At 47.3% G+C, this 70735-nt stretch overlaps 3 protein-coding genes across 9 annotated transcripts in view; 2 read left to right on the forward strand and 1 right to left on the reverse strand.

Moving 5' to 3' along the window:
- Positions 1-2948: 2948 nt before the first annotated feature.
- On the forward strand, positions 2949-5208 carry SPACA9 (sperm acrosome associated 9). The gene is made up of 3 exons (XM_024762226.1): positions 2949-3106; positions 4072-4219; positions 5089-5208. Exons 1-3 carry the CDS (start codon positions 2949-2951, stop codon positions 5206-5208), a joined length of 426 nt encoding a protein of 141 aa, XP_024617994.1.
- A 904-nt stretch (positions 5209-6112) lies between these two features.
- On the reverse strand, positions 6113-54679 carry TSC1 (TSC complex subunit 1). 6 transcript variants are annotated; one of them, XR_003005601.1, is made up of 25 exons: positions 54624-54679; positions 45500-45562; positions 38192-38377; positions 36648-36751; positions 35437-35589; positions 33352-33496; positions 31659-31813; positions 31197-31270; positions 25325-25500; positions 24593-24708; positions 24146-24257; positions 23726-23836; positions 22847-22852; positions 21809-21880; positions 21293-21397; positions 20447-21005; positions 19328-19371; positions 18540-18706; positions 17559-17741; positions 16557-16667; positions 15318-15440; positions 12246-12433; positions 12002-12163; positions 10804-11593; positions 6113-10595 (listed from the first exon to the last, which is right to left on the reverse strand). XR_003005601.1 is itself a non-coding variant. In XM_024762383.1 (24 exons), exons 3-24 carry the CDS (start codon positions 38295-38297, stop codon positions 11056-11058), a joined length of 3507 nt encoding a protein of 1168 aa, XP_024618151.1. In that variant the 5' UTR covers positions 38298-38377; positions 45500-45562; positions 54624-54679; the 3' UTR covers positions 6113-11055. The 6 variants fall into 6 exon arrangements, 5 of the variants coding, with proteins under 5 accessions (XP_024618151.1, XP_024618148.1, XP_024618149.1 ...); XM_024762383.1 differs by having other exon boundaries at positions 6113-11593; positions 21293-21394; XM_024762380.1 differs by having other exon boundaries at positions 6113-11593.
- A 15136-nt stretch (positions 54680-69815) lies between these two features.
- The window catches only part of GFI1B (growth factor independent 1B transcriptional repressor), an 11667-nt gene continuing 10747 nt past the window's right edge, over positions 69816-70735 (forward strand). The window contains exon 1 of one of the 2 annotated variants that reach the window (XM_024762673.1): positions 69816-69983. The gene's annotated coding sequence lies outside the window, so the exon portion shown is untranslated. The remainder of the gene's footprint in view (positions 69984-70735) is intronic. The other variant, XM_024762674.1, reaches the window with a different exon arrangement.

Consider the following 70735-nt stretch of genomic DNA (forward strand, 5'->3'; position numbering starts at 1 on the left):
GGCTCTGTCACCTGTCGTCTGTCATGTGGGGGTGACCGTGGTACCCCGCTGAAAGGGCTGTAGCAAGGATCTGAGGTGATGCCTGTCCAGGGTTTACCTAGAGCCTCATCGAACCAGCTGTTATTAGGAGGATTGCGCCGAGCCATCTGGGATCTCAGCTCCAGTTCACCCTGCCCTGCACCCACCCACCTCCTGCAAATGCCCCTCTTGCAGACTGTGTAGCCCTTCTGGCCATTCCCATCTGGCTTCCCTGCTTGCTTTTCTCCTTCTCTAAACTACCGTTCACTTCACTTATCCTCATTGTCTGCCTCCCATTCTTAAAGTCCCTCCAGGGTAGGGAGTCTTGTCTATTTTGTTCAACGCTGTGTATCCAGCCCAGCACCCTGCAGGTGTCTGGCACCTGGTAGGCACTGCGGCATAAATGAATGAACGAATGAATGAACGCCTGGAGTGCTCTGCACTTCCTTGGCTAGAAGCTTCTGTGTTCACTCTCACAGCTCTGCCCGTCAGTGGGCCCTCAGCCTCGCCCTGCCCACCGCCCCCACACCTGCTCACGACATTCCCTCTTCCCACCCTCTGCCCAGGGTCCCACCCCTCCACCCACCTGCCCTCCTCCTCTCCAAAGCCGGCCTTCTTTTCTTTTCTATAAATTTATTTATGTATTTATTTATTTTTGGCCGCGTTGGGTCTTCGTTGCTGCACGTGGGCTTTCCCTAGTTGCGGCGAGCGGGGGCTACTGTTCGTTGCGGTGCGTGGACTTCTCATCGCAGTGGCTTCTCTTGTTGCAGAGCACGGGCTCTAGGCGCGCAGGCTCAGTAGTTGTGGCGCGTGGGCTCAGTCGTTGTGGTTCGCGGGCTCTAGAGCGTAGGCTCCGTAGTTGTGGCGCACTGGCTCAGTCGTTGTGGCTCGCGGGCTCTAGAGCGCAGGCTCAGTAGTTGTGGCGCACGGGCTCAGTTGCTCCGCAGCATATGGGATCTTCCGGGACCAGGGCTCGAACCCGCGTCCCCTGCGTTCTTAACCACTGCGCCAGCAGGGAAGCCCCCGGCCTTCTTTTCAAACCTCCCCGCCCCCAGGAGGTCGAGCCCTCAGCAGCCTTGGCTTCTTTCAGGGTGCACATCACGCCTGCTTTTACCTGTCCTGATTGCTGTGTTTCTGGCACCCGCTTACCTTTTGCAGCAAGGTGTGGGCCTCGCTCTCCTTGCCCTAGGCCAGGTCCTGGTAAGCCTGCCTCCATGCGAGGTAACAGAAAACCGCTGCACCCCAGGTCGACTCATTTCTGCCTCCAGGATGGGGCTGGGGGGCCTTGGCTGGCTGTGGCACGTGTTCAACAGACAGCAGGTCCCACAGCGTCCCCACAGCCCGGCTTCCCTCTCAGCTTGTGCTGAATGGGGCGGAGGTTGAGTGGAAGGAGGCCACTGCCCAGCGTGGCCCTGAACCAGGCCTGTCCCCAGTGGAGCTGCGCTGCTCTGTTGGCAAACACAGGCTACGGCTCCCAGGGGTGGCCTCAGGACGCTGCCGCTAAAGCTGCTCCATTCAGTTTGCAGCAGACCCACCTGGGCTGGTGGGGCACGATTGTCAGGCCCCCTCCTGGCATGGTTCCTTTTTTTTTTTCGGCCGTGCCTCACAGCTTGCGGGACCTTAGCTCCCCGACCAGGGATTGAACCCGCGCCCTCAGTGGTGAAAGCTCAGACCGCCAGAATTCCCTGGCGCAGCTCCTTTATGGCAGTGGGGCTGCGTTTAGCTCCCAGCCCAGGACTGCGGCTCCCAGCTCCAGCTCCCCAGCCCTCCCTCCTGTCGTGTCGTGGAGGCCACCTGGTGGTCTGTTCGCCTTTCATCCCCCTGATGCCGTCTCCTCTTACCACAGAGACTCCCTCATTCCGGTCCTGCTGTGTGAGGACGCTGAGGGAGACCCATTAGAAACAAGCCTCCTCTCCAGCTGGGAGCTGGCAGGAAGCCTGGCTGTGTTCTCCGCACCCCCCACCCCAGTGTTCCGGCCCCTTCCACTTGCAGCATCCCACTGGGGCCCCACCTCAGCACAGCCTCCTCTGACTGACGCGGGGCACGTGCAAGCCTGGGCTCCATGTGTGCCAGGGCCTCGTGGTGCAGGGACAGCCGGCCGTGGCCTCCTCTGACTGACGCGGGGCACGTGCAAGCCTGGGCTCCATGTGTGCCAGGGCCTCGTGGTGCAGGGACAGCCGGCCGTGGCACCTTCAAGGATGCTGGTCAGACATCAGGAAACCCAGGACCTAGTGCGTCTCTGGCACAAGCTTGCTGTGACCCCCTGGGCCTCAGTTTCCCCCGGAAGTTAAGGGGAGTTGATCTACTGAGCTTCCTTCCAGCCTAAACATTCCATGAATCCTGACCTGGAGCATTTTGCATGTGCTCAGCAAAACTGTGATGTCATGGAGGGCAGAACCCACTGCCTTTCTCTGCTCAGAGGAGATTCTGGACACGTCGTGGACCCCCTGGATGACACTGGGACAGTCTGTGAGGCACCAAAAGACAGTACTCCCCGCAGCGTCAATGTTTCCAACCAGGGTTATCCCTGCAAACTCCACAGGAGGCAGGGAGGGGGCACCCGAGGCCAACTGAGGCCCGGAGAAACCCACGTCTACAGCTGAGGGAAGGAAGTCTTGTTTCACGGCAAAGAACGTGGCCCTGGAGGGTAAAAGGGCTTTGGGTTGGGCTTGGCTCCGTCGCGGACAGCCTGCCGGGTTCTTGAGCAAGTGCACAGCCTCCTAGGGCCTTGTTTCCTTCTCTGCAAAATGGGGATGAAAACAGTCCCTGCTCCCCAGCGTTGTGGGGAGCTGCTGAGCCCTGTGCGCCGCTGAGAGGGACCATGGGCATCTCACAGCCCCCGAGCTGGATCCGCGGGTCTGGCCCTGGGAGCTCGACTCTCCTCTTCCTTGCACAGACCCCTCCTCGCCTGTGAATGAGCAGACAGGATGATGAATGAGGTGAAGGAATCCCTTCGAAGTGTGGAGCAGAAGTACCAGCTCTTCCAGCAGCAGCAGTTCACCTTCATTGCTGCCCTGGAGCACTGCAGGGAGAATGCCAGCGACAAGATCCGGCCCATCTCCAGCATCGGGCAGGTGGAGGCTCGCGGGCTCACGGGCGGGGCCGGGCCTCATCCCCTCACTTGAACGCCGAAAAAAAACCCAAGGCCCAGAGAGGGCCAGTGCATGTGTGCCAGAATCAGGCTCGGATCCTAACTGGTGGAACGAGCCGTTCACTCATTCCCTCACCAAATATGTGAGTGAATGGCAAAGTGGTTGGAAAGCGTGGGCTCAAGACTCAGCCGGCCAGGGTTTAGGTCCCGGCTCTACCACACGCCACCTCTGTGACTTCGGGCCAGTGATTCATCTCTTTATACATTTCGTCTGGGAAATGGATAAAGGGCAGCACACACCTCCCAGGGCTCTTACGCAGGTTTAATGAGATCATCAGCGGAACCCACTCTGTCGGCACCTGGGGTTGTCGGCCTGGGCTCAGGACAGGGATGTATGGGGAACAGATGCACACGGTCCCAGACACTGGGTTCCACTGTGGTTTAGAAACTGCGACCTGCCACGCACATTGCTAGTCACACGTGCAGACGTTGCAGACAGGCCAGGAGAAGGGGGTCACAGACCAGCTGTTCCCGGAAGCCCGGGAAGAAGTGGGATGTCTGGAGCCCGGTGCCATGGGTGTCAGCACCACCAGCGAGGCTCCCCAATTCTGAGCCCTGGGGAATCCGCAGCGCAGAGTACCAAATTCTGGAGGAAGCTGTTTAGATGCTAGGGTAAGAAGAGTCAGAGGGGCTAAACGGTGTACTTGGGAGTGATCAGAGCAGGCTTCCACAGCTCGTGACCCACGCCTTTCACATCAGGATCTCCTGGGGGCTCCCGGGCCCTAAACCCGCTCAACCACCATGTCTGGCACCGAGAGCCTGGCCTGGTGGGCGCACAGCTCTAAAACCTCCCAGGGGGGTTCTGCAGCGGGGGCAGCTTTAGAAACCCCTGCCCGAGGTCTGGGCCGCGGCACGGGAGTCCCCGGGGCAGGGCTCAGCCGGCCCCTCTTGCCGCCCTGCAGGTGCCCTCCCGACATGGCGAACTGCCTCAGCTGCCACGAGGTCAGGAACCACTGTGGAGGCGTGGTCAGCCTCATCCCCATCGTCCTAGACATGATGAAAGAATGGGTCGCCCACTCGGAGAAGCTGCCCTGCAAAGCGCTGCAGCACGTGAGTGAGCCCCAGGCCACAGGCACCCAGCCTCGGCTAAGAAAAGACAAGTGCGGGCAACCGACACAAGACAGACTCAAACCTATAGGGGCAAAACAGTGTTCAAAACCGCCCTGGAGACCAGCTGATGGGAAACTGTAACTCAGCTGGTGGCCTGCTCGAGCCCAATCCCATCCTGTCCCATCCCGTCCCGTGGGGCACTTTGCTACTAAGCTTGGTTTCCACTAGTTGATCCGTTTTCACTGGTGCCCACAGTCTTTGCCACTTATTAACCCCCAAGGGGACCGCCCCACGTATGACTGAGAACCTCTTTTCCTCTCGTGCTGTTACTTCTAACTTTTCCTCGCCTCTGAGCGTCAGGTTCCGTACTGATGAAGAGGACCCTCACTTAGTGTTGCCTGTAGAGGGTGTCCCGGGGAGGCCGGGAAAGGGCTAGGGCACTGACTATCCCGCGCGGGCCCAGCTTTCCCAGCTGAGCCGTGCAGCTGGAGGAGGCCCCTCAGCTCCCTTCCCGCCACAGCGGCAGCCATAGGCGAGACGCCACTCTCTGCAAGACAGGGCTGCTCCCGCCTCTCGGGATGCTGAGGGCAGCATGTTGAACTGCTCGGTGTGATCAGATCTCTGGACCAAAGCCCAAAGGGGAACGCACCCACCTTGCCTCTCCTTTACTTGGGAGAGACTGAGAGAAGCCGGAAGAATTGATTTTGTGGTTCCCGTCCGAGGACAGTTACCTGGTTTTCACAACATAATTGAGGCCCAGACATTGTAAAATGCGTCACTGGCTTCCGAGCTTGCCAGAAGTACTGTCTGACTGTTGGTTTTTGCCTCTTCACAGGGGGCGACTTAGCTTCTGTATTCTTGCTTCCTAGGGGGCGACAGTCAAGAATAGAAAGCGTTCTGCCACCTCTTTGCCTGGCCTGGTTTCCTGGGACTTATCCCTTAAAGAAAACGACATTCACCCTAAGACCCCAGAAGATGCTGGGCAGTAGCCTCACAAGCAAAACCACTAGCAAAGCGCTACCACTGTGGAGGGGAACACACCCCGCTCCAAACAGGGTCTGCTGTGAAGAGGTTTCTGCCAAAGGCCCACAGAAGGCCAGCCCAGTAACTCCTTGTACAGTTAGAGACCTACTCAGACAAGAACATCTGAATTTTCCAGACAAAACTTACAACTGCCACCTCGATGTCCTGTCCCGAAGGAGCTGATCCCGCTGTTAAATGGCAGAGCTGACCAATTTCCAGGGCAGCTGGGCAGAAGCGAGCAGTGGAAAACCATACTGCAGACGTAGCTTCTTCACTACTGGTCCTTTCCCAGTAAGGCCAGGGTGGATCTTGCAGTCGTTTAAAGGTAGTTTCCCTCCTTCCTCCAAACACCTGATGGCGTAGGGAAGGTGGTGGACGCGAGCTGCACTCCCTCCTCAGCACACTCGTAAGACACAGTCGGCAAGGCTCAGGGTCTGTAAGCGTTTGACAACTTCGGTGCCACCTGCGCTCCTCCAAAAGGGCTGTATTAAACCCAATGTGCCGGCCAACCCCTAGGAAGGCAAGCACACACCAAAAGCAAGGCTGGATGGCTGTGCAGACCCGGCCCGCCACCTGGTTTTGAGAGCTTTCTGGTAGAGACGGCTCCAGTCGCCTCCCCCTACACCACCATGACACTTTGTGGGAAGAGCGTGAATTTGAGGCAGATACAGGTAGGATTTGTGGCTCTTTGCCAGAACAAAAGGATCTTACAGGGACTAAAGCCAGATTCCACTTGTCAGCACCCCCTCCAGCCACCCAAGGTCACCAACCAATCCAGACCCTGAGGCTTTCCATCTTTGGACAAGTTCCTACTTTGCCTATAAGCCCCTCAGAGGCCAACATGAGTCACTTCATGTCAATACAGCAAAGTAGTGCAAAACAATTTTTTATTTGTTCACAGTTAAACACAAGCAACTGCCTTGACATTTTAGAACATTCTAAGAAGGACAGCAAACCCTTTTGATTCCAGCGCCCATTCACTAAGGTTGTACCATTTCCTCTTGCAGTTCGCATTTATGGCATCTGATGTGGATTGTTTGACATGCTTTTAAGATCAAGACGGGAAGGTGTAAACCTTTTGACAAGAGATGACTTCCTTAAATTTAGCTAAAAGCAGTCAGCCAAAAAAAAATCTGTTTTTCAGTGATGGGACCCCTTTAAACTGCAAGTCAGCCACATATGGTTGATCCATGATTGAGTTACAAAACTAGATTATGTCTTAGCAAAATCTGTTCCTCCATAATATATGTATGGTCCATAGACGTCTTCTGAAAAGTGATCACTGATTCTTCCTAGTGCAAAATGCCTGGCTGCCTCTTCAATAAGCCGAAGTATCTGCCGCCAAGGGCAGCGCCGTACCCTCCTGTCCAAACACTGTATCACGGTGGGGAGAGGGAGGAGGGGTTGGCCTGGGGGGGAAGGGTCTCCTCTAAAAGGTCTACTCCAATGGTTCCACTAGTCTACTTATCCCCGAGGATGGACAATTTTGTGGCACCAGGACGGGAAGGGGGAGAGAAAGCTCCTCTGCCTTCGTTAAGTCGTTTCAAGGCCAGAAGCCGTCGTGGGCCCAGGTGCTCGACTATCGCAGGCAGGCTCCCCTTGTAGCTACAGCCATCTTCTCTCAGGGCGGCACATACAGACTGCAGGACGGAGTGGAGAAGACGGAAACACCGCTCCCCCGGGCACATCAGAGTCACGGACGGGGAAATGAGCCACGTGGGGACAAGGGTCACAGCAGCAGCCCGGGGGCCAGGCCCCAACCTCAATGTGTTCTTTCATCTATAAAGAAAAGCTTAATCAAGTGCAATCAACTCCTCTGTTGTGGTCTGGGGGAGGGCAAGGGCACATGTCAGAGAACTCTGGATGTAAACAGATACGCAAACATCTTCGCATACTCGTGGCCGGTCAATTTTAACGCACGTACCTCGAACAGTGAAAATGCCCAGAGTGAGACGTGCCGATTTGGGTCATTCCACGAAAGACAGCTTTCTTCCCCGCGCGAGACACACACTTCCGGGTGGGCTCGGGCTGCTCCCGGAGCCACTCTGAGGAGACGGCGGCCTCTCAGAGCATCCGCACAAGGTGGGTGGCACTCCACCTCGAGAGCAGCTCCGGACTGAATCTTCACTCTGCCCAAACCCTCCTTAGACCTCTCCACACTTTCTAACACCTCTTACTGCTTTTGGTTAGAAAAACCGCATCTCCACGTAGTACTGTCTCTCACTTGTTCTTCAGTTATTTCTTTCTGGCTTCAAGTGGTATGTTCTGGTATTTGGTGAAAATTCACATTGACTGGTCATAGCACTTTTGTTATATTCTCTACACAGAAACACCCAATTTTTTACTCTTAACCGTGAGTCTGAACATCTGTGGTCTCCACGAACCCTCTCTCATCATCACGGTCATCTTATTTATCCTCTTTACAAAACTACTAGAGTTTTATCTTTCTCAACAAAAACACTGGAAACTACATGTGCTGTTGCAAACGGGGACGGCCCAGGTCTGGAGTTTTGTTTCCCACTGTCCCGGTTTTGCCCAGTGGGAAGCCGGCCTCTGTGGCCATGGTGGCACGGTGGGCTAATCTTTCCAACTGCCAGTGGCTTCCAGGACACTTCCCTGGATTGTAACAGTTTACCTTTTAAGAAGAGTCTGGACTATTTCCACCTAAACACATCACATATATTCTGGCTCACAAAGCAGCTTATCTGTCACTTCTCTCTCCACTCACAGAGCCTAATAGGAACCTTCAGCAGCTTATTCCCAAAGGTTGGGCAGTTTTCCCTCCTGAAAAACCCTGCTGACAAACCTAGGGAGGTCACATCTACCCATCCACCTTATATGGTTGGTCCCAGCACTCATCTCCAAGGAAACCTCTGACCCAAGAAATGGTCTTCATCCCCTACCTTTGGATTTCAGTTAGTTTTCTTATTCATGACCAGGTATTTCTTCCAATTCCACAGTGACAGATTTCATAGACTTGTGACAGAACCTTGTCAAAAGCTTTTAAAATCCGTGAAAGCTCTGTCTGATAGAGATTCGTGTACTTACCTACCTGCAGTAGATTCAGGAGCCCATTCTCTCTATGGAGACCATGCTATCATCTCCCCTCCCGCCCTCCGCAACGACGCTGCAGTGCTCCCTTTTAAAACAAGGGTTCACGCTCCCAAGACTCCCAAGAAGCAGACTCCAATCTTCTCTCGGGGTCTACGCTGACCCTGGCTAGTGTCAGGTGCTGAGTGGAACAGGTCATGGACACTTTTGGCCAAACAGCTCTGAAGCAGAGGCAAGCCTGCTCCAAGTGACTCCGGTGGAGGTTAACCCTAACGTCTGTGAATACAGGCTCTGCCTCGAATGTGACGGTTCTACTGCCTTTGCCCCGCCTGTTCCCAGGCCTGAATTCTCTCTCGGGAGCTCCTCTACCACCGTCACCTTTCCATCCTTAAAAATACTCACTGCCGCACAATCGAGTGACCCGCTGACTCTTGGCAAGTCTACCATTTTCAAAACCAAACCAAACTTTACTATCGACTCAAGTCCTCTGCAATATAAAAGCCTAAATTTTCAGGCCGGGTAACTTCAGCATGACTCCAGGCCTCCATCCCCGAGCCTTGGCTGAGTAAAATCCATGGCCTCCTAGAGCCCAAAGGAAGCCGAGTGCAGCTGCTGGGGTCAGCCATGGTTATAAAGCTGAGCAAACGGATGCCCCGGCTGGAGGAGTATGCCAAGGGCCTCCGGCCCGGGGCCCCGGTCCACTTTACCACGCTGCCTCCTTCTTCCCTGTATTTTTACAACCTGTCCATTAAAAATTTTTTTTCCTTTCTTTACATTGGCCTCCTTGCTTTTGCAGTTAGGGTAAAGGCTTTGATTTAAGCGCCTGGTATCTTTGTTCTGTGGCACAGATCTCCTGGGCTTGGGGAGGGGATAAGCATTTAGAAACAGTTTTAATAGTTACCTTGTAACTTTTCTTTTCCTGGATTTGTTCACGTTTTCCTTTTCTAAATAAAACTTAATAGGAAACCAGAACGTACTGGATTTTAAGCTTTCCTTTGGAAAAAGCTGAATTAAACATCCACGGTGTCATTCATACTCCACATCAGGCATCCAGGGGCAACTGCTGGCCCCACGCTGGGCTGGAGCAGTCGGGCACACACCCTTCCTCAAGCTGGGATCCATCAGTCACACCCAGAAATCCCGTCCCAAGGAGGTGGCCTGCCAGTACAGCCATGGTGACGTCGAGTCTCATTCTCTAGCTCCCTTTGGTTATTTAGGAGGCTAGAATATTTATTGCCACACTTTGAAAAACAGACTTTAACCCTCATGTGCTGGAAGCTTCCATACGCACTAAAGTTTCGTACCATTTCAGTTTGCCGTTTCCCTCTTCATGGATGAACCCTTCTACACTTTTAACTGAAAGATGAGAAAGAAAAAAGCCAAGTTCACTGGCTCTTTCCTACCAGTCTCCCCCTGCCTCAGCCTCGGCTGGATCACCAGGCAACAATTCTTAGGCTTCTAGCATTCATTTCAGGAGCACCTGCTGAGTTCAGATTCTCTGCCACGACCCACGTTCTGACTTGCGTCACCTCTCCCGAGCACGTGCAGGCAGCCCACTGGGTCCAGGCAGTCAGCTCTGTCAACCCTCTCCAGGACTCTGCTTTAATGCTCTGCCATGACCAACACGTGCAAGGGGAGCAGCATCAAGCCCCCTGCAGGGTCGGCCCCTGAAGGTCAGCATTGGGGTGAAAAAGCTGTTACCTTTTTCGTGGCCTAGAATCTACTATAGCGAGGCAACGCTCACAGCCTGAGACACGATGGTCGTAAAACTTTGAAGAAACTCTTTGGACCTCCAGAGCCTTTCTGCTGCAGCATCCCAGAGAAGCTGACGTAAACAGGAGGCACACGGGACAGGGAAGAGAGGCAAACAGCTAGCACCGCCCCGCCTGCAGGGGCAGGTCCTCATCCCCAGCACTGTCCTTTTCAGGAGGCTGCTCCAGCCACCATCCTCCCTCCTGCAGAGAGCACGCCTGACCACCCACACCCCAGCCTGTAATCAGAGCAGTACCAGCTTTCAAGCAAACGCCACATAGGCAAGAGGTAGTGGGGCGGGGGGACAGAGCGTTCCCGAAGGGGAGCATGGTCTCCACAGTGCCAGCTCCAGACTTTTCCAACAACAGACCTTTGTTCACATGGAACTTTCTAGGAAGCTTGTCAGAACGGCCAAAAGAACTCAAGAGAATAAACCATCGTTTTTCTGGATCTGCGGCTTTAGATGATGGATGTCAGAACCAAAAGCAGTGACAACATCTCACGTAAAAGCTCTCACGGGAAGATGATCGACTTTGCATGTCACATCCTCCTGGAAAGGGACAAAACCAGACTTACCTGTGATGCCAGCAATGACCTGGGCTCACGGAGAGCCCGCCCAGCTAACTGGGCTTCAGGAAAGGAGCGGGTGGTGTGGTGGGTTAGACTCCAGGATGAAATTTGGCCTCGTATTGCACAGGTTCAAAGGACACAACGATTTGGGGGGAAAAGGAAGAAAATAAAGCTAGTGAGGAACGCACCCTGGCCCTCGGGTTAGTACACGCTGCCAGGTAAATGAAAGAGAGGGTGGCCAAAGGGAAACCGAAGAGGCATTTCAATGCCAGATGCAAAAACCGTTCTGCGTTCAGTCAACCGTCAAAGGACCCCCATCCCATTTCCTCTGCGGGAGCTACAGCCCCTCAACGCCTGGAAACAGGAAAGCTCTGAGACGGGCACTCGCGCCTCCCGTTCCAGGCCGGCGACACACAAGTTAACACTGATCGACACCGTCCCTAGCTGTGCTCGTGCTGTGCCTCGTTGTAGTCCATGATGCGGAGCTGTCCCACGCTGTCTGGCTTTGGGGGAGGTGGCTGCGGGCCGTCTAGGTTCAGGGGTGGCTTGGCTTCCACACCCGAGTCTTTGCCCAGCTCTGTCTTTAGGGTCTCAGAAAGGCTACTGCTGGTCAGGCTGTCCTCATCGCACTGGCTCTCACTCTTATTACGAAATAGCTCTCGAGCCTTCATGCCCAGGAAGCTTTTTGAACTAGGAAGTGAGCCGACAGTCATAGGGATGCCCGTAGTGGGCTCTCCCACGGCAGTCTCCCACCGACTGCTGCATGGGCCCACCCTCGGGTTTGGGGGTTTCTCTGGGGTAGAAAGCTCACTGCCGCCGCTGCTGCTGCTGCTGCTGCCGCCTCCGCCTCCTCTACTTCCGCTACCGCCCCGGGCGCCGCCGGGCCTGGGGGGCTTGGTCTCCCCGTTAGGGCCAGATGCCTCTTCATTGTTGTGCCCTGTCACAGAATCCGAGCAGCCGTCACGACAACAGTCGAGCCTGTAAGAAATCCGAGGAGGAGAAAGGGAGCCGATGGTTGCAGTGCCCGTGTTTGGGAAGCATGGAATTACCCGGACGCGCGCTCGCACCGACGCTGAACTCTGCCGGCCCGCTCTATGTTCTAGAAGAGAGGACTCCCGTGTTGAGAGCTCATGAAGAGAAACCTAAGCCACAACCAGGGATATCAGATGGCGATCTTAAATAGGAACGCTTCCCAGGACCATTATCAAGTGCCTCGGGCCCCAGGACAAGGAACTCAGAAGGATGGCTGGGTGCTCTGAGGGATGCAGCTGAGAGCTGCAGGCTCGCCTGTCAGGCTGGGACCGCTGCTAACACCACGCGATGCCTCCCTGCTCTGTCAGCGGCAGCCTCACGATGAGGCCATGGCTGCCGACTCTTTGCTCCTACCTTTCTTCCGCTGCTTCGGCTGCTTCTGTTTTTTCTTCTTCAAGTTTTTTCAGGAGGCCATCCTTCTCCAACCTGCCGTATAAATCTAAGATCTCCAATTCAAACACTTGGGTGATCCTCTTCTGAGCTTCATACCTGCTCTCTGCGGCCTGCAGCTGTCCTCTGAAAGATACAGACCACCCCAGAATGTGGGAAGTTCTACTTAAATACATCAGAGCAAAAACCTTTCCCCCTGAAAAGTTACCTTGCCTGGAGTTTGACATCCTCTAAATATTTTTTCTGTTCCAAGAGAAGGTGATCTTTCTTGGCTAGATGAGATTCCAGTTCCAAAATCCGTTTTTGAGCAGTATCCAGCCTCTGATTCTGCTGGAGAACATGGCTTCTGTTTTTTTCTAGTTCTTTCCGATATGCAGTTTTCATCATTTCTACTTCCTGAAAACAAAACAAAACAAACAAACAAAAAAGGAATTGGAGTACTTCTAAAAAATGAACATGCCGTATCCACTTTGAAAAATCAATGTAACAAACACTGAGAAGGTACTTTACTAGTATATTGCTAGTGGAAATAGAAGCTAGTACAACTATCTGGAAAGTAGGCTGGCGGTAAGTACCTACTAGTCCTTCCCTGAAATCTATCCCTTAGGAAATCATTTGAAACATGAATAGACATCTGGGCACAAAAATACTCAGCACAGCGCATTCAGAAGAGCAAAAAACTAGAAACTATGAAGTCTAGCGTCAAGAAAGTAAGTAAATTAAAGTACATCTTCTATTTAATAAGATTTTTAAAATTATGTGTATCAGTAAAGGATAAAAAAGCAGATTATAAAGCCACGTGAATAGTGTGATCAACTACGTTAACACACACATTCCGAAAACATGCCAATATTCAGCTATGATTTCAACACGGTGGAGGCGTGGGCCGGCACAGTGGCGTGCAGTTCGGAGTGGTGGCGGTGGAGGCCGGCGCAGTGGCAGTACGGGTCGTTTGTTTTCTTTTCTACTCTTCTCCCTCCCCTAATACCAACTAAGAAAAAGCTAGAGACGCAACAGGAATGAACATCTGCAGACCAGGTACCCTGACAAGGTTTGTCAATCACGCCAGGAAGACAACCTGCCTGCTGACCGATGGAAACAGCAAGTGTGCGCTATGCTCAGAAGAGAGGTGGAAAGGATGCTTTTCTAACAAGTATATGCTACGTTTGTGTTGTGTGGCTTTTTTATTGTGGTAAAATATGCATAAACTTAAAATTACCATACATGTGTCTTTTTAAAAGAGATAATAAACCACACAGAGCAAGGAGATGAGCTTCCCTGAACGCACCCCACCTCGAAGATGACCAGCAAGCCCAACGCTTCCTCGGTCAGAACGGGATCGAGTTAAGCTCAGGACTGGGGCCAGATAATGCGGCCGCTCCAGCTATGCCTGAGGGCTCCAGGCTTCGGCATAGGTTAGGTAAACAAACTGAACTCTTGTCGGAAACGACAGTAAGTACTTATGGAGAATCAAACAAAGCATTGAACTAGGAACATCTATGCACTATCACTAACTCTCACAGCCATGTAAGAGGCGCTACACCCAGTACCTACCAGCCATTCCCCACCTGACGCTCAGATACCCATTTCTCATCCCCTACTTGACTGAACAAGAGGAAGCCCAGCTCCAGGTCCAAACACAGGTTCAAAGCCATGGCTAGCTAGGGATGGACACATGACATAATCATGGCCAATAACAAGGGTGGGAGGTCTGGTGGAGAGTTCCTGGGAAAGGTTTCCTTAATGAGAGAGACCTGCAGGAGGCGATGCTCTCCTCCTCCAGGGGACATCATGACATCTACCTGTGACAGTGTTAACTGTGGCACACACTTTGCAACCAGGAGCACAGACCGCCCAAAGACAAGGTTGAGAGGATAGGTCGAGTGGTGCAGAAGAGGGGAAAGAACGAGCCTCCTTGCTGCTGTCCCTCAGCTGCTGACTTGACCAACCTGGAACTCACCTGTCTCGGGACTTCTTGTCAAGAGATACAATGAAACTCTTTATGGCTAAGCCGGTGAAGTCTTTTTCTGTTGCTGCCTACAGCTGAAGGCCGCAAGTCAGTATCACCATGCGCATTTTATGAACGGTGAAGCCAGGCCCAAAGAGGTCAGGTGGCTTGCTTGAGGTCCCGAGGGGGTAAGTGTTCTAACCAAAACACGGCACCGTGGCACGCATCCACATTTCTCTCGGGAGAGTTAGGAGTGTGTTTAAGTAAGCTTTTTCAGAGGTTCTCTAGTCCCTCAGGTCTCTTTTCCCTTCTTTCTTTTTCTGAGGCCATTATACTTCCAAAATGAACAAGAGCTGGTTTCTAGAGAAAGTTCCACATTTAACATCCTTCTAAAGGGAGTCTGAATCTGAGAGTTGAGAGAAGCTGAGAAATAAGAATAACTATTATGAAAATTCCATCTCTCTGATTCTAAGACTACTCCCTACATTTGGCCAAGGGAAAAGAAAACAAAGCTTTACAAAGCAAAAGCCCAAGAAATCCTAAAAAGAAAGCCTGTGTTTGATGAAGAAGTTAGTGACAGGAAGCATCTAACATTTCTTCTTAAAATTCCATTCCCAACTCATTCACCAACATTATCCGAGGCTACTTATAAAGTGACATAAAACTTCTGCCTCGACACCACTGGTAAGGCACTAATTCATGTAAGATCATCCCGACACTGGCCTTGTTGCCAGGACTGAGCCACCAACTGCTGAAATCAAATTCAACATTACGAAGAAGAAAAATATTTCTAGTAGTATAAACCCACAGCCCAGAGAGTTATATGCTAAACAGAATTGGCTCCCCATCCTTTTTCTTTATCTGTTAGCCTGTCTCTCTCTCTTTAAAGACGGGGGCATGGGTAAGAGAAGGAAAACACTTTTGGGACTTCCCTGGTGGTCCAGTGGTTAAGACTCCACGCTTCCACTGCAGGGGGCACAGGTCTGATTCCTGGACAGGGAACTAAGATCCCGCATGGCACGCGGTGTGGCCGACAAAAAAAAAAAAAGAAGAAGAAAAACACTTTTATCACCTAGTCTGTACCAATTATCATTATGTGCTTTCACATATAACTGATTTAGTTTCAAAGCAACCCAACTAAGGGAGACAAGTTTGTGTGACAGCTGAAAAGTGCCTGTGTTGCCAGACCAGGGAGAAGTGGAAATGACACTAGGTCTGCCACGCTATCTTTCAGGAAACAGTTCATAAGCCATTCTCCGTGCTGTGCCACAGACATATTGCCCGGGTCCTAACAGCACCCCAGGTAGGGTCTGGCTCCTCAAGCCCACATACCTTTGTGGTGTCTGAATGCTTGTTCTGCAGTTGTTCCAAATACAGCTCGTTGACTTCCCCGAGAACCAACAGCTGCCTGTTCAAGAACTCCATCTGCTGTTGGACCGACTCACTATTTGAGAGCTAACAAAAACACAGAAACAAGCAAAGTGAAAGATCTGACGACACAAAGCTAGCAAATGGACATTAAACAGGGAATCAGCTAGGAGCACACTATCTCGGGCTGAGTCAGTGTAAACAACCCCCATGGTTTCAAAGGCCACACCAAAACGGCTGGTGGGGAGGAAGGGATACAAGGGCAACAAAAATGGACAGAAACGTACTTCAAAATTGTCCCTATGCAAAGGGGAAGAGGCGCAAATGCTCTACGTCAAAACTGGCCACCCACAGGGCACCTCGAGGAGATGGGTATGTACACAACCACCACAGCAGGGACGTTAGGTCCAGTGGGATAAAGCCCTGGGGTAAACCCACAGGTTCTTGAGTAAGTGATTTACATATGAGTGCAATGACTTCCAAAGAGGTAAAGATCATAGCTCAAAAGCCTGAACGAACTCTTCACATTTATGTAAACGAAGTATTAAGAACAAGTTCCCAGGATACACATAGACCAGGGCTCAGGCTAGGTAGTTCCCTGCTGCAGGGCCGTCCATGCACTGTCTGATGTTTAGGAGCACCTCGGCCCCTCCCACTCAATGTCAGTAGCATCAAAAACGTCAACCAGTGGTGGTGCAGTGGTTAAGAATCCGCTGGCCAATGAAGGGGACGTGGGTTTGAGCCCTGGTCCAGGAAGATCCCACATGCCGCAGAGCAACTAAGCCCATGCGCCACAACTACTGAGCCTGCGCTCTAGGGCCTGTGAGCCACAACTACTGAGTCCGCGTGCCACAACTACTGAAGCCCGCATGCCTAGAGCCCATGCTCTGCCACAAGAGAAGCCACCGCAATGAGAAGCCCGCGCACCACAGCGAAGAGTAGCCCCAGCTCACTGCAGCTAAAGGGGGCCCACGCACAGCAATGAAGACCTAATGCAGCCAAAAATAAATAAAAAACAAAACAAAACAAAAAACGTCAGCCAAAAATGTCTCCAGATATTGCCCAATGTCCCCTGGGGGGAAGGGAGCAGAATCACTCCCTGTTGGGAAGCCCTGACACAGACACACGAGTAATACACGTGTCCTGTCTGGAGGAAGGACATCAGCAGTGGTGTGAGCATGGCCCAGCTTGCCCGCCTCTTACCTTCTGAGACACCTGGCTGAGCAGCAGCTCGGTGTGGCACACCTTGCTGTTGGCCTTCTTCAGTTCTATGCGCAGCTCCGCGATCATGTTCCTGCAGTCCTCCAGCTTCGTCTGCCCAAGGAGACGTGCCAGGAAGTTACAGGGTGCCAGCAGGCCAGGCCACGGGTGCACCTGGCCATCGGCCCACAGAGAACCGGGAAAGCCTCGTGCCTCTGTTGCTCTACTATTCTTGGGCCATCAGGCTTAAAACTAACTTCTTAGCTTTAAAAAGTAAGTTATAGTTAATTTCTGAGTTTCTGACTGATTATCAAAAGGAAAAACAAAAAAGCGCTTAAATCTGCAGTTCCCAAACTGTGCACCAAAGAGCCCTAGGGCTACACAGCAGGTTCACAGAGGCGCTGTGGGGCTAGTTTTAAGTTTCGAGGGAAACACAGCGACATCTACTGGTCATGATGTGAACTACTAGCTAGAGGGAGCTCAGCGTTTCAGTTATCAGGGGCTCTACGTTCCCGTGGAACACGTATCATCTTTGCAAAGCTGGGCTTGTAGGTGGTTGCTGTGATAAACATCACCATGAGAAAACCAATGTGAAACAGGAATTGAGGGCGTCAGTGTCTCATCTGATTCCAAGGTCTGAGACTCGGCAGTGCCCAACAGGTACACACACCGCATTTGTAAGTGACCATGGTCACTCAAAAATGAGATTGAAAATTGAAAAAAAGTATGTGTATTATTTTCTAACAGCTACTAAGTCGTTAGGACCTAAATCCTAAGTTGTCTGGATCTACGTACTAGGCAGAACTGTTAGATGTTTCTTTTGGCTGTGGAGTACCAGGAAAAAATTAATGAAATGCCGACAGAACCGTGAACCCAGAAAGCTGGGGACCCTCTGCCCTAAATAAAAGGTACCTGACGTGAAATCTACGTGCCACGATTTCAGAGATGAAGCAGGTGCCTTCCCGCCCTTTCCTGGCGGCCTCTGCCGGGCGCCGCAGCGCGTACCTGTAACTCCTGGCTCTGGTTGTAGAACTCCTCCCGGTCATGCTGAAGCTGTCTGATCTGGCTGTGGAGCTGGGTGACCACCGTGTCTCGCTGCTCCTGAAGCTGACTGTATCTGGCTTGTTCCTTCTGCAGACTAACCTTCCATATCTGGATGTCTTTCTCTTGTAACTTCAACTGGTCTTTCTAGCAGAGAACAAAGAGGCCATCATTTTAGCTGCCTTCCAGCATGGGCAGCGACCCTCAAGTTCAATGCATGCTGCAGACACTTCGTCTGAACAGGCACGAGCTAAGCACAGGCCCAGAATCTGACAGCTCACTGCTGTCTAACTTGGCTTTTGGGCAAGGGTTTCCAAATTCCACATTAGCCAATGGATCAAAAGTTGCTTAAAGGACTTTTCTCAGCGATCACCTTGCTCCTGATACTTTCAGAAGTCCTAAGCACCAGCAATGAAGTGCGTGCTGGTACCGGCCAAGGTCGCTAAAGTGAGCAACACTGACTGAAAGCTTACCTTGCACCAGCAATGCGCAAATGCTTACTGACGCGGTTTTTTTAACCACCACAGTTAGAAAGTAGATGCTGCTATTATTATTCTCATTTTACAGAATGGGTAACAGAGGCCTCCAGAGGCTAAATGACTTTCCTAAGGTAATGAGTGTTAGAGCCAAGGTCACTCTCCAGGTCTGACTGGCTTAACTGCCCTCCAAGTTTCTGCCATAAAACTGCTTCAGGAGAGCTGGTTTTACACTTGGAGAAATAAAATCACCTTTTGCCTCTGTTATCATCATAGCCAATTACAGACCAACAGACACACAAAAAATCACTTGTCCCCACGGGTTAGAAGAGCTGCAAGGGAATTCAGGGATGTGGCCGTTCACGTATTAGCCTCAGAGACTAAGTGACCTGCCCCAAGCCACACCAGCGGGCAGAGCCGGGATGGAGAGCTGCGGCCTCGACCCCCGCCCGGGCCCCGAGGCGCTCACCATGGCAGCGTTGTGCTCCTCCAGAGCGGCTGCCCTGGTCACCTTGCGCAGGAGCCGCCTGTTCCGAAGTGCGTGCTGCTGCCTCTTAAAACGCTCATAGAGTAACTGGTCGTGCAGTAAAAGCAACTGGTTACGGAGGGCGCGGGTCTCATCTGAGGGAGCGGAGCCTGATTGTAAAGCAGAGGGAGGGTGGCAGAGGTGCCTTTTACATAGCGTTCAGTCAAGCCCCAGCCAGTGGTTTGTTAGCTTAAGAAACACGATTCTTGAAGGAACAAAGTCACTCACTTTGCAAATGACCACCTGGTTTCCAGCCACAGTCACTCAATGGGGATGGGGGAGGGGCAGTACCTACTACCCATCTTCCTTTTAAAGGAACGCACAGGGGTACAATGTAGGATGGCTCTTTGAGAGCTCCAAGTGTTTTTCCCCACAAATCTGCTATCTATCTATCTATCTATCTATCTATGACTCCATTTCTTGCTTCTTGGTAGGCTATTGCTCAAGAACTGTCCCAGCACCACTCACTTCACTTGGATCTTTTCTAGGGAAGGCTGGCATGAGGCCTGCCTCTTTGCACTTCTGTTCTCAAGCACGTGGTACTTGCCACTTTTCAAAAATAGGAAATGCTGACTTTGCAACACGTGAGAGACTCTGTACCCAAGCAGATAACCCAGCTGGAGCAGTAGGGAAGGGGAGATGTTTCCTATAGGGCACCTCCTTCAAGGACAGAAAAGGCAACAAAGCAGGATCTCTATGGGCTGGATTTGGAGCTAAAGTAACAACTTTACCTCCGAAGTGGGTCCAGTCGACAGACTTGCTGGGTAAAGACAACCTAGGAAAAAAAAGTTTTTGAGTGACAAAGTTACAGATCTTACCTAGAAAAACTTAACTGGACTTTTAATTGCAGCAACATTAAGTCACTTCCTTGTGGTCACAAGTGCACAGGCATGAGAAAGTTTCAAACACAAAGCCCACCTGGGGTAAGAGGAGGGGCCTTATAGCTGATGGAACGGGCCCCCATTAAGCACCACCAAGTTTCCAGAGTGGAAAGGCCCTAACTCGGAGCTCATACTGTAGCCTCTGAATTTTGGTCAGCTCTCCGAGGCAACTGAGTGATCAAACACACTGAGAGCTGTTTTCAACCCTCTCTGTTGAGAAGCTAGTGTCACCCAAGGTTAAGGAAAAAGCAGGTAATTTACCTGAGTCTATTACACTAAACTTCATTCAAAAAGGGACCATAAACACTACAGCTATCTGTCAAATTCCACCTTAGGTTATCCTACAGAAGAAAAATTAAAACTAGCATTCCCTAAGAGCCTATTTAGAAATGGCATCACCGTGGACTAGTGATTCCCTTATTCTTTCTCTAGATCACCTTTAAAAGTGTAATAAAGAAGGGGTGAAAACAGTGCTCTCCGGCAGGTTCTTAACCCATGTGAGCAGGGGCAGGCCACCATGAACTTGCATTGAAATGCTGACGGTTTTTATCTTCCATCTAATGGACTATGTTACCAAAACAACAAATCTGCAGCTGGAGAAGGAGACTTGGTGACCACTATTTCTATATTATTTGAACACCATAACCTCATCCTCAAATTTTCAGAGGGCAAAGATGAAAGCGTTTGAGCTTCTTCACAGCACAGTGGCACAGAACAGCCCAAATATAAAAGATTCATTTTTAAATGGCCTGTAACCTAAGGAATTACCTGAGTTTAACGCGCCTGTGTGGAGGATACACACATTCATGTACATCAAAGGCAACAGGCTAGAAGGACGCCTGACAAAACAGCGAACCAACTGCCTCTGGTGAGCACAAGAGTAATTCCTGTTTCCAACCACCAGCTTCTTGTAGTTTATAATCAAACGGAACGTTTAAAGGAAAAGAGAACAGCGCTGCCGCGCCTCACCTGTTGAGCTCCTTGCTGTGCGCGTCTGCCCCTTGCTGTATCAGTCTGTCCAGCACTTCCATGGGGGAGGCAGAGGGCATGAAGTCCTCCTCCGTGTTCCCTTTTGCTTTCTTTAGCAGTCCCTCCGTCTTCTTGCTGACAAAATGACGGGCAGTCTTTGGCAGTGCCACCTCAAAAAGATGATCGTATGGGGGAGGCTGCCCACCGCCAAACCCCACTCCCCTCTGAGGTGGGATTTTAAAAGGGCTGGGAGTGAGGATGCTGCTCTCCAGAGAGGCCTGGCGCTCTCTGTCCCCGGCAGGGCTCTCCTCGGCGCCTCCGCAGGGCAGGTCTATGGGGGTAAAGGCTTGCTTTGGGGTGTCAGGCCCCAGCCTGTCCAGGGCGGAGTTCAGAGGCTCAGGGTTCGCACCGGTGCCCTGGGCACTGGAGACGGCTGAGTGGGTCTTCCGCGGGCAGCCCGGGAGACTGTCCCGGTAGAAGGGAGAGTCAAAGCCTCCGCGAGGAGCTAGGGGCTCGGCGTCGGCTGTTGTGATCTCGGAGAGTTCTTTAGATATTGCCGCTGCGAGCAGGGAGGGAGAGAAGAGACAGCACAGTCAACAGGCCAACCTGGGTAAGGCCAGGCAGTGTGGGGTTGCACGCTGCCCTGGGCCCCGCAGAGGGACAGATAAACAGTGGCCCCCCTTTACTGGGCACAGGACTCAGAATACAACTCCCATCTCCTCCCCCAAGAGAAGAGAAACCAAGCAAGCCTGCGTGTGTTGACGCTAAGTCCCAGTACTAGGGCAGAACGAGGGCTTTATCAACTCGCAGCAATCCCACACGAGCCCAGAATCCCGCACGTGTTACCTTCTTCTTTATCCTTTTCAATGCTATCTTCTTCAGAAGCCAGGCCACCTAAAAACCCTGGCAGGTCACTGAGAGCGACAGACCCTTTGCTCCCAGGCAGCTCTTCTGAAGAGAAACAAAGACAACGAAACACACTGGCCACCCCCGTCACTGTGAAAACTGCTTCCACTGTAACAGAATAGGCCTACTATGGTTCCTTCTGCTGAAGACAGAAAGCTACCACAGAAAGCCAAAATATTACAATAATCTAACTAAAGGTACCAAAAAATAATCCCACAGAAAATATAACTCTCCGTTCCTAACATCTCAGAGAACAGATAAAGCCACAGTTCAACCAGCTCAAAACACAGGCACTTAAAAGCTTTGGGGGCTGTTGTTATGAGGCTGGCTTTTCGAATTAATTATATGTTTCATTATCTCTGGGCTTCAGTGATTTGTGGTGTTCCAGAATTTCCCTGTTTCCACATATAACCCATCAAGAATCAAGCAAGGTCTACTGTTACCCAGAGATTTTACCTAATCCTCTGTCATTCGGAAGATGGTGTTGTCTATGTAGACAGGGCCTTGCAGAATCTGTTCTCTCTTCCTGAAAAGACAGGTACCATTTACATCACAAGGCAGAAATCTGTGTACATGTTCTCTAACATTAGAGAAACATCCTAAACACCTACAATTTTAGCATATTGTAGAGGAGTTTAAAGTTCAGCCCCACGGTTCTCAAACTGTTCGGTCTCAGGATGCCTTCCTATTCTTAGTAATTATTGAGAATCTCAAGGACTTTGTTTATGTGGTTATACCTATTGATAGTTATCATGTTACAAACTAAAACAGAATTTTAAAATTATTAATTCACTTAAAAATAACAAACCCAGGAATTCCCTGAAGGTCCAGTGGTTAGGACTCTGGCTTTCACTGCTGAGGGCGCGGGTTCAATCCCTGGTCAGGGAACTAAGATCCCGCAAGACGTGCGGCACGGCCGAAAAAAAAACGACCCAATACATGTAAACATAAATAACATTTTTATGATAAATAAAAATAAGTTTAGTGAGAAGCGTCAAGCTGTTTCACATTTTTGCAATCCCTTTCATATCTGGCTTAGGGGAAGAAAGCTGGGTTCTTATGTCTGCCTCTGCTCTGCTGCTAGGCTATTCTGGCTCAAGTGTATGAAGAAAACTCTAGGGCCCACAGATAAGTAGTTATAATAAGTAAGCAGACTGTTTAGATAACTGTGGATAGCCATCTTTGATACTACACTAAAACTTGACAAGGGGTGTTTCTTCAAGGTTAGCTACAGTGCAGAATCTGAAACCATGGCAATTCACTCTTCACACTGTGTCAAGATCCACTGGTCTGCCTTGTCCCCCAAATGCGTCTTTTACCTACGTGTGATTCTATAACATATACACTGGGCGTGTAGAATACTGGGTCACCAAGTTATGCAGATCTTCTAAGTGTGGCAACATTTCATTATACAATATCAAAAACTCAAATTATTAACGAAGCTTCCCAAGACTTTTCAATCTCATCATAAAAGACTTGGGGAAACTATTAAGCTCTTGGTGCCAGATATCAGTTTTTTAATATTCTAGTTTCACCTTTTTATCACTGGCAACAAATACCGTCAGTTGTTTATCTTGAAGTGACAGACCCAGTTTGTCATCTAAGAAGCTAACTGCCTGCCAGACACTCAGGTATGAATAACCATAGTTTGTCACCAGTTGTTCTTTCAAACAAAACTGCTGCTCCATGAAAAAAAAACAACTAGTTCAGCTCTTAACTCAAATAATGGCACAAGTGCTTGTGGTGGCCATCACACACTGGTACGCACTCAGGTGCTTGATGTCCATTTCCTACTTCATCACAAACAATATTAAACATATGCGTTCTTTCTATGGAATACTCAAGGTTTGTTTTGTTGTTGTTTCTTTTCTTCTGTTAAACTGAAAGAACACATCGAGGAAGAAGAATGCAATGCTTACTAGGAGAGTACGATTTATACTAAGGGGCCAGCCCTTTTACCCACCATTGTTTCTGTGCCTTGAGTATAAGTGCCAATGTGGTAAAAAGGGCGAATAACCACTTAGTATTACTAAGAAAGTAGTTCTGACCTGGCAGATGCCCTTAAAGCGTTTTGAGACCCCTGCAGTGCGCAGATCACACTCTGAGAGCTGCTGGTTAGTCTAATTTTTCTACCTCAACATAATAAAGGCCATATAGGGTTAGTCTATTCTGAATTGATCTGATTCAAACCCATTACATTTTAGGTCAAACTTCTATCTGGCATAACAGGCTTCACAAAGTGAGTTTTAAAAAACAAAGCATTTTGGAGCTTGGTTTTTCTCCTAGGTTCTTCAAGAAAGAAAACTTTTCATCATGCTTCATATGTTTTGTGTTTCCTGTTGCTTTCATATGGTCCCGCTTGAAAGCCTATAAGGGCTGTGGCCATGGCCTGCGGGAGTGAAATGTGCACGTAGTCGTCCGAATGGCAGGGTGGGGCTGGAGGAGGAGAGGTTGCAGGGGTTCCCAGAGGAGTTCCTTTTCTACCTGCTCAGAGACAAGAGCAGAATATACACACTTTGAGGAAGTAAAACAATTAGGAAAATTGCCAAAATTTTTTCCGCTTAACTATTACTGCAAAGAAAGCTGCTAGAGTTAACTTTCTGGGGATCTAGATCAGTCTTTTTTTTTTAGGTTCACTTTATGTGTTCTGAAAGCTCCAGGGGTTTGTATTGTCAAAAATAGGTTTACTACTACAAATGGCTCTCAAACTCACTATTAGATCTAAGAGATAGTTCCTTATCATAAAAGGCCGGCCCCAACCAACCAGTCAAATCTAACCTAAGACATACATACCCGCTGTACCAAAGACTTTACTGTAAGGGTGTGACAAATCAGGTGGGACATTTCCAGGAGAAGTTGGAGGAGTGGTCATCCCACAAACCACAGATGGGCTCCAAAGAGTAGCCTAGAAGTTAATAAGGCAGGTCAGCGATGAGGAACGAATAGCTATGCTTCCCGAGGTTTAAGTCCATGATCAATGATCTTAAACTTAGCCTTTCAACTGGAATAAGGCATCTTATTAAAGCCTTATCAAGAGACACATTACATTTTGTAAGTCTAGACTCCAAGAGAAACCCAAGTGGCAACAGTAACTTTTCTTGCAAATGTCATGCATCCTTAAAAACTAACTCCTGAAATGAGCAGTGAGAGATTTTCCCAACCATAGGCTAAATCCTGACCCAAATGGTCAGCTTCACCAGCAAGCAGAGAAGAAAGCAGGCACACTATTTGACACCATACTTGTGGCGGCTCAGTTAACAGCCGTGTCGACAGGGAACTCAGAGTCTGAGGTAGCTGCCCTGGCGTGTTTAACAACATCAGCCGAGAAGTGGAGTGAGGGGTAGAAGTAGCATTGCCTACAACGGAAGGGAAAGAACACAGGGGGTCAGTGTGTGGCTTCAGATTATTCTGATAAAGAATTACGGTCCTCGAGACCATTTGATCATTTAAAAGCCTCTTTAAATACCCTTTGGAAATAAAGTTTAGTACGGTTTGATGTCTAGTTAAGCTTTAGGATAACTTGAAAAAGCACAACCTGTATGACAACTTCGCTGGGTGCTACCTATAGATAAGCCTAGACTTTTACATGAATCCAGTTCTGAACTGTCCAGGTTCATTCAAAACTGTGTCAATGTGACAGCCCAGAGGGCCTCACTAAAAGTGTCTGAAAAAATCTAAGATTCCTTTATGAGCTGGAGCCTAGAAGCCAAATCCTTTAATCCATTTTCTTTGTTAAGTGTTGACACACCCCAAGTCTGTTGACATACTATCAAGAAGGAGATCAAGGACATGGGACTGTAAATTAAACTTAGGGGAAAATGGAGGCAAATTCAAATTTTAAATATTTGGGAAACAGTTCCTAGGAGCTGACCTAAATCTTATTCTAGGAAAGGGAAAAAAACTCAACAAAAATAAACAATGCTTTCTAGAGACGAAGTTGTAAAGCAGATAAGTACCAAAGTCACTTTTTACCATAGCTATTCTGTGTGTCAACATAAGAGCTGGCGGTGACATCGGCTGAACGATGAGGAAAACGGGCTGAGATTTGGTGAGACACAGAATAGCCATCTTCATATGAGGCTTCTGTAGGGTCCAGAGAGATTTTGGCACATTCTATGACAACATCATGTGTTTCTAATCTCTTCCACCTGTGAAAGTCAAGAAGTGCATGTTATAATCCAGCTATTCAAACCATCAAACACTGAAGAGTGCTAACTCAGTGCCAGCCACTGAACTATGGCTAGCAAAGAACAGGCAGAACCGTGCCAGCCCACGTACTAATCAGCACTATGATATAAAGAACTAGCCATTCGTTTTACAAACCTATACCCTCCCTATTTAAAATGGTTATATCAAGGTATCAGAAACTAGTCCGAAACAAAAATTCCATCAACCAAAGACCAGGCATAGCCTCAGAAGAGAACACAAACTATGCAGAGCAGCCACCAGGGGCAACTCTCCTTTGGCACAAAGGTAATCAAACAAGAGGGGGACCTGGAAACTGCCAGGTAGCTGAGGCTGACTTAAGGTCTCCTATCAAAGCCTCAGGACTCTAATCCATCCCTAGACCAGAAATACAATGCAGCCAGTCTCAAACTGAGAGAAAGCCCATGAGGATATCTGAAGAATTGTCTAAAGAGTCCTGTTATGTGATCCAGAGTTCCACTTCTAAGAATTTAGCCTATGGAAATAGACACACATCAAGATGGACAACACTCTGCGTAGCTTGTAATAGAAAGAAGAAAGGTCCAGCCAAAGAGGAAGATTCTACAGAAGAAAAATTATTACACCACCGTGAAAAAGCATGCTTTCAGCAGATCAATGGTTGCCAGGAGTGAGAGAGGAGACTGAACACCCCTCAAAGGGCATGAAGGAACTTTCTGGGCAGCTTCCAATTTTAGCTGCTTCCAGCTGAATTGTTACCCTACCTCCATATTTCTATGCTTCAAATTTCCTGATGTCTGAATTTTTAGACATCAACTATTTTTTAAAATTAATTAATTAATTTATTTTTTGGCTGTGTTGGGTCTTCCTTGCTGCACGCAGGCTTTCTCTAGTTGCGGCGAGCTGGGGTTACTCTTCGTTGCGGTGCAAGGGCTGCTCGTTGTGGCGGCTTCTCGTTGCGGAGCACGGGCTCTAGGCATGCAGGCTTCAGTAGTTGTGGCACGCGGGCTCAGCAGCTGTGGCTCGCGGGCTCTAGAGCGCAGGCTCAGTAGTTGTGGCACACGGGCTTAGCTGCTCCGCAGCATGTGGGATCTTTCCGGACCAGGGCTCGAACCCGTGTCCCCTAGTGTTGGGAGGTGGATTCTTAACCACTGCACCACTAGGGATGTCCCAAGACATCAACTATTAAGGTCCTTATGGTAGGAGAGGATTTAGGTCACTTCTGTATATCCTTTTCCCTTCTCCCCAGTGCTCTCAAAACAGTGTATCATTGTTTTGTTGTTTCAAAATTGATTTTGAACAATTCATTATAATGACTAGATAAGCACCACTCATGGCTGAGCCAAAGAATATACTGCAGTATTTCCTCTGCTGCTCAATCTAGTCTCTCCTGGAGTTTGAATGCTGTTGCTCCTTTTCCTCAGTCTTCTAATGTGTCTATTACTAATCCTTCCTAATGTGGCTCTAGCAGTTCTGAAATAATGCCTAATATAATTTGTTCATAATGAAATGCAAATAGTCTACCAGGATTATTCACCCTCTCCTAAAGAGCTCCCTGCTGGAGCCCTCCCTCTCCCACTGGTTGTTCTCAGCACTGCTGTGTTATACCAAGACTTCCCTTGACCAAGACCCTAAGTCAGGTCCCCCATTTCGTGAACTCTGTGTCTTCCTCGATTCTACTCTCGTTTTGGTGGAAGACATGCTCCAGTGGTTCACTGAGGAAGGGTACATGTGAGGTAAATTTGAGTCCTTGCATGTCTAAAAATGTCTCATACTTGATAGGCAGTTTGGTTGGGTATAGAATTCTAAGCTGATAACCTTTTTTCTCTCAATTTTGAAGGTGTTTCAGAAGCTAACCTCATTCTGACTTCTGATCTTTATAGTTTTGGTTTTTTCTCTCTGAAAGATTTATCCCTGGTGTACTGAAATTTCACAGTATTGAGGCTTAGTAGGATTCTTTTTCATTGACTGTGCTGGGAGCTAGATAAGCACCTTCAATCTGGAAACTCACGTCCTTCAATTCTTGTATTTTCTTGTATCATTTGTACTTGTATTGGAAATTTTCTTCTGTTATTTCTTTCACAATTTCTTCCCCCACCAAAGTTTTCTCCTCCCCTTTAAAGACTTCTTTACTAGACTTCCTGGACTGATTATTTTAAATTTCTTCTTTCATTTTACTCATCTCTAGCCTTTGATTCTGCTTTCTGAGATATTCTCAACTGTACCTTTCAATTCTTTTACTGCAATGTTTATTTTGGCTATCATTTTTCATTTTCAACAGTGCTTTCTTTAGTCTCTGACTGTGCCCTTCTGTGGCATCGTGACCTTTATCTGTGCACAAATGCTTCCTCTCTGTAGCTACTGTAGATGTTTTCTTCTGCTCTCTGTATTATCATTGTTTCTAGCTCCTTTTTCTTCTCTTTACATTGGTCTCTTATCTTTGGTGTTAGAATTTCCTTCAAAGGCCAGATGACCCATCTATCCAAGGTGAAGGAGGCTCTGTAGGTTGATCCAGGAGGCTTCCGAGTTAACACAGATTGGACATACACATCCAATCGTAGACTCTCCCCAAACCCCACCAAGCCTAGAGTAAAGATTCCTTTGTTTCCTTTTAAATATAAACCCACAAGAAAGAGAAGAATGAGAAAACAGAGAACAGCACCACATGTTTTTGAAACTAGAAAGCAGATAGGCAAGTGGTGACTGACTCAGTGAATCCAGGAAAGCAGAATCCTAAGCTGCCAATGTTTCAAAGCTAAAAGTCAACCTGATTTATACTGAGGAACCCTTAAAAAGCTAAAGAATTTGTATACGTCGAGTACTTCTGTATACCTGTACTTCTGGAGATGAGTGACAGGTAGGCGAGGGCAGCTAAAATCAGTAAGACAGGGTAAAATCTACCGAGGAGCAGTTAGAGCCCTGACACTCTGACTCTACACTCCCACTTTTCTCACCAGAAATCCAGATTATTCTCTGAGGAGGTTAAACAGAGAGTATCGGGACTGAGGTACTCCAGAAATGGTTGAGGGCACAAGTACTATTCAAACAAGAGGATTAAGTGAGCATGTACATTCTGAATGCCAAGACCACTAACCTCTCCCCACCAAGCAGCCTCTTCCCTCTAGGAGTAGCCAAATCCTGGCCAGATTAGACATCAGAAGACCCTTTCCTGAAAAAGTCCGACCAGCTCAAATGGAAACCAATACTGACATCAGCATCTCCAACAGATGCTCAGATCGACCTACAAGTGAACAAGCCCCATCCCTGTGAGCAAAGCTTTTTAGTCTCCTCACCCAGATATAAACCAATCTCTGCAGAAAGCCTCAAATTTTTAAAAAGAATAACAAAAGAGCAGTTTAAAGGAAACAGATTATGTAGGGAAAAGAAAACCTTAAAAAAACACCTATCAATCTTATCGAAGACATGAGAGACTGCATCCATGAAATAAAAACAGGCTACTATAAAAAAGGAGCATTCAGAGAACTAAAAAGAGCTCTTAGGTACTGAAAACATGGCAGAAATGAAACTATAATAGAAAGATTAAGAGCTAAAGACAAGGAAATCTTTAGGAATATTTCCTAAAGAGAAGAGGAGAGCAAAGAAAAGCAGAGAACTGCTCCAGAAGTCCCAAGCAGAATACTAAGAGTTCCAGAAAGAAAGACAGAGACAGTCAAGGAAAAGAAATCAAGCACAAATAATTAAAGAAAATTTCCTAGAATTTAAAGATAGGAACTTCCAGATTGGACAATGAGAACACATTCATATCAAGGGACATCACTAGGAAATTTCAGAATATTACAAGAACAACCAGAAGACAGTAAACACAGATGATCAGAAATCAAAATGTCTTTTGATTTCAATGGCAGCATTGGAGGCAAGGCAGCAATGGAATAATGCCTTCAAATTGCTGAATGAGAATGACTCCCAATCTAGAAATCTATACCCACATAGAAAATGACATCCTTTCTCTAAAAGCTACTAGAAGATATATTCCATGAATGTAAGAGTGACCCAAAAAAGAAGGCATGAGATACAGGAAATGGGAGAACCTGCACAGGAGAGAGGCACAGAGAAGCCCCAGGAGAACAAGATGACAGCTGTGTACGAGGCACAGAAGACAACCTGGTCAGATCAGAACAGACATGCCAAGAGACAAGCGTGTTGCAGGCCATCTCTAAGGTTTCTGCTGCCACCATACCCTCTTTGTAACTGAGGGACAGAGTGTCTAGGTGACAATAACTTGTTGGTACTGAGCTTGTCTTGTTATGCACTAATGAAGTTCCTACTCTCCCTTCTCTGCCAGGATCAGCTGAGGACATTCATTTCATCCCACAGAATGATTCCGCTCTGATCTATTCCTGGAAGCAGCCACAGTGAGTTCAGGAGCACAAACAGAGCAGTCCCCTCCCTCTGCCATATTTCGGCAGCACGTCCAGCCCCTGGCCCTCATTATCTGGCCTCGCCAGATGCCCTGATTGGGGAAGCCTTATGTTTCCCAGGACTTGTTCATGACTTTGCCCACCGACTTCCCTGGAAGGGACTCCTGTAAACTCTCAAGGAAGGGGACACCCAACCAAGACTCAGACACTCAGTTCCTCCTCTCGCCTCCTGGGAACCTTCACCTCATGATGACAAGATGGCCTTTTCCAAGGCCAGACTTTGCTTCCTAATTAGCTTTTCAAAATGAAACAATACATTGTGGTCAAACTATAAAGAAAAGAAAGAGAATGATTAAAATAAAAGCAAGAATAGTAGGTGCCTCTGAGGTGAGACATGGAACAGGGAGAAAGATGGCTGCAATTGCGGAGGTTAATGTCCCATTTTTTTCAGCCAAGTGGTAGCTACACAAGTATCCATGTGTTATTACTAAACTTTTCTTACACATTTGCTATGTTTCTCTACATATATCTCACAGCAAGTTGCTTTAACCTGAGGTTCGTGTGGCAGAAGGAGGGCTCGTAGAGAAGTGAAATTTGCTGAAGGGGGATCATGCAGTGAGCCACCTTTCCCAGTGGGAGATCCTCCAATGTCAATACCCGTGGACCCCTTGTCCCCCAGAAGGCTTCAATCCCCAGCCTGGGGAGCATGAGGCTGGCAGCCAGCCAGAGAGAAGCGGCGGGGAGGGGCTGAGCCTCTCACAGCTCAGTGTGTAGGATTTCACCCTGGTCCCCCCTTTCCAGTCATGACTCAGCTCCACCCTCCATCATGCTTGGCGTCCTCAAATCAGGAGCCTTGCAGGCTCCACTTCCCCAGAGAAGGAACCTGGGCACTTCTGCCAAGCCCCGTGGAGGATGGCAGTCGCTTGGCTAAGCAGGACAGAGAAAGGGACCCGGGGAGCCCGGCCACTCAACGTCCAGACTCTCCACAGTGCACTTGGTTCCAACCACACACCTCAGCGCCCGCCTTGCACAATCACACTGGGCTGCGAGCCTTTCTGGGGTTCTGCGGCATGGGCACCTGCACTGCAACCTCCTCCATCCTGTCTGTGGGGAATACGCTTTAGACTCACGCGTACAAAGTTATTTTACTGTAAAAGTCCATATGGACTTCTATGGAATGATTCCATAAACAGAAGAACATGCTTCCCCAACAACACCTCAGAAGGGACATCTCCGAGGTCACATTTTCAATTTCTTAAGTGAGCCTATAAAATTCTGTGTCACTAGTTCAGTTTCTGTACCTTCGAGGGTCCAGTTCATGGTCCTTGGATCCAGTCACTAATTCTGGGTGAATTCGCACATGCTCCATCATTGGCTAGAAGAGTTTGGGTTGACAAGTTATAAAAGGCTTAACTTTCTATGGTATTTCTACACAATGAAATATTATTTGACAATAAAAAGGAATGAAGTACTGATACATGCCACAACATGGATGAATCCCGAAACATTATGTTAAGTGAAAGAAGCCATTAACAAAAGACCACATATTATATCATTCCATATAAATGAAATGTTCAGGACAGGCAAGTCCTATAAAGGCAAAAAACAGATCAGTGGTTACCAGGGCTGGGGGCGGTAGGCAGCACAGGGAGAAGGCTGAATTTCTTTTCAAATTTCCCTGTCTATCATTTAATACAAAAGTTATAAATGCAGCCTATCTACACAGTTGCTATGTAGCAAATAAATGAGTTTTTGCTACTTACCTTGACCACCTCTTCAAAAGTCTCCAGGTTCTCCTTCATACTGTAGTGAGAACGTAGGAAGGAGACAAAGTTGCAAGGGTACATCCCATACAGGCGATGGAAGAGAGCGTAAACGCTGGCGTGGAGGTGGACGAGATAGATTTCCGTTACGTGGCCTGAAAAAGAAAACATTGAAAGGAGTCACCGAGCTGAACACAAGACTGATGTGTGTGAAACAGACACGAGCACAGGGCTGCCAGCGTGACTCTGCGTACGTGTGCTCCTACCCTGCTCCAAAGACAGTTAAGTAAGTAAGAGCGGTTTTCTAAAATCCAAATCTGAACACACGGGACACCCCTGTTTGAAACCCATCAGTGGCTCCCCATGGCCTCTGGATAAACTCCCATCTACTTAGAGTGACCCATAAAGGCTCACACTGATCTAATCTCTGCGCTCCTCTCCAGTCACCCCTAAAATAGGACCCCAGACATTCTCATAATACTGAACCGCCTTTACAACGGTACTCGTTGAAATCTGTAATCATACTTCTCCACGGCCCTACTCAGTACACGTCTCTTGAGAACAGCACTGACTCACTCACCTCTGTACTCTTAGTGCCTCGCACTGGGCTTGATGCGTGAGAGGCGTTCATATATTTGTGGAACGAGTGTGTGAGAATGTTCTAAAATCAGTTTGTAGTCTTAGCTCTGCAGATTTGTAACTATAGAGTGAAAAACTACCACCCAGAAATTAGCTTAAAGAGCTAAGAGTGGGAAAATTAGAAAATTTAATTCACCTAGCGTTACCTAGCCCCTATGGAAAACCCCAAGTCCACAGTGTACATAAAGCTCCTCTAAATTAATGGACATCCCCAGGAAAAGCCTACGAGACAAGCCGGCAGCATATGCGCCTCAGGCTTGCCACTTAATCCTGCACAGGAAGCCAGAGTATTCCAATTCCCCGGGCTGACACATTTCATTCTCTCAACACGAATATCTCATGCTGGGATGACCAAAGGATTCCAAATTTTGCGTGTTTATATAGCTTCTGAATCATTTTGATAGAGCTGTACTACCTGTCGATATGGAAACAAAACCCCACTGTACTGGAAACTAGAACACTAATTAGGACGAGCTGCATTCTCTCTGCTCCTTCCACATTCACGATGGACAAGTTCTCTGAACCTGCAGCTTGTGTTCTGTCACTACAGACCAGCAGAGGAAGACAAAGATGTACCACAAGCTTAGTCCTATACTGCTATGACACAGATTGAAGTTATTTTTCAGTTTATTGAAAATCAGGAAGTTGTACCTACCACTCAGTTTCTCTGACAACTAATCCTTCTAAGCCAACAATATAAGGAAGGTATCTCAACAGTCGTGCTGCTTCTTTTTTTTTTTTTTTAATTTGTTGGCTGTGCCACACGGCATGCGGGATCTTTGTTCCTTGTTCCCTGACCAGGGATCGAACCTGCACCCCTTGCACTGGAAGCATGGAGTCTTAACCACTGGACCACCAGTCAAGTCCCAACAGTCATGCTTCTTATTTGTGCCTCTGGTGGACGTACCTGAGGTATTTCCTCATCTGGCTGGTGACAACCAGCCATTTCAGCTCTAGAATGCTACAAGTCCTTCCCTTCCAGCACATGACCTGTTAATCAATCATGAAAGCACTCACTTGGTGGGGCATGACAGGTATAGAAGAAGATCTTTACCTGGTTTCTTCAGGCACCATGACGAAAGACGGCCAAAAATATCAAAGAAATCACGAAGGTGCTGCTTCCCCGACTGTGGAATCATCGGTAGCACGGTTACCAACACTAAGGCCCCTGTTGTGAGGACAATGGCGTCCGTGTCCACCTGCAGGAGGGACGGTCAAGAAAGAGGAAACACCTGTCAGGTGCAGCATTAGAATCCGCACTCTTGGAGGTTCTAACACCAAGGGGTCACAGGTTGGACGCCCAGCACAGACTCATCCTCCTACCCCTAAGGGTGGGGGCACAACACTGAAACAGACGCCACCAAAAGCCACTGGGGACCAGCCCGGCCATGCTAAGTCTGCAGGGACCACGCTGACGCACCAAACTCATCTGGGGTAGGGGCCTGAGCGGGGCGTGTGGGGACACCCAAACCCAGAGACTTAGGATGTGCTATTTATAGCCCCTGGAGGGAAGCACAAGAAGCTGCTTTTTAACAGAACAAAAGAACACTGCTATTCTTGTTCATTCAACCAAATCATAAGATACTTACTTTTTAAAAGTCAATTAAAAAGAACCTTATACATTGACAAGTCATTCACTATTTTCAAAGGATTACAACAGAAGTATAATTTAATAAGAAATTAGTATAGCACTAACAAGTCTACTTAATGGCTCACCTTCACAGCAATATTTAGAGACCAGCAAATAAAAGAAGATATGGTGACCTCTGACCATGTCTACAGTTTAAATATCAAGTCATATAAATTTAGACTAATTGAAGACACTTAATAACCAATGAATAATGAATCAACTCAGACTAGCTACAGCAGCTCACATGATCCATAATTAAATTATGAATGTTTGCCAAGTAACTGGAATTCAGATTGAAGAAACAAGATATTAATCAAAAGACTACCATGCAGGCTAAGACATTCATTATTCCTACTAAAAAAGGAATCTATGAGTCTGGAAATAAAGTTTTAAATATATTTAGCTTTTACAGCAAGCACCAAGCCATTTGTTGTGGCGGATATCTAGTAGGAAGAACGTACAATACTCGTAGGAGAATCAAGAATCTATAATGAGTTTGGGTAAAAAGGACTAACCCTAATTTTGGTTAACAAAACATTCTTACTGAAGGTTTGAATAACAGTCCGTAAGTAATTTTCAAGGCTTATCTTTTTGGAAAAGATAAGTATTTTGCAATCTGAACTAAACAGCGTGCCTCAAAATGGGATTATATTCTCGTCGATCCATTCACTTAAAAAAATTGTTAAAATTGTTCCTGCTTTTCCTTAACATTAAATGCACATTCTTATGATACCCTACCAATGTGACTCCTTGAGATCCACCTCTAGGGAGATTAAAACAGTTACCCTTGTTGGCAGAGACAAAAATCAATTTGCACGGTGCTGTGTCAGATGACTCCAAAGGCACTGCCATTCTGGCACAAACACTACTGGATATTTTCATGTCATATCTCTGTGAGGTACAGGTAGTTCATATTAACCACGTTTCCTTATTTTATAGATAGGAAACAAGTCCAGGAACTAAAACAGACTAAGCAAATAACGCTGAGTATTTCAGCAAACCACGGTCAAAACTAAAAGCACAAAGTTCTACTTAGGTTTTGACTCCCTCTGTAGAAAAACACACTACGGTTAGTGCAAAAACGTAGAATGCAACTCAGCTGCAACCAGAACATGCTCCTCAATAGCTGAAAGAGCCTCTCAGCCATCTTTCTATTAGCCAGGAGAGAACTTAGAAATGGGGGTTCCCCCAAGACAAACCAGTATGTTTTCAACGGAGGAAAGGCTAGACAACGATGAAATCAAAAAGGGCTGGAACGGCGTAATGTCAACCAATCTGACCGAAATGTTACCACATTTGCTTGGGCCAAACATATTGCAATAGTCACAGTGATGCACTGAGAGCTTACTAAGCACCAATCTTGGACTACGTTACATTCGAGAAAAACCAAATGTCCGGAAGTTTTCAAGCTCTCAAAGTTAACATCTAGCTTGCTTGCTTTAAGGTACTCAGAATTTCAGAAATTATATTCACAAAGCTATTTCATTCAAATCCTTACAAACACTGTACCTTGAGACATTTTAGTAAAGAAGGCAAAAGAGGTGCTTGAGAGAGCTTATGCTTCCAAGACGGCTGCAGCCTCACAACGTGGCCCAGTAACGAGAGGGTGGATAACCGAGAGGCGGCTTTGCCCACGTATTCATTCATTTTGTCCAAGAGGTGCTGAAAATGCACAAGAACAAGAGAAATATATCTCAATAAAGCTGGGAAAAATCAAGGGAAACGCACATATGAATGTATGAAGTTCACACAAGGAGAGGCAGCAGTGATACAGCCCAGTCTCTCAAGTCTTCCCTTTGATGTAAAGAAAGGCTCATGCAGGTAGAGATCAAATTCAAGATTTTTTAAAACCATGCTAGCAAACAACACACTGTTGCATTTGGCCTGAGAGAGGGAAGCCAGTTTGCAACTTCTGAAAGAGGATCCCACAATACAGGTCTATAAGCCGGGGGGAGACTCCTTCATAGGCCCTCTTTCCGTAATACATATAGGCCACTTCTTATAATAACCAATGTTATAATAAGCCTGTGGTAGGTTGTTGAAGCTTCACGGAATCCTGCTGGAAGCAGTTACTTATTGCTCCCATAGCCCAGCCTACATGGATTTGGCCCCAGATATAAATCAGGTAGTAGTAGAAGTTAAAATTCAGCCCAGAGTTCTACTTAGGTTACAAAACCCAAGATGTACTGTAAAAGGCAGACAATGGCAAGGCCTTCAAATCCCAGCAAAGTAAATCACTAACACATACAAACTCAAGACGTACCAAAATCTGTAATTGCAATGCTTTGTTAGCTATTTACCATCAACAAAAATAAAAACAAAACATGAAGGAGTCTTCCAAGTGCCTGGTGCTGTGAAACAGCACCAGTCAATTAGCCCCATTAGTTGCCCACACTTACAGATTCTGCCATATTGATTAAAAGTCTGAAAATTCTACTCAGAGCATGGGTTTAAAGATGGGTGCCTTATGGATCAAACTGTCACTGCACAATTATAGTTTAGGACTACAGGATTTCTTTAAGCAGGAAGAGCCTTAAAAGCCTCTTGAATATGTTGTATTTTGAAAACTTTTCAGGAAACATAGGTCCTGACAATTGTTTTTATATGTAGTTATAATCTGGGAGCAGTATCATCAATGGCACGCATAAGCTGAAGGAGTGACACTGCCACACCACTCACAGAAAATGTATCAAATCTCTACCATTAGTTCCAGCAGTTACCTTATCATGTGGCTCTTGCAAGGTAGTCAGGATGTGCAATACAGGCTGAGAATTGGTTTCCAGGTAATAATCCACCAAGGTGTTCACAAGCATCGGACCACGGTCTAAAGAAAGAAAAGGGCAGTTTATAATAATTTCCTTTAACGTTCTAAAGTTACCTCAAATAGTTGCCTGTCACGAAATCCAGAAAACGTTTGTGTGCTACCCAAAGTTATATGAAGTGTTGTATTTCTGCTTCCTTAAATGAATTTAGGTTTAACAATAGGATAATACCAAGTTTATTTGCCTAAATAGCCGTAAGAGCACATGAAATACTATCTTCTTTTTTTTTTTATATTAACTTATTTATGTATTTGTCTGCATCGGGTCTTAGTTGTGGCATGTGGGACCTTTCACTGTGGCGCACGGGCTCTCTAGTTGTGGCGCGCAGGCTCAGTAGTTGCGGAGCACAGGCTTAGTTGCCCCGAGGCATGTGGGATCTTAGTTCCCCAACCAGGGATCGAACCCGCGTCCCCTGCACTGGAAGGTGGATCCTTAACCACTGGACCACCAGGGAAGTCCCCTATCTTCTTTTTTTCTTGCTTTTTTAATTACAAAAATAATTCATGTCTTTTGTTAACAATTCAAGTTATACGAAAGTACATAACATGCAAGTGAACATCTTCCTCACCACCTGCCTCCCAACCCACTCTCCAGAGACAAACACCCTTGGGTTTGGTTCATGTCCTTTCAAAACTTTTCACACTTGTACAATCACACACACCTAGGCCCCATGTCCATATACCCATGGTCTGTGTATGTGTGTTTTTTCCACTCAGCAAGGTGTTGTAGACACCTTTCCATGACAGCATCTATGACCTACTTCATTCTCTTTACTGAGCTCCTTGTTCTCCACTGCATGGCTCTACGTAATTAATTTAACCATTCACCTGCTGAAGGATACTTAGGTTTTCCCAAGTTTCCACTACATTTCATTCAAGGCTATAATGAAATACAGATTCTTGTAAGTCTGTAAGCCAAATGGCACATGCTTTTAAGTTGATGACAGATACTCCAAAAGGGCAGAGCACCCATGTACTCGCCTGCTAACAGTGCCCATTTCTATGACCAATATTTGATTCCTGCCAACCTGGTAAGGAGGAAAGGGTACTGTTTAAATTTATATTTCTCTGATAAAAAGAGAGGTTAAGCATGTTTCATATTAAAAATTACATGTGATTTACAGATGAAATGATATACCTGGGATTTGCTTTAAAATACCTGGGTGGGGGGAAGTCAGGGAGGTAAGATGAAACAGGAGAGGCTGGAGTTCATTATGTGACTCTTACTTCTATGTTTGTGTGTATATTTGAGTATTTGCACAACTAAAAGCTTGAAACACATGTAGAATGCAGAATGAATCCACCGATGTACGCTTTTCCTTGGTGGTTTTAAAGACTCTCTTTAGAAGATGAAAACCAAAATTTATCAGTGGGATTCTAGTCACCTCTAGGTCAATCCCGTCTGATTAGCAGATAAGCTAACCAGGGTACGATTCTGCTTACCAGAATTGAGGTTCTCTTTAAAGACAGCTGTTACATCATCACGCACACTCAGCATGGGGGAATCCAACATGGAGAGGAGCTCCCCAATATTTGCTTGTTGGGCCATTATCTTACACGAATGCGCTGTGCTGGGTCCAGGATGTGTGTTAAAGACTTTGAAGGCTCTTCATTGGTGCCACTACCAGACTGAAAAGAAGAAGAGGAATGGTGTAACAAAATGGCCCCATTTTTCCCCACAAAAAACTACCTGCCAGACAAACTGAGCATATATTCGAAGCAGTGAAAAGTTTGTCCAGAACTTTGCTGATAAAAGAAGCTAGGGCGTGTAAATAATTTTGTCCTTGACAAATTTATGAAGAGGAGTTCTAGGGAATGCAACAGAGAGAAACCTAAAAAAAAAAAAAACCAATACCAGTTGGAATCATCACAGCAACTTAATAATGGGACTAAATCTAAGTTTTATTCCTACTCTAAGTCTATCTTGGGTTTTGGCTAAGCCTATGTTTATGTTTCAAATCAGTGATCTAAAGAGTAGATGAACTATTTTCAGAAAAAGAACTGAAAGCATGCTATCTTCTTCTTGACAACCCCATCAGAGTCTAGAAGTTAGTATGGCCAGTTAGGTCACAAGTGCGTAAACCTCATTTGAACCAGGGATGGTTCCTCTACTTTTAGTGTACGCGCCTCACCCCAGACATCTACCACACACTCAAATGCTGCTAGTTACAGGGAAGTAGGCATGAACGGGGGAAGCCTGCACCTTCAAAAACTCAGTCCTTTATGGCAGTGGAGCAGTCACCTTATCTTTATAGAGAAAAAGCAGCTCATTCTCCAGTGTCACTATACACATTTACAATTATTCATTTCTCCCCACTATGGTCCCTAAAGCTATATTTTCAAAACCAAGTAAAGACAGCTACCATTTATTAGACAGGCACTGCACACCTTTCACAAACATCATCAAATACACTCCTTATGTAACTACAGTATGACTGGCTCTTTTGTCCCCATTTTACAGGGAGAGGAACAAAGATCAACCCCATTTGCTTACGGTCAAAAAGCTAGCAGGAGGCAAAGCCAGGGAGAACTGAAATTTGAGCCGAAATCTGCTTCACTCAAAGCACTGAGCCCATACATGTGACATTAAACTAACTTGTGGTTTTGATCCTCACAGCAACTGTGAGGTAAGCAGATATTATCCTTATTTTACAAATGAGAATATGGATACTCAAAAAGGATAAATAATTTTGCCAAGGTCACATAGTAAAGCAGAACTTAGATGCCTCAGCTCCCAGGCCAACAATTGTATACATTACTTGCAGTCACATCAAAATATATTCTTATTTTCTATTTGCTTGTCTTTGGGTAAGCTAAAGTAGCAGTTCTCAGGCTTCAGTGTGTATCAAAACCACCTCGGATCTAACTTCCTGGGCCCATTCCAGAACTGAATTGTGGGCTTAGGAATATGCATTTTAATAAGCACCCCAGAATAATTCTTATATGGGTGATAAATCAGCCGCATTTGAGAAACACCACGCTAAGGAAAAACTCCGCTAAAGAGTTAAGCTCCTACAAGGATGCCAAATTTAAATTAGCAATGACCCCTGAAACTGGCGAGTATTAACTTACTATCATCTATGCTCTGGTTTAATTACAACCTGGTGATATTCACTGATTTTGCTCTTGGTGAATCAGAAATTCATTAGCCAGAAAAATCAATTAAAATGTATAAATGTATTTTTGATAGAAAATCCTGATGTAGAAAGTATGATGTAGGAATATAATACAAATTTATATTTACATAAATATAAATCTTACAGGTAAATCATAAAGGAAGTCAATTTCAAAGGACTCAGAAATGTGAGACCATAACTGGTAAGATTTTATTGTAAAAGTTCAAAGCTGAAAACAATAAAATTTCACCTTATTGTGAGATGGATTAAATTAAATTTACAAGTGAAGATAATACCAACCTGTCAGGGTTTATTGTTCACCAAGAGGATTAAATGACATAACGTGTATCACACAGTTAGCACAGCACCCGGCACAGATAGACACTCACTGAGTAGTACTCACATATTATCAGAAAGAATACTGGTAAAAATCTTTGGGCCACCACTTTCAAGATGACTGGAATAGCACATTTATCTAGCTAGCCTCCGCATTCATTTTTACTTCAGGTAAATCACAAATGATTCTCAGGCTTAAAAGTAATTTGTCCCTAAGTTTCGTTTTGTTCCAATAAAACTGCTACTTACCCAGTCTCAGGCTAGTGAGACTCCGCGTTTGTCTTTTGTATATTCAGAAGACAGTAATGTCAGAGCTGTTCCTCCAAATGCAGGCAGCCCAGAGCAGAGTGCCATGAGCTCAAATCTAAACAAAGATGGCGCCCATCCAGTCACCTTGGCGATACTCAGGGCTGACCGTCATGGGTCACCTAGCTTGTTTTTCAGATTGTAAATGTAATTTAGGTATAAAAGTCTGATTTATGGAGCCTACTCTTTCCAAATGCTTTATAGAAAGCAAAAATAAGGTTTTATTCTAACATACATTAGTATCTATTTTTGGCAACAAGCTTTTATTGCTCTTCTCTCCAGTTCTAAAATTCTACCTTTTAACCGTATTTTTTAAACCTCAGAAAAAATATAAATCATGGGCTTTGTGTGGGATTCTTCATTTAAGTGCCTCAAGTTCAAGGATTTTTGACATTCTAAAAAGCCCTCACGGGAGTTCAATCATAAGCTTTTGGAATTAGCTCCATGATTGGAATATCTCCCCTTTTAAACTTATTCAAATATTTCTTGAGGGACTGAGTGCAGGATGCTAAGTAGGGAAGACAGACTGAGCAAGTGCAATGACAACTATATGTACACGAGCAGGAAATGGACATGATTTAGTGAGTACACAAAGGAGGGAAGGGACCAGCTTCACCTGGATGGGGTGGGAATGGGTGAGTTGCACACATGTTAAACACACTTTACAGCCTAGAGAAGATAAGGGGAAAGTCCCTGAGAGGGTAGCACCACAGGCACATGAAGCATCCACTTCAGCCATGAAAGTCTCTCTTCCATCTTGGAGGTAACCAAGTATAGAAAATAGACAGGAGAAGCCAGAAGTCAATATTTAGTTAATACATTTCTGTACCCTACACACCAAAGCAACATTCCATTTAGTTTAATATTATCTTTGGACCTTCCCTGGTGGCGCAGTGGTTGGGAGTCCGCCTGCCGATACAGGGGACACGGGTTCGTGGCCCGGTCCGGGAAGATCCCACGAGATGATGCTAGTTACATTAGGGAGCCATGACTTCCAACGCCCGCCCCGCCCCCACCCCAAGACCTGTCACTCTGATAGTCTCCTGGACCTCAGTAAAAGGCGTGGTCGTCAGTCTCTAGCAAATGTCTAGGTGACATCCGTGCTCTTCCACCACTCGTACCCTCACATCTAATCCGCTGGCAAACCCACTGACTTATCCCTTTTGTTGTCACCCCAGCCCAAGCCCCCAGCATCCCCTCTTGGAGACAAGGGAGCAGCAGGCTCCCTCACTACCCTCGCCCTACAACTTATCTGCCACCAAACAACCACAAAAGACTCTGAAATAGGGAAATCCGAATCTTTCACTCCCCTGTTTAAAATCATCCAGTGGCTTCCCACAGAGCTAATAAGCGCCAGCTCCCAAGGGGCCTGCAAGGCTCCCCCAGACTGGGCCAGTTGTGAAGTCCCCACTCCCTCTGCCCCCGTTTCACAGCACTCCACCCCCTCGTCTCTCTGCTCTAGTCTCAGGCTCCTGAAACTCAGGAAAACAGCTTCTTGCTCAGGCCTCTGCACTTGCTGTTGCTCTTCTCCCAGATCCTCGTGTGGCTGTTTCAAGTCTCTGCTCAAAATGTCACACCATCTCTGAGAGGCCTCCCCGACCACCCAATCTAAAGCAACGGCGGGGTTCTTAGTCACCACCTTTGAATAAACCAAACTGAAACTCTACACTGGTAACCAGATTTGAGATTTATGGTTGGAAAATAGAGATTTACCAAAGTTCGATTTTAGTCTCTATACTTGGCCAAAATCTGGCTGCGGCCTTGGTCTTTAGGACTGAAAGCTGAACAATCGCCCACTTCTGCAGCATTTCTGGCATCTCTGACTGCGTATGTGTGACCAACAACTATATGTTAATGTTACCATCATACCGAATCCACATGATGTCAGTAATGCGGACAAGGCATGCGTACAGAAGTACTATTAATATCTGAATAAAGGTAAAAACATTCTAGATGTAACATCTAAGTTTTGTGTTTTATTAAGTTGAAATTCTGTCACTACAATACTTATTTATACATTTATTATTACAAAAATAAAAGCTTCAGTTAACGATGTGATTTTTATGTTCAAAAACAATTAAGAACTTTCAAACAGTTAAATATATTAACTAATATTATGAGTATTAAGCAGGTAGGTTCGCTAGATAGCTTTACAAATAACAGTAATTATTCTTTGAGCCAAATGTTTATAAAAATTTTAGTAACACATGGCTAAATAACAGAAATTAAACTATATTTTAATTCTAACTTTTATAGAATTGTTTTATAACATTTATTACAAACAGAATAATCTTTAAGAACTTCACCTAATTTGTAGTCCTGATTTGTAGTCTTTCAAGAAAAAGTCATATTTGGGAATACCTCACATCTTGTGAGGGTGAATTAAAAATAAAATGCCAACCTGTCACCTCAATTTTATGACATGAAAAAAACCCAAAATCACAGTCAACAATATCCATGATAAATCATCTTCAAGCCAAACATAAAGAATATACAGAGGGGCTTCCCAGGTGGCGCAGTGGTTGAGAGTCTGCCTGCCGATGCAGGGGACACGGGTTCGTGCCCCGGTCCGGGAAGGTCCCACATGCCGTGGAGCAGCTGGGCCCGTGAGCCATGGCCGCTGAGCCTGCACGTCCGGAGCCTGTGCTCCGCAACGGGAGAGGCCCGCGTACCGCAAAAAAAAAAAAAACAAAACAAAAGAATATATAGAGTATGAAGAAAACAATGTTAAGAAAAAATGAAATACTCAAACACATTCTGTACCTACTAATAAAATTTCAAAACAGACTTTACAAAACTGTTTTAAGAAGACAATTTCTTGTAGTTGTGTGTATATGGAGGCTAAAAATTTAATCAAAAAGCTTTTCAAAATGATTGGTATAGGGCTTCCCTGGTGGCGCAGCGGTTAAGTGTCCGCCTGCCGATGCAGGGGACATGGGTTCGTGGCCCGGTCCGGGAAGATCCCACATGCCGCAGAGCGGCTGGGTCCGTGAGCCATGGCCGCTGAGCCTGCGCGTCCGGAGCCTGTGCTCCGCAACAGGAGAGGCCACAACAGTGAGAGTCCCGTGCACTGCCAAAAAAAAGATTGGTATAGATTGTCAACAATTTTTAGTAGCTGAAGATGAAGGATCCTTGAGGCTTGCCCAAGCTATGAATCCCAGGTACAGGTTCCTTCCAGAAAACAATTTACCAGAAACTCTCCCGAATTACATTCTGCTTTGTCTAAAAAGGTTAGTGATGGGACTAAACGTGGCAGCTGAAGACAAATGTCCCTCCGGTATCAAACACGTGTTAACCCAGGAGCAATCTAGCGGCTGACACAGCTGACCAATTTGCTAAAATTTCAAATTTTAACAATCTGACTACTAAAACGGAATACAAATGCAATACTGAAAAATGTTTAATAAAATCTGAGATTTGTGGGACTTCCCTGGTGGTGCAGTGGTTAAGAATCCGCCTGCCAATGCAGGGGACATGGGTTCAATCCCTGGTCCAGGACGATCCCACATGCCGTGGAGCAACTAAGCCCCTGCGCCACAACTACTGAAGCCCATGCGCCTAGAGCCCATGCTCTGCAACGAGAGGCCACCGCAGTGAGAAGCCTGCACGCCGCAATGAAGAAGCCTCCGCTTGCCGCAACTAGAGAGAGCCTGTGCGCAGCAACGAAGAGCTAATGCAGCCAAAAAATAAATAAATAAATGAATAAAAATTAAAAAAAAAAATCTGAGATTTGTGATGTGTGATGTTCAGCTTGGGTCTCAATGATTTGATCATGACCATCTGACATTGGGTTCAAATTCATATGCAGTGGATTTCCGACAAAGGACAGGGTGAAGTACACATAAAATATTTTAAAGTAAAAAGTTAAACTTAGAAAGCTTCCCCTACTCGTGAGGGAACAATACTTCCACCTTCTTGTTAGACAGTCTACAATCTGTATTAAGTCCCTGTTTGTGAACAGACACCAATCTTTAAGGCAAAAATCTCCACCTTATTTCACAATTCCTAGGAGGTAAGGTGAGGAAGACAGTGACAGAACACAGCAAATAGCAACCAGCGAGGCATTAAATGAATCCCATTAGCCATCTGTGTATAAAGACAGCAGACCAAACACTTCCCTATCTCCCCTACACCCTTCCTGCAGACACGGAAAGCTGTTGCACTGCACACTCCTGCCAGTAAACTCAAAATTAGAGCTCAGGGATCAGTCAGGTCACTCAGACTACACTAGCATCCACAGAAATGCCAAAGCCTCAATATTTAGGAAGGATACATTCCAGGGCTCTGAGAATCCTCCAATTCCCAGAAACCACGATAGAATGCAACTCATCCCCAAATAACTAATTAAGACAATTAATAAATAAAGCCACGTTACAATGTAAATGCTAATTCCTTAGCTCAGGGGTCCTCAGCCCAGGACGTACATTAGAATCACCTGGAGAGCCCACACGATCCTGAGCAGGTTAAGGGGTGGGGTCCAGACAGGACCTCTGGCTTGTTTTACAGGCCTGTGCGGATTGTTAAGGCACAGCCAGGGTTGAGAACCTCTGTGCTAGTTAAATGACTTGCTCACACACACAGGCTTCAATTTTATCTAGGCGTTAGAACCAAATTCTGCTGCTAGATTGAACTGATTTGAGTCGCAGGTACACCAGGTACTAACTATACAACCTTAGGAAAATTACGTAACATTTCAGAGCCCAACTCCTCATCTGTAAAACGGAGATACACCAAAAGTGTGGCTGTGAAGAACAAAATAAATAACCAAAGAATGCACTTAACACCATGCCTGGCACTGAATAAGCAGTTAAGAAATTACCGGTAATTTGACTAATTACTTCACGACACAGAAGGTCTAGTTCCTGGCAAGTAGCTAAAACCATCAAAGTTAATCCTGAATGCAAAGAAATATCTTTGCCCCAGTACAACCACAGACAGGATAAATGATTCTCTTCCACCTTCCCCCAACCACTGGATTGAGTTTGCCCCTTACCTGTTCTGGGGACAACTGGTACTTCAGTTTCCAGTGCTGTCAACCTGGTGTCTTTCATGGTCACTGAAGAGAAGAAACACGCATCTGTCAATATCAATCTCACGATGAAGTGAGATCTCAGAAGCAATCAGAGGAAGTTCAGGATTCACTGGCTTCCACCTCTTTCCTACTGCACATCCCTGACAGGTGGCCATCTGGTTTCCGCTGGAATGAACACTTATAATCACTGGGTGCACATGCCTCTCCCCGTCTACATTTCTGAACAGTTGGTTGCTGGAAAATTCTTTATATTGTGCTGAACTTGTAAACTCTGCCTTTTGTTAACTGTCTTTATTAGAGCTATAAACGAATGGGCAGGAAATGCATGGGCAGGATGGGCTCCAGAATTAGAGCTCCGAGTTGAAATCCAAGCTCTGCCACTGAGTAGCTGTGTAACTTTGGGTGATTTATCTTATGTCTCTAATGTCCAACCTCAAATTACGTCACTGTACAGTGAGAAGAACGGTGGCATCTACCTCCTAAGGCTGCCTCACTAATCCAGGAGAGGAACACCCATAGCCCTCGGCACGGTACGTGGCACAGAGAAACCACCCGAGGAGCCCGAGAGGAAGAGCAGCGCCAGACACGAAGCGCTTGGTGGGTCCGCATCACTTCAAACCCACCACGCCCTCTCCCTCCCCACGGCCCTGCCCCACTAGCCGCACAGTCTCTCAGCCAAGCCACACATGTCCCCACTTCAGGACCAGGTACATGTTGTCCCTGTGCCCGAGAGACTCTACCTCTGCCCCCTCCCAAGCTCAGTCTTCACCCTGGAAAACCTCAGCTTAAACATGCGCTTCATCAGAGAAGCTTTCACTTCCCTCCACTCAGGACCAGACCAGGTCAGGCCCCATCACATACTCTCAGCAGCCTGTATTTCTTGGGGTCACGGACCACAACCGACTAAGCAAGTGTAATTAGTCACTGAATATGTCCCCCTCACCAGAACAGCAGTTCCAGCCAGGGAGAGACAGGGGTCTCTCCAGTACTGTGCCTCTTGCAGCTGCCACAGTGCCTGGGACTTGTTCACTGAATGATTAGAGGAGTTAAAATATTTCTTAAATAAATGTACAAAGTTGAATTCTGCCTTTGAAACCACACAACCTTAATCTAATCCTTCTACATGACAAGCATAAAATATTTGAGAACAGCTATCACTTCTCCCTATTTTCTTTCCCTTTTTGCCCTGCTTTCTACCTAAATTACCTCATATTAAATATCCTTGTTAAATATGAGTATATGTAAATACATTCCACTTTGCTTTTAAAATGTGGGCCCTTCAAACTACGTTTAGGTACAGCCTGATCACTAGATTGTAAGCTCCATGGGGACAGGGACCCAGGGCCTATTGCAGCATCTGGCACACAAGGGGCAAATATACCCTGTTCAAGTCAACAAAGATTTCATCAGCTTCTTTGGTAGCCATTCCAGGGTTGAACACAGATATGAAAAGCTGAACCTCATACACTATACATGCCTAATTACACTGAACACGGAAGAGCTGGGAAACGAGATGTTCCACATACGGCCCTGGTCAAAGTTGAACTAGCGGTTTGAGCAGCTCTCTAACAATTAAAATCTCTTGCTCCAGATGACGCGGTAATTATACTTCCCTGTAGAACACATTCTAGGCACTAACGCCGTTAACTGTGGTCCTCAGTGGCATACTGCAAGTGTGTGTGCAGAGCTGGAAGGCGGGCTGGCTTTCCAAAAAGGCCAACGAAACCATTCACACAGCGGGTGCTTGCCCAGCCACAGTCACGCAACCAAAAGAGCTAGAATTAAAACACTGGAGCCTCTAATCTTTAGAATCTTAGCTTCAGCTGTTACTCCACTGAGTCATGTAGACTTCCTCTTGCAATTAATCCCAGTTGGATCTTTTACCTGAAAAGGAACATCTAAGGCAAGGGTAAAATTAGGATGTATACAAGATGAGATCTTATAGCCTGCCTAGCCAGGATCACTGTCCTATGTAAAGGAACTGGCATAGGAAATCAGAATGTTTTTTGTCCAATGCTCGACATTAAGACTTCTTACCTTCTTTATTGCTATGCTAAAAAATGGTTATGGTGATAAATGTTGGCCAGTCAGGGGCTACCTGGCATTATTTATATTTTTAAGTGTTTACTTACTCATTTATATTTAAATCCTGCCCTGTGGAGGTACTACTAGGTAAAAATCATGCGACCTGTGAACTTCCTGATCAGAAGTGAGGAGCGGAGAAGACCCTCTTCAAAAACGTGTACCCTTGAGGGGTATGGATGGAAACACCTGTCAGGGCCAATCCACGTTCTTATCTTCAAAAGCCAAATTAAAAAAGAAACATGCCCTCAGATCTGGACTCTTCCTCTTGGACCCAAAAGTTGTATTCTCATCAGAAAGCAACACTGTAATTGCACTTCTACGAGTCCTTCTGAATAGAAATAAAGGGTAGGTTTGGGGAAGATGACAGCTCTGTGCTTTAGTGTTTTGAGATTAAGCAGAAGGAATATAGGTCAACTTGTTTTCACATTTCACCTTCATTTCATTCTGTAGGTGTTTACAGAGCAATGGTGTGTATATGTGGGGTACACACAAACTCCAGCTCAACAGCCATGTAGAGATGTCATTAGCAGGACTTGTACACATTTTTTCACACCTCTCTGCCCTAGGCAAGATGCATTACGAGGCATGAGAGACCTGAGAGCTGTAATATACCTTTATGAAATACTACTGGCAGGTACCTAAATGCCTTCACAAAGTATTTTATCTGAAAATATCAGCTGAATATTCAGACTTTTGGAAAATCAGTGCTGTGTGTGGCCTCCTATCCCCTAGGACTCCTCAGAACCCCAAATCACATAAAATATGTAACTGCATATCACATCGCCTAGATAATTTTGTGCAACTTTTCTATGATGTAAAAACACAACTACAGGTATAAACGAAAGCAGATGTCTCTTCACTGTAACTTGTTTTCTGTACTGAGGTTTTTATCTAAAAAAGTTCAAAGACAATTCAGATACAGGTTCAGGCATAGATAGACTATTTCATTATCAAGTACAGTATAAGTAGAACAGAAACATTACACAGATAATACAGATAATAATAATATGTCAATAACACACTACTGGGCTTCCCTGGTGGCACAGTGGTTAAGAATCCGCCTTCCAACGCAGGGGACATGGGTCCGAGTCCTGGTCTGGGAAGATCCCACATGCCGTGGAGCAACTAAGCCCGTGTGCCACAACTGCTGAGCCGATGTGCCACAACTACTGAAGCCTACACACCTAGAGCCCGTGCTCTGCAACAATAGAAGCCACCACAATGAGAAGCCCATGCACCACAACGAAGAGTAGCCCCGCTCACAGCAACTAGAGAAAGCCCACGCACAGTAACGAAGACCCAACGCAGCCAAAAATAAATAAATTTATAAAAATTAATAATACACTACTACACAATTATGTTTGGCTCAGCAACGCTCAGGTGATTTCTTAGAGTAATATTCTATCAAGTGAATAAAGTTGCCTTCAGCACAAATGCATCCAAAAAAGGTAAGGTACAAGCTCCAATTCACTCTTCCTACCAATGCACAGAAGGAAAGAAAGGGGTAGGAAATACCACTCAGTGTGTGAAAGTAAAACAGCTGGTAGCAAAACCTGCCAAAATGTGTAGTCACGTGTGATTTACATGGTCTCAGCAGTTGTGGTCTCTCCCAAGGTTGTATAAACAGGGGCAGGGGAGCTCCAGATTCTCCACTCAGAACTTTTGCCATGAGGGACCTGGAAGGACAATTTGCTGAAGCGGAAACCTACCCTATTTCAGAGGTAAATCCTCTAGTAACTTGCCTGCAGGGACAGAGCTTGATTTTGGTAAGGTGTAGCTCTTCTATAAATAATGTTTCTTATGTTTTAACTTTCTATTAGCATGAACAAAATTACTTACCAAGAAAATAAACCAAATATCATGTATGTTTCAAAAACAGAGCTTCCCTTAAAAGAAATCTGAGAGGGGCTATCCTGGTGGCGCAGTGGTTGAGAGTCTGCCTGCCGATGCAGGGGACGCGGGTTTGTGCCCCGGTCTGGGAAGATCTCACGTGCCGCGGAGCGGCTGGGCCCGTGAGCCACGGCCGCTGAGCCTGTACGTCCAGAGCCTGTGCTCCGCAACAGGAGAGGCCACAACAGTGAGAGGCCCACGTACCGAAAAAAAAAAAGAAATCTGAGGAAAACTGTTAAGATTTCTTTAGGTTTCAAGTTCACAAGACTAAAACAGAAATATCCTAGGGAATAAAGGCACAGGGTTTGATAGTCTAGGACTAACACATGCGGTTCTCAAATGTGGCCCTCACACCAGCAACATCAGCATCACCTGGGGATTTGCTAGAAATGAAAATTCTTGGGCCTTGAGCCTTGGTGGTCAGAGACCTCTGAATCTGGGAGTGGGGTCTTCCTGGCCATTCTGATGCCCACAAGAGGTTGAGAACCACTAGTCTAGGAAGGATGAAGGCAAGAAATATTAAAAATATATATTTTATATATATTTTATATACACTTTTGAGGTTCTAAAGGAAAAAAACAGTGCATAAACCTTGGGGAAAAAAGCCCAATGGAATTCTGCCAGGTGCTAAAGGTAAACACAGACCAAATGCCAAGCTTGACAAGCATTTAGCAAGTTACACACTTGAGTTCTCCACTTACAATTTTTTTTTAATGTGGCACCTAAGGTTGATCTCCCAGTGAAGTGTAAAGAACCTTTCAATATAAAAGTTTAAGAAAATGATTTATAATACAAACAGTACATAGTCCATCTTTAAAAGACGTGGGCCTTTCCTGTCTACTGTTTTGTTTCTTTTTTAAAGCCCAAGTCCATTTTTAAGAGCAGTAGTCTATCTAGAATGATCAGCTGGGCTTCAGGCTGGGTCTGTAAAGTTCCTGAAGCCATATCCAGAATTTCATATCTGTATGAATTTTGTTCTTGGTGCTGATGGGACAGAAAACGATATTTGGTCCACAGCTTCCCACAAATCCTCAGAGGGTAACGGAGGCCCCCCCAAAACTTAAGAACAATTGACCTTTGAGTTAGTTTATGAGATCAGCAGTTCAGACAATTTATCACAGCGCAAGATTAAATGTGTGTGTTCTGGAGTCAACCAACAGGGCTCAAATCCCAGCTCAGCCACCAAATAAGTGACCTTAAGCCTCAGCGTGCTCCTCTCTCTCTCCCGCCCCTTAAGGCTGCGGGAAGAGCTAACAGGATCACGCATGTAAAAAACATAGCACATTGTTTGGCACTGTGCCCATAAATATAAACTTTATTATAACAATATTACTACTAAACAAAATGGGTACATAAGCCTTAGAAGTCTACATTTAATAACTTATACTTGAAACATTGATACAGTCATTCTGTAGCTTAAAACGGATACACTTCATGTTTGTTGCTGTACTCGTGTGCTCTGTGGAACTACTCAGAGCAGCACAGGTCTTAACAACTGCAGACATTACGGTCACCACATCTGTTTTTTCTTACCACGGCCCATTGTGTCCTCTGTCACCGACCAAAGGTGATACTCAAACACTTCTTGGCTTCTATTGCCATTATCTTTACTTTAGAAAGTGACCTGTGAATTCTAGGCCAGTAACTACCATGTCTTGCTCTGTATCAAAGCTAGGTTTTTAGGGCACTTTACTCACTAGATGACAATCTGAATCCATTCAACCTTAAAAAGTGTTCTATAACCTTTTGCTACTTCCCTGTATAGAACAAAAGTTAGTACTGCACAAGAGAATGGACAAGAAGAAATTAGCAAGGTCCTGGGATTACATATGTTTCACATATACATATTTTTTTTAAATTCTCCCCCTCCCAATAATAGACACTAGACATTAAATTACTAATGTCTAGGAACTACACGCTTAATAAGTAAATCAGAAAAAGGATAATCTAAAATTGCTGATGGTAATTTTAAACCAATTTAATTGGTCTAAAACCTTTTTCAGACCAATAGGAAAAATCAGTATTTCATGCAAACTAAACACTGGGGGGGGGGGAAATTCAGTTTCTGAGTATATGCTAATTATAAATATATATGTATTTTTAAAGCAAAAAGCTCGAGATTTAAATGCTATCGAGTATACTCTTCTTTCATGCTTGCAGCTACTTAAATGACAAACAAAACTAATACAAATAAAACTAATCTCTCGAAGAGAGATTTATAATATGAGGAACTTTTAAGGAATACCTTCCTAAAAATGTGATATAAAGGAAAGGATAAAAACAGGTCGCACTAAAGGTCATCCATTTGCTCAGTTATTATAAAGCCATTAACACTTTGATTCAATCAATGTAGAATCTTTAACTGAAGTCCCAGAAGGACTTGAAATCGCAGAAATTTAGACTTTGAAATACTCATTTACAATCCAACTCTCTTATGTCACAAGTGAATAAACTGAAGCTCAGGGAACTTAGTGGCTTGTTAGAAGTCGAAAGCTATCTGACTTTTAGAAAAGCTTGAAATGGTTGATGTATTGCTGTATTTGGCTCATCGGCAGCCAAGAATATCCAGTTAATTCCAGAAAAAGTTAACTTTAGTCTACCATGGCCCTAGAACCTGGAAAAGAACCATACCTGTACCTTAACAAACTCTGAAAGAAGACAGATCTGTAAGATCAAGTCAGCTGTAATTCAGCGTCCCAAACTTGCCCACCACTATATACACCAGAGGTTAGAAGCTATTTTAAGAAATGCCTCTGCGATAAGTTATAAATTAAAAGAAAAACAGCCAAAGTGGCTACTTTAGCCACTGGTCCGCAACCCCTGGTGCACATCAGAATCACCTATGACTTCTTCCAAAATACACTTAAAGACCAAATATGCAAATCTACCTACTACGGGGCCAGATAACCTGTGCATGAAGGTTCTGATGGACGCTACTGTTAGAGATCTCTCGTTTCCGGTAATTTCATTACTCTATAAACATCCCATAGACAGGCATGTATTTGATTTGTCCTAGTAAGACTGTTCAGTTTCACCTCACAAATGAAAACAGGTATGCACAGAAGGCATCTTATTACACCCGGACAGCAGCAGCATGGGACATCTTTGCTCTCAAGAAACCAGTGAGGAAGAGTACAACTGAGTCACAGGATTTGAGACACTCCAGTTTCATGAAAACAAGTAAGAATGCGTGTAGCTGCCTAGGAATCTGTCTAGCTAGGCAATTAGGAACATCCCAAAGTCTTTATGACACCAGGAAATGCGTGAAGCAAAGAAAGCTTACATCGTTCGCCCTTCCATGCACGTGACGTAAGAGCGTCTGGGTAAGATATATAGTTTGGTAAGAGGATAGTTTCCATTGCCACCCTCTATAAATACCCCTTAAGTTTACACCAGGTGGTTAGAGGGAGAACCTGTGACTCCCCAGAGAAATAGCAAAGAATCTGTCAGGGTTTCTGAGGCACCTCATTGGCCTGATGCGTGACTGTTAAAGGTGCACTTCCCCACTCGACCCTACATCAGATTTCACACGTGCATGTTCCAGGTTTACTCAGGAACGGGCAACTTAAGAATCACAGGTGGTTGCTCTGTAAATCAAGGGTTCCCACAAGGGTTGGTTTCATGACGCTTCTCGAAATTTACAGCTCCACTTTGCCGGCACGTGTGAATTCAGACGACTCCAAGTTGATCCCCAAATTATAAACCGATGAATCTCAGAAGAGTATTATTCTATTTTAGTACTTTTACAGCTTACGCTATGTAAAATGAAGGGCTATTTCCATGCTTTCTATAAAAAAAAACCAGCAAGGATTTTAGCACGACTTCTTTCTGCAGTAAACGCGTTAGTTTTATGAAAACATCAAATACTTTCCGGCGTGATTTAGACTAACATGTTTACAGGCACAACCCTGCCACCCCCAACAAAAGCTAAGGTATATAAGCAAGGGTGTCCCTCCTCAAAATTAAAGACACACACACACACACACACACACAGGCACTTATGCACAGACCTCAGCCAACTGATTAATTCTAATCACCTACTTAGAATGACGGGCCAGCTTTGATCAAATAAGAGATAAATGAGAGAGTCATGGGTGTACAAATAGAGACAGGAGCACAGTCTGGGAGGCAGTCAGACCCCAGTTCCAGTCCTGGCTCACATAATCCTAGAGGGGTGACCTTGGGCAACGGACCCTCATCTCTCGGGGCCTCAGTTTCTTCATCTGAGAAATGGAGGCGTTAAGAGTGGCTGCCTTTCCCCTTTGTCTCGAGGGCTACAGGAGAGGATGAGCGCAAAGCACTTGCACAGCGAGTGCCCCATAAACAAGCTGCTGTTGTCGAGAGGACCGCGCCCCCTCCAAAGCCTCCCCCCACACCCCCAAATCCAAAGCACACGAAGCAAAACTCTTGAAAAGGAAACACAAAGAAACAGCATTCATTCGCAAAGGGCTCTCTGACTGCGGGCTCTTCACCCTCCAGTTCCTCAAATGAATGAATGAGCGTCTAGGAGTGGCTCTGCAAATAGCTGTCTCTTAAGAATCATCTCTGCTGACTCGAAAGCAACTGTCTTTCACCGTCGATTAAATACCCACGAGCACACCCGGAGCGACGCGCTCGGTCACGCAAATTTCAGCGGAGACACCGAGTCCAGGCGGGTCCTTGATGCCCACAGGCAGCCTCCATTCATCCCCCGCAAGCCGAGGGTCTCTCCCCCGCTCTCCGCACCCCGCGGGAACCTGTCACCCCGCCCAGCGAGGGGCTGGCGACCAGGCCCACCTCACCCCTGCCCTCGGCTCCGCGGTGCGGGGGTGCAGCCGTCCCCTCCGTCGCCGAAGAGGGGCGACGTGCCGGCCGGGGCCGCCTCTCCTCCCCAGAGACCCGCCAGCCTGGCCGGGCCCCGCCGGAGATAGAGCGTAATAAGAGGGAGGGGAAAGCTCTCCGAACCCCCCTTCCCGGAGCCCCTTCTCCGGCAAGAGAGCCCCTTGCCCCAGCCCCACAGGGCCTCCCAGACTGAGGCCATGGTGCCAGGACTGCCCTGAGAAGCCCCCATGAAAGGGAGGGGGCGACACCCTCATACTCACACACCGTCTCCTCCCCCTCAGCTGTTTACCTCACAGCTCCTCCAGCCTACAGGGCGCCGCCATCTTGGACGTACAGCACCTCCCCCCGTCGTGAAATGTCCGCGGCCGGTGCAGCCTCCGCCACGAAAAAGAGTCCCAGCGGGGTCTCACCCCCCCCCACCCCGTCGAACCCGACGACAGATGACCGCGGTCGGCAGCACCTTTGGAAGGAAGGGGAAGTTCTGCTCATTACTGATAATGCTAACCAGTCGAGAAAGAAACAAGGAGAGTTTGTAAGGTAGGGGGGCGGGGACGGGCGGAAGGATTCCGAAAGGGAGCCGCGGAGAGGTCTTGTGACTGCGAAGGAGGCAAAAAGAAGGGCCGGCGCGGCGGGAGGAGCTACGCGAGAGAGCGAGGGGCGGGGCGGCGGGCCGGGCCGGGCCGGGCAAGAGGCGTAAACAAGTTGGCCCGGCTGGGTGTGGTTGGAGTGCCTCACGCCTTCCAGAGGTTCCTCCCCCGCTCGCAGACCCGGGTGCCCCTTCCAGGGCCTCCGTGTGCCCGGCCGCAGAGCTGCGTCCATGTTTCCCGAAGAGCCCGTCGGGCCCCTGTGGGCGAAGGGTCTGCTGTGGAGCCTCGGAGGAGTGGCAGCTCATCTGCGGAAAGAGAAAAGCTGCACCAGGGCAGCCTTCTTTCCTTCGCGGAGTATTTACAGAAGCCCACCTCTGGGCCTGCGGAGACCCACAGTGGCTTCCAGCCTCAGATTGCTGGCGTTTCAGACCTGGTCGCGACGTCTATGGAAAACCACCCTGATCAGAGCAGGCAGCTTTAAAAGCAGAACCGCTCAGTTCAGTTCCTGCTCCGCTGCTTCCCAGCAGTGTAAACCTGGGCAAGTCTTGAAGTCCCTTGAGCCTCAGTTTCTTCCTCTGTGAAATGGGCATAATGACAGGAGTGAAGTGAGGATTCAGGGAGAAAAAGTGTGCAGAGTGTTTAGCACAGCGACCCGCGCCGGGTGAATGCTTGAAGGCTGATGGCCCTCATCAGAGGCAGGGTATGGTAGACGCTGTGACTGATACAAAGCAGCCTGAGAGAGGCCGCAGTTCAGCCGTGGTGTCTGAAAGGCTTTCTGAAAGAGTGAGCATCCCGCCGGGTTTTAAAAGAAAGGTAGGTTTCATGAAATAGGAGCGGGAGAGGCGTTTGGGAAGAAAAGAACTAAAGAAGAAGCAAGCGCCTACCGGGCTGGGGGAGTTACGGAAATAACAACTTTGGGCATGGGAACTAGTTGGGTCACGAGGCAGGGCGGCATATGGCTTAAGGGGCCTGCTGTGTGAGTGGCTGGCACGGTGGGTGCTGTCGGAATTCCAAGAGGCCCAGGGGGGTCGGCTACTGTTAGCCCGTGGGTTGCCTTTGTGAGAATTAAAAAAAAAAAGGCACTCCTTCTGGGCGCATAGCCCACGTGAGCAGAGCCCGGGCTGTATTTTGGCCTCTACCCACCTACCCGCACCCACACTCCTCCTGGGGACCCTTGAGCCGTGCGCATCCTTTATAATCATACTGGCTTCTGGGGGAGGTGAGCGTTGACCTGGAAATTCCACCAGCCTAACACACCATGGAGGCAGCTGGGGGAAGCCAAGAGGTCGTGATTCAAACAGACGAGAGCGTGAAGGCAGGTTTCTGCCATCGGGCTGACTGGGTGAGCCTTAGCTTCCTCATCTAGAGCGTAGGGGTAATAATCACGCCCACCTAAAGGGGATTTGGGGTGGATTCAACGAGACGTTAAGATGTAACCAGCATAGAACCTATGTCGATAAATGCTAGTTTTGTTAATTTGTTAACCGCACTCACAGTCAGCATCCAGTCGCTGCCTGGAGTCAGGCCACCCGGTGCTGACTTCCGTGTAAGTTACCCAACATTGTCGGCTCGGGGCCCCGCGATGGAAAGTTTGGGGGAGAAGGGGCGGGGCGGTCTGGGTTCAGGAACAGATCCCTGCCTTTGCGTTAGCACCATGGCAGGGACTCAGGCACACTCTGAGACCACCAGTGATTGGGAGAGTTAGGTTAAGGGATGGAGTCGGGGGATGGGCACTGCTCCAGAGCTCCAGCCCAGGAACCCCCCTGCCCTACCCACAGTCTTCCTGGGCTCCGTGATCTCATCCTGCTGGAACGCTCTCCTCCATGGAAGGGAGCAATGACACAGGATCCTCATCAGCTCCTGGACCTCAAGGGGGCCATAGCCACGCTGTTGCTGTTTATACAGTGTCTGGAAGAAGAATGGTAATTGTTCTCTCAATATGGACCCCCAGGGGCTGTGAGAAGAAGCTGGGAAGAAAGGCAGAGGCAGCCCTGCCGCTGTCTCCGTCCACTCCCCAGGGGCTGCCTTGCTATTTTCTGCTTTCCTGGGGTTGATTTTTGTCACTGGCTAAATAGACGTTGATCAGACCACTACCTTCCACGTACCACCCTGGAGCCTCCCCGTGGCAGCGGCTTCCTGACCGGGCTTTCTCCAACCGTCATGTCCAGCCTGTCTGAGTGTGACAGAAAACAGAAGGGGTGAGCCCTTGGAGGCAGGTGGCACCCACTTGATGGGTGTGAGGCATTCATCTGTGCAGCATCTCCCCCTCCCCTTCCTGGGGACAACCACAGCATCACCCTCAGGCCACAGGCACCTGGACCAGGTCTAGCCAATCCAAGATCCTGGGCCTCCAGCCAAAGGGGTTGGTACAGTTGGACATGTGACCCAAGTTGGGCCAATCAGGGTGCTTCCCTGAGTCGTTATACGTGGAGGCTGAAAGAGATGTTGTCTTTCCTCTGGGGTCACTACACTGGGATGAGAAAGCTGTGACCCTCCCCCTCTCCCTCACCTATACCAGACGCTGTGAGGAGTCCAGCCAAAAGATGGAAAAGACACAGAGAAACAGAGACAAAGAGAGACAGAGATGGAAAGAGAAACGTAGGTTGCTACCCCCTCAAACTCCGGAGTCCCTGATGCCAGCTTCACCCTGGCCCTCCGAGTTCCGTGAGGCAAAAACTATTTCCACTGATGTTGGTTTCAGTTGGGTTTCTGTCCCTCACAAACAAAAGACCTTCCAGATGCAATGAGATTCGAAGGCCTTTGGAAGGACACCACTAGTCAAAAATATGTCCTTTTCAGTGTCGTAAGTTCATCCATTTGAGTGGTTCTCTTGCTTCAGCTTTCTGTGTGGCAGCCCCCTGCTTTCAGGGGTCACACATTTACTGGAGGGTGGACTCCAAGCTCCTGGCAGTAGCCCCTGAGACTCTCAGCAGCCCTGGCCTCTCCAGTCCTGTCATTGTCCCCTTGCTGTCCAGCACTGTGTCCGAATGGACACATATGTATATAAATATATGCATATATTTTTAACTTAGTTGAATGAATTATGTCATAAATGGCGATCTGCTTCTTTCTTTTCTCCCCACTCAACTTTATGTCTTGAAGCTTCATGTACCTTGCCCTGTATACGTGCAGCCAGTAGCTTCTAACTGCTGACGATTATTCAATGATGTGGATCTACCCTGATCTACTCTCCACTCTCCCAGGGAACGACACCCATAGTGCCACCAGAAACAACACTGTGATAAACTTCACTACTTGTTCCCGTATGCATCCAGCTGAGAATTTCTTTGGGATACGTAACTAGGACTAAAACTGGTGGATCATAGAGTATGCGTGGACTTACTCTGTTGTTTTCAGAGAAAAAAAATTAGCTTTGCAGGGGTATAATTGATACACAAAAGATTAATGTTATATCTTGATGACTTTGGACATGGCATGCACCTGTGGTACCATCACCGCAGCCAAGGGACTAAACATATCCATCACCTCCAAAATTTTTACACAGACTTACTTTTAAGAAACACCACCCAACTGTTCTCCAGGACAGCTGCCCCAGGCTACAGTCTCACTAGAAGTCTACAAAAATGCCCACATCCCTGCCAACACTCTTAATTGTAAAGTATAATAGGGCTACAGTGACCCATTCTTGTTTTAACTTCCCTCTCTCTTAATGAGATGGAGCATTTTTTAATATTCTTGTCAGTCTTGTGGGTTTCATCCTCCATAAATGGTCAGTTCTTATCTTTTGACCATTTTTCTCTCAGTTACTATCATTTCCTTGTTGCTTTGCAGGATCGCAACACACGGAAACGTGTCCTTCGCTGACTATAGATATTTCAAGTGTCTTCCCCCACCTGTTATCGTCCTATTAACTATATTGTACTTTGCTGGAAAAGAGACATTAATTTTGAAGTAATCAACTTTTGCTGGAAAAGAGACATGAATTTTGAAGTAATCAACTCCTTCTCCTTTTTTGACTTATAATTTGGGTTTCTGTGGTTTTGTTCAAGAATGCCTTTTCCAGCCCTTACTCCTAAAGGACAGTTGGCATGGCGGCCACAGGTGTGCAGTGCCGAACCAGGCCATCTGGGGAGGACAGAGGGAGTAAGGCTGAGTTGGGATCCTGGCTCTACAACTTGGCAGTGTGCCCTGGGTGAGTAACCAAACTTCAGTTTCTATACCTGGACGTGGGGATGCCACCAATACCTTAAATACCCAACTCAGAGGGTCACTAGGACAGTCCAGTGAGAGACTCATGTAAATGCCTATCAGAGCGCATGCCAAAGTGTGGGCACCTATGAATATCGTCATTACTGTTCCCTGATGCATGAGTGTCCTCGGGCTGCTGTGACAAAGTACACAAACCGCGTGGCTTTAAACCACAGAAGTGCATTCTCTCTAAGTTCTGGACGCCAAAAATCTGCAATCAGAGGGTCAGCCGGGCTGGTCCCTTCTGGAGTCTGTGATGGGGAATGTCCCGTGCCCTCTCCTACCTTCTGGGGGTTGCCAGCCATCTTTGATGTTCTTGGCTTGCAACTGCGTTCTTGGCTTGCAGCTGCGTCCTTGGCTTACACTGACCATAAAAAGGAATCTTTGGAATGTAATGTAAATCATTGAAAAAATACAAATCCACGAGTTCATAGTGATACTCAGAATTAAGAGGGGAAAAGGAGAGAGAAAATTTTTAAAATCTAATTATGCCAACACCTTATTATGGAAATCAGCAATTAAAAAGAAAAGATGAATCATTTACACCCTGATATTTGGAAGAACTCTGGCTCATCCACGGTTAATGAGGGAAAGCTCATCTTTACAGAAAAAAAAAACAAAAAACAGTTAATAAATGTGGAAGGAGTGAAGGAATTAGAAGGATCACCATTTTGCAACCGTCAATGAAACAGTTGACTCAGCGGTGGAAGCTGAACCCATTAGGAGAAGCTGTGGGGAACAGGATGCTTGCATGACGACAAAGTCCTACTCTACAGACTGCTTCTCACCTCACCTTTATGATGGAGAGAGCTGGCTGTCACCTCTTTAACCCAGTGACCAAACTTAGCATCACTAAGGTGGGACAACCTGACATTAGGTACCGCCAGTGCTGTGGCGCACACAGCATCACCTGAGAAATATCCTTGCCTGAGACATCTCAGCTGAACTGCATCAAGCCTTGGCCCTAACGTCCAGTATACATGGGATGGAGGAACAGGTTAGACGGCACCTCAAGGAAACAATCAGACAAATCCGGAAAGGAGAAAGCTGTTCTATCATAAAGGAGGCTAAAGAAACAGGCAAACGCAATGCTTGAAAGTTGGCATGATCCTGATTCTAAAAGAGCCACTCTACGAGAAAATGGGGGGAGATTGCAAAAAAAAAAAAAAAAAAAAAAAAAAAGTGAGTCTGAAATGAATATGCAATGATACTAGGAAATTATTGACAGTTTTCTTAGGTGTGATAATGACAGTTACATGATGATATAAGAATATCTGTTTTTAGGAGATACATGCTCAAGTATTTATGGGTGAAGTGTCATGATGTCTGCAATACATCTTCAAAATGTTTTATCAAAACGAAACACATTTATATGTACATATATATGCATATAGAGACATAAAGCACAGTTGGCAAATGATAACTTGCTGAATAACAGTGAGGGATATATAGGTGTTCATTAGACATGTTTCACTTGCTTTCTTTTTGGAAATTTTTCATAATAAAAACTTGCAAAAATACGTGAAGATCAGAAAATAATAATTGGACTGCACAGCGAAGGGAAATCTGAGATCCTCATCTCGAGATGGTGAGATACTCCGGGCTTCACTCTCACCCTCTGTGTCTGTGAAAATGAAGGATTGGGCAGACGTTTGTTTTTAACTTTGGTAAACTACGCATCACATAAAATTTGCCATCTTAACCATGTTTAAGTGCATAGTTCAGGGGCATTGAGCACGTTCACATCGCCGTGCGGCCATCACCCCCGTCCATCTCCAGGACGTTTCCATCTTGCAAAACAGAAACGCCGTACCTATTAAATAACTCATCCCTCACCCACAGCTTCTAGCGACCACTGTTCTACTTTCTGTCTCTGTGATGTTGACTTCTCCAGATACCCCGTGTAAGTGGAATAAAGTATTTATCTTTCTGTGATTGGTTTATTGGACTTAACAGAATGTCTTCAAGGTTCATCTGTGTTGTAGCACGTGTCAGAATTCGCTTCCTTTTTAAGGCTGACTATTCCGTTGCACAGATATACTCTATTTTGTTTACTTATCATTTGTCGATAGACACTGGGCAGCCTCCCCCGCTTGGCTGTTGTGAATACCGCTGCCGGGAAGACGGGCATACGGGCATCGCTTTGAGTCCCCACTTTGATGCTTTAGGTGCATACCCAGGAGAGGAATGGCTGGATCTGGGCGGGGTGATTCGTAAAGGATCCTTTCCTGCTTTCCAAATGAGCTTATTACACGTGTCCTTTTAAACTGCAAACCACTCGTCTTGCAGAAATGCGTGGCCACACCACCTTTCAAGGACGTACCAAACTGTAGTCAACAAGACTGCTATGGCCTCACCCTCTCCCCAGCTTCTACATTCTTTTTTTCAGAGAAGGAGACCTCCCTACATGCTCTTGGGTAGATAAGAAACGACCGGAAGAGAAAAATGCTCACCCTTCAGGGGACAATGATAAAATGGTAATTTGAAAACCTCTGAAGGTACAGGCAAAATAAATGTAAATTGAGTGCAAATCCTAGAAGCTGGAAGGCAGCGCCCCCTGCAGGTCACTTCTAATGCTGATCAGCCCTGAGATAGACTGCTCTTTCCCCGATGGGTTTGTATTTCGAGTTCTCTGCAGAGAGGTGTATGTCGTCCTGAATGTCTTTCCTCGGCTCTCACTTCTTTATGGGTTCCTTTGAGGCTTTGCTTCCTCGGTCTGGAGACTGAAGCCATGCCCAAGGCCCAAAGCCCCCTGACCCACGTAGGATGTCGGGGGAGAGAGGGCCTCTCCCCGCTCAACAGCCACAGAAAACTCCTCTGATGGCTGAAACTACGCAGGCACCAAGGCCACCACTCCCTGGGGCTACTTGATGGGGCTTGACCGTGGAGGTGAGGACCCACTGGGGGATTTTCACCCTCCTCAGGCTGGCTAATGAACCGCCCCCCCCCCCCCCACACACACGCACAGTGCTTGTTGGGAAGAATACAAACTAGCATCCATGCATCACAAGCTTACTGATCCTGGGATGTGCCAGGCGTGGTGCTGGAGAAACCCTGGGGATAGGAGGTGGGGTCCTTGCCCTGGTTGGTCAGGCAGACGCCCCCACTTATCACTGTGTGGACTTGGCTGCGGTGCCAGCTGCACCTGGGGGTTGGTGCTTGGTTCCCCGTCATTTGGTCAATACTTCCAAGTGACAAAATGCTACCTGGGACTAAAAGAGGCGAGGCTTGTGAAGGCCCTGCACCCTCTCCGGCATGGGTGAATGTTCACGAGACTCCCATTCCTTCCTCTGTGCCTGCAGCCTCGCGAGGGCTTCCTGGGAGTATCCAGAGAACACAAGCGCGGAAGTCACCGGGAGTTTATGGCGCAGTAACCAGATGCCGTGTGTTTCATTAATAACCAGCCTGCCATGTAAATTAGCACAACCCACCTGGTAGGAATCAGGCTGACACGCCCTGTTTGCTTGTTTGCCCTCAGCAGCTAAGGCTTCTGGACTAGCCCATGAAAGAGAGGGCAGAGTTCCACAGCTGAATATTCCTGATGAGATGTGATAACTTACACATTTAAAGCATTTTAGCATTTATAAAATGTTTTGCATGTATTATCTCATTTGCTACCTACAGCTCCAAGGGAAGCTTTATCTTAGCCCTGCTTTAGAGACGGCAAGTCTGAGGCTCGGGGAGGCTAATGTCTGCCTGTGGTCTGCAGCGGGTGTGTGTCAAGGCCAGGAGCAAGCCCAGGTCTGAGTACAGGCACAATGCACCCATTGCCCCCAAGTGACTCTGGAGAATCCGACGTTATCCGCTCTGTTAATTGCCACCAGGGATTTATGTTTTATAAAACATATATGAGGGATTCCCTGGTGGCGCAGTGGTTGAGAGTCCGCCTGCCAATGCAGGGGACACGGGTTCGTGGCCCGGTCCGGGAAGATCCCACATGCCGCGGAGCGGCTGGGCCCGTGAGCCATGGCCGCTGAGCCTGCGCGTCCGGAGCCTGTGCTCCGCAACCGGAGAGGCCACAACAGTGAGAGGCCACAACAGTGAGAGGCCATGTACCGCAAAAACAGCAACAACAACAAAAAAACAAAACATATATGAATCACCTAGATGGGAGGCGATAAATCACCAGTCTCCATTATGAAGGGCTGTCAAGAAGAGTTAGCCTCTCCAGTCCTCACGAGCCTCCTGCCAGAGGGTTTCATGAAGTCGCTGTGGGGTAGAAGGAGCAGATGAGCTACTTGACAGGATCCCAGCGCTCTGTCTGACGCCCCTCCCGGGGATGCTGGGAGGCATCAAGCAGGAACGCTGGCCCTTGAAGGGTCCTCTCTTGTACCTCCTGCTTCCCTGCCTGATTTCTCGAAGCCCCTCTTTCCTGTCGTGCTCCTCTAGGCGAACCAACCATCTTGTGAAGTGAAGGCACCCCAGAACCTCACGCCGTGGTCTTCCACCAGGAAGCTGCCCGTCCCCATCTCGAGATTCCTGGAGGCAAGAGGATGGGAGGGTTGAGCTTACAGACCGAGGGAGATGATGCCTGTGTGGTACCCAAGAGCAAAGGGCCAATAAAGATTTGTTTGAATCGAAAACATTATACACACATATGTATGTGTGGGGAGAGGGAGACTGAAGAGAGGGGGAGAGGAAGGAGAGGGAGAGAAAGGGAGTGGGGAAGAGGCAGGGAGAGAGGGAGGGAAATTAAAAGGATACACGTCAGGATGGAGGTGCATACTTTATTTTCTTCTTTCTGCTCTGATCATATTTCATTCTTGTAATTTAAGCAGTAATTAGATAGATGGATGATGGATGGATGGATGGATGTATAGATAGATAGATAGATGGATAGAGTTTTCGGGCTGGTTTTTGCTAAAGGAAAAGTAGGCAGGAGCGCCACCGTGTGGCGAATTGCTGCCTTCCGCGGAGCCCGGGCGCCTGGGAGGTAGGGTCGGCCCGCACGGAGTGCCGTCCGCGAGGGGCAGGCAGGGCGGGGCTCCCTCCACCTCAGCTGCCTGCAGCTCCTGGGCTTGGACAGAGCTCCCCAGTCTCCCTGAATGACTGAGTCGCAGCAGGACCGCGATGGGTGCCTTTCCGGTGCCAGGAGACAGAGGAGGATTGGTGGTGGTGGTAGGAGGGTCACCGTTGGGCAGCATCTGGGAGCCCTCACCCCCAGGGCAAAGACCACCTGGTCCGTCCTCTCGTCCCCAGGACGGGTGGGCTCAGCTCAGCTCCCGCTTGCTGCATTCTGTGGCCCTTCTAAGCCAAGGCCATAAATGTGCCCAAGGTCACAGAGCTGATGCCAGCTGATGCTGGGACCAGAGGCTGAACCCTGCAGCACACCCAGCACAGCACAGGCCAGCCTTACTGGGGTCAGTCTGTGCCTGTCGTCTGCTGAGACAGGATTCCACAGGATCCTTCCCCTCAGATAGCTGCTGGTTTTATTAAGAAGCAGCTGAGTGCCCATGACAATGGACAGAGACAAGAATCCAAGGGTTGTCGTGGTGGGCCAAATCCTTTATACTACAGGTGACCCAGAGATTGTGGGAAGTCTGGAAGGCTTCCTGGAGGAGTAGACTGAAGAAAAAGGACATTCCAGGCAGGGGGAACAGGAAGGGCAAAGGCAGGAGTTGGAATTTGGTCTGGTGGATAAAGAACTCACCTGCCATATCAGTAAACAAAGGATGTTGTGGCCACCAAGCCCTTAGCCACTGCAACCACACACAAGGGTGCACCCCAGGGGATTCAGGATGGAGAAAAACAGGATACTGACCCTAGATAGCTAGGATACATATCAAAGGAATAATTTCATTCAGCCCAGACTCTTGCATTTCCCCATTCATAGAAAAGCCCTAAATTCATTAACTGGAGGTGCTGGGTTTTTTGGCTGTGCTGTGCGGCATGTGGGATCTTATTTCCCCGACCAGGGGTCAAACCCACGCCCTCTGCCGTGGAAGCGCGGAGTCTTAACCACTGGATCGCCAGGGAATTCCCCGGTTTTTCTTTAATTAGCAATAATCTTTTGATGTTCGACTACCTGCTTTTTTGTTTTGTTTTGTTTTTGCAAAAACATATATCCTGGCTCCTCCCTTACCTCTTTAGAACAGTCCCTCAGAGCTACCTGCGAGGCTGTCTCCTGGGCTTAAGTCCTCAGTAATGCCTCAAATAAAATATAATTCTCAGCTTTCAGGTTGTGCTTTTTTTTTTAATCGACAGTCTCCAGCAGGAAGGACACAGCATATTCAGGTGACAATGAGAAGATGGTTAGAAGGTGGCAGCTACAACCCTGAACACTTTTCTGGCTTTATTCTGTGTCCTTGCCCAAACCCTTTTTCCACTCTCCCGTGGTTTTAGCAGGTCGGCCAGCCCGGGCCAATGAGAAGCCCATATCCCTCTCCCCGCTACGGTGAATGGTGCAGAGATGAGCCAATCAGAGTCACTCCCTGGCCTCTAACTGAAACTATTGAGAGAGCAGCTTAGAAACTGGAGTTTCTAAGCTTATGGACTCAAACTGGTAATGCTGAGGATCTCAGCCGCAGGATAAAGCAAAGCTGAGAGATGGAAAGTGAGATATTCATGCATTGATTGATTGATCCATTCATTCTGTAACCACATCATCAGTATCTACCATACACTGAGATTCAGCTGTGAGCCAGGGAAATGAGACCCCTGCTCTTGTAGTGCCCACATTCCTTGTGGGCAGTGAGGCCCCAAAAATAAATAAATAAAGAGGAAATAAATCCACAAGATATTTTCAGTTAATTATGAATGCTAAGAAGAGTAAGGCTGATGAAACAGAAAGTGTCTGGGGTGGGAAAGTCAGGCTTTAGTTGATGGCAAAGGAGGTCTTGCTACAGCGGTGACATTTCAGCTGAGACCTGGATGACAAGGGGTCAGCCATGGAAAGATCTGGGGTTGGGCCATCCAGCAGAGGGGACAACGAATGCAAATGTCCTGAGGCTGGAATGAATGAGATCCAGGCAATATCATGTGAGCATCTGGATCCAGCCATACCTGAAGTAGACTCTTTTCAGTGACATGAAGTAATTGTTTTGTTGTTGTTCTTTTTTTTTGACAACTGTGTGGCCCCTGACCACAGGGAACCATTTTCTTTTTAAATATTTATTTATTATTTATTTTTTGGCTGCATTGGGTCTTAGTTGTGGCATGCGGGATCTTTCATCGAGGCGCACAGGCTCTTCATTGCGGCACACGGGCTTCTCTCTAGTTGTGGCCCACAGGCTCCAGAGCACGCAGGCTCAGTAGTTGCGGCATGTGGGCTTAATTGCCCCGTGGCATGTGGGATCTTAATTCCCTGACCAGGGATCGTCCCCTGCACTGGAAGGCGGATTCTTAACCACTGGACCACCAGGGAAGTCCCTTGTTGTTCTTAAACAAGTTTTAATCGGGTTTCTGCAACTTGCATCTGAAAAAGTTCCATCATTTGAAAGAATTCTGACACCATGAAAACACTGAGCGCTATTCTCTGAAGCTGAGATTTCTGTCCTGTAGGCAAAGGGAACTCCTTAAAGGTTTTTTTTTTTTTTTTTTTTGCAGTACGCGGGCTTCTCACTGTTGTGGCCTCTCTCGTTGTGGAGCACAGGCTCTGGACGCGCAGGCTCAGCGGCCATGGCTCACGGGCCCAGCCGCTCCGCGGCATGTGGGATCTTCCCGGACCGGGGCACGAACCCGCGTGCCCTGCATCGGCAGGCGGACTCCCAACCACTGCACCACCAAGGAAGCCCCTCATTAAAGGTTCTAAGCCAGGGAGGAATCTTCCTGATTGTGCTCCTTCTTTCCTCTCTAGGCTCATCTCTCGAGTGTCCTATCCTTCCCTCCCCTTCCTTCAGTTGCCACCCTCCACTCAGACTGAACTTGGCTGCTATCACTTCCCTGAAGGTCCTGGCCTCCAGTCCTTTGCACATCCTTCCCTACTTTCCTTCTCCCAACCAACGCAGCCTGGCGTCAACTTAGATGCCACTTCCTTCACTAACTCTCCTGGGTCCATTTCCCGATGCCCCAAGCTCCTTGTTTACATGCAAACCATGTTCACATCACAGCACTTATTAGCCCAAATTGTAAATGTCTGGGTATTCTGTCCCACCTGCTAGACAAAGAAGAAGCTCACTAGGGCTCCTGTCTGGTTCTTGTTTGAAACCCTAGCATCTGGTACCTAGTAGGTACTCAGTAGACATGTATTAGCTAAGGGAATGTAATGGACCAAATGTCTGTGTCTCCCCAAAATTCATATGTTGATGAATGAATGTGATGGTATTTGGAGGTGGGGCCTTTGGATGGGAGATGGGTTTAGATGAGGTCATGAGGTTGGGACCCCCATGATGGGATTAGTGTCCTCTTAAGAGGGGGAAGAGAGACCAGAGCTTGTCCTCTCTCTGCCATGTGAGGCCTCAGCAAGATGGCGGCTGTCTACAAGCCTGGAAGCTTGTCCTCACCAGAGACTCAATCTACTGGCAACTTGACCTTGGACTTCCCAGCCTCTGTGAGAAATAAATGCTGTTTAAGTCACCCAGTATGTGGTGTCTTGTTCTGGCAGCCCGAGCTGGGAGGAGGGAAGGGGGAAGAAGGAGAGACCTGGCACGTGAAAGGTACCAACAGAACTTGAATGAATGAATGCATGGGCACAAGGAGGCTGATGTGACCTAGCCCTTGGAAGAGTCTAAATGAAGGCATTTCATTTCCAGGGCTGCCTACCAAGAGGAGTGGTGTTGGCTCTGCAGGCAGCCCTGGAAGGGATCCTGAGGCTGGGAGGTCTCAGTCTGCAAGAGCCTATGAGAGGCTGCCTGGGGCCTCCTGGCTTCAACTGATGTGCTCATGGGGCCTGGCCAGTGCTCTCCCATAGAGGGGCTCCCAGGTGGCTCCAGGGAAGGCCTGCCTTTACTTGCAGGCTGGGATCCTGGTCTAGGAAAGGAGTCCCTGAGTTGGTTACTCAAGGGGGCAGAGAAAGACCGTAAGTGGGACTACATCTTAGAACAACAGCTGAACTGTACATGCCTGTTACAGCAGCTTTACACTAGAAAATACCCCACAAACTAAATGCCCGAAAGGTAAGCCATGAAAAACCGTGAAATCGTTAAACATGTTAATGAAAGCCACAAGAGAATTTAGGAGGTCCTGAAACAAAATAACATTCAGTGAAAAGAGAAAAAGACCTGCTGGTTGACAATAGCAAACTGTGGACATGTGTGTATACCAAAGTGAATTAAGGGACAAGTCCTTGAATTAATTTTTCTTTTTCTTTTTCTTTCTACTGTAATCATTTTTCTAATTATTTTTTATTTTTCTGAACGTCCTTGAATTCTTTGCATAATGACAAAGAGTTCCAGTTGACTATGGGCAAACTGCGGCATCCAAAGACTATTCCAGGAGTTTCCACTAATCTCTCTGTCCACCAAGAAGAGAAGCCAGTCGTCTCCTGTGTTTGGCCTGTGGTCCAGAGAGTACCAGCACCGCACAGACCAGGGTGACCCCCAGGCTGGCGCTCCCTCGATGGCCTGGCCCAGCAGCAGTGATACCCTGCCCGAAACCCCGCCTTTCTCTCCATGTCGGACCTTGGACTTCAGTTATGTCGGGGCTTCCTGTCGCCAAACTTGTTTTCTTTAGGAGGGAAACATAATCTCTCCAGCTCTGGGCTTGCAGTGCGTATGCAAATCAGCCTAACACTGCTCTATTTTGTGAGTTCTCATATGCAAAACCTCCTGAAATAAATCAGCCATCCCGTAAGCTGGGGGAGGCTTGAGGGGCAGAGGAGGAAGAAGGAGGTGGCTTCTGTGCCCAGTGGGCTGAAATGTCCGAGACTGGCCATCCCAGCCTTCCCGCTGGTGACGGACATCTGGAGGCAGCCCCCGTCGCCCGGCCCTCCCAGTACTCCACAGCGGCCACCAGATGGCAGCACACGCGGGCCTTGGGACCCGAGAGCAGCCTGCCCGGCCTGAGCGGCTGAGGGTCCCGCACATGCGGGAATCACCCACGTTCAATATCACACCTGCTGCTCCCCACTCGCTCTAGGGTCAAGTCTGGGGAAGCGTGGATTTGACTTTTTTCTCAACGGCGACCTCTGCAAGGACAAGAGGGGCCCCTCTAAAAGCAGTTTGCAGCAGCGCAAGCCAAGGGCTTTGTAGGGGAGTGCTCCAGGCTGGGGATGCTGAGTGCTGAGCTCGTGGAGTGAGGGAGGGAAGGAAGGAGAAGAAGGAAAGGGAGAAAGGAAGGAGGGAGGGAGAGAGGAAAGAGGGAAAGAAAGAGAGAAAGAAAAAAAGAAAGAAGAAAGAAAGAAAGAAGAAAGAAAGAAAGAAGAAAGAAAGAAGAAAGAAATAAAGAAGGAAGACAGAAGAAAGAAAGAAAAAGAAGGAAGGGAGGAAGGAAGAAAGAGACTAACTTATGAGTTCTCTACACAAAATCAGGTTTATAAGTAAATGTTTTATTTTAACTTCAATTTTTAAAATTTAATAATTTAGCCATTACTTTTTAAATCCACATGTTATTAAAAATTTCCGGAGAGTGCGTGCTGCTCCAGGAGTGGCGGGTTAGAGAAGAGAATGGAGAGTCTTGGCTCCTGGAAAGCTTTGATAAGCAAATACAGCCCAGAGCTCTGGCGCGCTCTCTATTGGCTGTTCCTTCACCGCCAGATTTTGACACAAATAATCAGATTGAAAATCAGGTAGGGAAACAGAAGAGGAAACACACGCACACACACACACACACGCACACACACACACACACACACACACAGAGAAGGGGGTGGAAAAGGAGAAGTATCTACTTGAGCAGAGAGTCACAAATTGACTGGGTGGCACCATCTCCAGAGGGAGCAGCGAGCTTCCCACCGTGGACGAGGAGCTCCGGGACAGGTGAGTGAGTAGAACGCCCCTGCCTCTTCTTTTGAAATTTGCATATCCGACTTAGATCGTTTCCAAGCAGTTTACCTAGTCCCTTTGGCAGTCCTAGGAAGACTAAGGTGGGCTGGAAAATCTCTTTTATGAGAGGTGGCTTTTAGTCCTTGAACCCAGAGAAGAGGTGGCAAGGAGACAGTCTCCTCTGAGATGCTGCGAGCCCCCCGTGTACCTGTGGAGGAATTACCTTCCGCCAATTGTGCATGTATACCCGTTATTGTTGTTATTTTTGCTTTTGTTTTTTGGCCGTATGGCATGCGGGATCTTAGTTTCCTGACCAGGGATGGAACCCGTGCCCCCTGCAGTGGAAGCGCGGAGTCTTAACCACTGGACCGCCAGGGAGGTCCCATGAATGCCCCTTGAAGATTTGATTTTAGTCTGACGGAGATCACCTACCTGCATGATGTCATACCCACACCCCAGCTCTCCCAGGGACCTGGGCAGGCGAGGCAGGACACAGGTGGAAGTGCCTGAGTTGGTGTCCGTCTTCGGAGACAGACTGGCCCTGTCCCCAGGGCACTCTGAGCCTTTCTTTGGCTGTGAAATAAGAGAGTGGGATTGAGGACTCTGAAGGAAGTCTTAGCTTCAGCACCCACAGTCCCAGGCGACCTTCCCCAAAGTTCCTGGGACACTTTGAGAGGGAGGCACTTCACATTCAGAGCCTCCTAAGGGGAGCAGGGGACTGACATCTCCACCGCACCCTCCCACCC

The sequence above is a fragment of the Neophocaena asiaeorientalis genome, unplaced genomic scaffold (genome assembly GCF_003031525.2).
Source record: "Neophocaena asiaeorientalis asiaeorientalis breed wild unplaced genomic scaffold, Neophocaena_asiaeorientalis_V1.1 scaffold78, whole genome shotgun sequence".
Lineage (NCBI taxonomy): Eukaryota > Metazoa > Chordata > Mammalia > Artiodactyla > Phocoenidae > Neophocaena > Neophocaena asiaeorientalis.

Coding starts and splice junctions, on each gene's coding strand:
- TSC1 (XM_024762380.1), bottom strand. CDS start 38,297: ATGGCCCAACAAGCAAATATTGGGGAGCTCCTCTCCATGTTGGATTCC. Junction 31,271..31,658: donor CTTTTGAAGAGGTGGTCAAG/GTAAGTAGCAAA, acceptor AAACTCTTCTAG/CCAATGATGGAGCATGTGCG. Junction 12,164..12,245: donor GATGTCAAACTCCAGGCAAG/GTAACTTTTCAG, acceptor TGTATCTTTCAG/AGGACAGCTGCAGGCCGCAG.
- SPACA9 (XM_024762226.1), top strand. CDS start 2,949: ATGAATGAGGTGAAGGAATCCCTTCGAAGTGTGGAGCAGAAGTACCAG. Junction 3,107..4,071: donor GGGCAGGTGGAGGCTCGCGG/GCTCACGGGCGG, acceptor GCCGCCCTGCAG/GTGCCCTCCCGACATGGCGA. Junction 4,220..5,088: donor CCTGCAAAGCGCTGCAGCAC/GTGAGTGAGCCC, acceptor CTTGCTTCCTAG/GGGGCGACAGTCAAGAATAG.